At 42.3% G+C, this 70,626-nt stretch overlaps 1 protein-coding gene across 1 annotated transcript; it reads left to right on the top strand.

Annotated features, from left to right (window-relative positions):
* Positions 1 to 45,074: 45,074 nt before the first annotated feature.
* On the top strand, positions 45,075 to 53,026 carry CRABP1 (cellular retinoic acid binding protein 1). Its single transcript, XM_074236317.1, has 4 exons — positions 45,075 to 45,223; positions 45,501 to 45,679; positions 47,865 to 47,978; positions 52,640 to 53,026. Exons 1-4 carry the CDS (start codon positions 45,154 to 45,156, stop codon positions 52,688 to 52,690), a joined length of 414 nt encoding a protein of 137 aa, XP_074092418.1. The 5' UTR covers positions 45,075 to 45,153; the 3' UTR covers positions 52,691 to 53,026.
* The last annotated feature ends 17,600 nt before the right edge of the window (positions 53,027 to 70,626 follow it).

The following is a 70,626-nucleotide window of genomic DNA, read 5'->3' as shown; positions in this document are numbered from 1 at the left end:
CTTTCTTCTCAATTTCTTCCCATTCTCTTCTGTACATCTATGTTTGTTTTGTAGCTGTGCCTACTGTCCTAAATAGGGGGTGTTAGGGGATGGGTAGAGTAGAAAGAATCCTGAGAGAGGAAGTGTTGTTGAGGATAAGCCCTGATGAAAGGTAGGCCTGGGTTCAAATTCTGACTCTAGTACCTAATACCTATGCTAATGTGGGCAAGTTATCTTACAGAAAAGATGCTGATCTACAAAGGGAGGTCTGGGGAGAGAGGGAAACAGACAGACACCCTGAACTGGGAGTCAGAGCACCTGGGTTCTAGTCATGATCCTGCCCCTATGTTACCTGGAGCAGGTCTCCTCCCCTCTCTCCATATTACAATTTCATTCTCTTTTCAATGGCAATAGTTTTGTGAAAGTCAGATAACTCTACACTTCATCAATTGTTTCTTGGATATTTCATATTGGACCATTAGAAGATGGTTTCCTTTAGTTACTTGAAGATTCTGCTCAGGAAGGCCCAATATCTAATAATGATGATGACCCTCAAGCCAAGCCAGGCAGGACAGAAGAGGACTTTCCATTATTTTTCCTATTAGTGGGAAGGGGTAGCACTGTGTCATCCATGCTCAGAACTTCTCTTCCTTTGTAATACTTTACAGTTTATAAAATGCTCTCTTCATAACGATATTGTGAGAAAGGTAGTATGAGTCTGATCATTCCCATTTAATGGATGAGAAAATTGTGGCTGGGAAGGAAAGGGGGGCAGAGGACAAATAATTTGTTCTCTAGCTACCAGTTTTGAGTTCTAGATCTAGGATCATAATGATCAATAGTCCGACTACACTTCTTTAGTCTTGGTGTGTTTTCAAGATGATTGTCCAGTATTGGGGAGTCTGTTATGTCTGGGAGATAGAATGGTTCTCTATCCAGAGACCTTTGCCCGGTGGACCTTTCACAAACTAAGTAACCAGGAGGTACAGTGGATGAAAATCTAGGCCTGAAATCAGGAAGACCTGAATGCAAATCCAACCAAAAACATTTGCTAGTTGTGTGATCCTGGGCAAGTCTCTTTCTGCCTCAGTTTCCCCATATGGAAAATGGACAAGATGCTTAATCTCAGTTTCCTCTTCTGTAAAATGGGAATGATAATAACCATACCATCTTACTCACAAGGTTGTTTTGAAGCTCAAATGAGATCAGAGATGTAAAATGCTTTACATATAAATGTTGGTTCTTCTTAAAAGGACCTCATGCCATCTCCAGTGGGTTCAACCAAGCCATTTCTACATCCCATATGTGCTTTGAAAAATAATTTAAATGAAACTAAGGATGATTCATTGCTTTCCCTTGCTCCCTGCCCTTCTCATAACCCTTCTGTGAATTTTGGAGAACATCTGTGGAGCAGATCAAGGGCTTGTGATTGGGAATGGGATCACTTCATACTGAGGCACTGAGTCACACCCACCTCCTGGTCCAGCATGCCAGTGGATGTGACAGGCCATGCCGATGTGGGATCGGGGGAAGCAGTCATCATTTCAGATAGATCCTAAGTGGGATGGGGGGTGGGGGTGGGGGAGGACTCCAGCTGCACCCTCTGTCTGGACGATGAGGGGGTTTTGCTGTGTTTGCACAACACCATGGAGAATACCAATAACAAAACAACAGCAACAAAAGCCCATCAAGCTACTGGAACTATCCAGGGAGGAAGCCTCCAACTTCTTTTGGGGAAATGAGTAGCAAGGGGATCCTTTATAGAGCAAACAGAACTTCCTAAGATCCCTCTCAAAGCTGAGATCCCACAGCCCTGGGGAGGAATCTTCGGGGATCCAAGTCCAAAAGAAATGAAACAAGATGTACAAGAATTTGGGATGATCCTTGTAGAGGACTCAGTGTGGGAAGGCCCTCCAACTCACTGACACTCACTCCCTCTCTGCCTAAGTTTTCAAGGTGCCTGAGCCTCAGAGAGATTGAAGTGATTCGCCCTGAATCTCCTGGGTAGTGAGATTTAGAAGGGCAACTAGGTGGTAAAGTGCTGAGCTTGGAGTCAGTAAAACTCATCTTCCTGAGTTCAAATCCAGTCCCAGACACTTACTGGTTGCGTGACTCAGTTTCCTCACCTGTAAAATGAGCTGGAGAAGGAAATGGCAAACCACTTCAATGTCTTTGCCAAGAAAACCTCAAAAGGAGTCTAAAAGGGTCAGATATGACTGAAATCAATGAACAAAATTAAAATCACTAGTTGAATCTCTTCTCTCATTAAGAAAAAAGACAGGATTCTTCTCCCTATTTCAGCAACGACACTGGGGGCAGGGGGAGTAGCCTCAAGTTCAGCTCAAAGTCAAAGGAGAATCAATCCAGTTTTCCCCTCTCGTTCAACATTGTCCTGCCAGGTTCTTGAAACAGCCCCCTAAGAATAAGGAGGATTCGGGGGGGTTCCTAGGGACAGTGTCCTGAGGACCTTGACTAACTACTATCTGCAAAGCTGCAAAGTCAGAGAATTTGTCAAGAACAGCTCCAGACCAACAGTCCAAGGAGAGAACTATGGGATGGGAATCAGCAGACCTGGGGCCTAGTGTAAGGAGTTGGGCCAGTTGGTTCTCAGGATCTCATCCGGCTCCAACATTCTCTGAGTCGAAGGATGGAAAACTGGATGAAGGAGAACAAACAAAAACTAATTTGTAGAAGGTCTTGCATGTCAGACCAAAGTTCTTGGACTGGACCTTCCAATGTTCCATCAGTTTGTATGGATTGAAAGGGGAAGGGAAGGCTGGTAATTCTCTTTAGGTGCAGATGCCCAGCTTTCTGTATTGGACCCCTGGGATTGGGCATGAATTTGAATGAATTCTTTCCTTTTTTTCCTGATAAGGGACAGGTGATCAAAATGATCCTGGAGATCCACTCTAACAACCACTGTTGCTCTCAGATGGGCAAATGACTTTTAAAAAATGTATAAATGTAAGGGGTGGCTAGGTGGCGCAGTGGCTAGAACACCGGCCCAGGAGTACTTGGGTTCAAATCAGACCTCAGACTCTTAATAATTACCTAGCTGTGTGGCCTTGGGGAAAAAAAAGTATAAATATTTATATAGATATGTTGGACTTGTTCAATTGTTTTTAGTTGTGTCTCATTCTTCATGACTCCACTTAGGGTTTTTGGGCAGAGATACTGAAGTAGATTGCTATTTCTTTCTCTAGCTCATTTAACTGGAACAAACTGAGGCAAACAGGGTTAAATGACTTGCCCAGGGTCATACAGCTAGTTAAGTGTCTGAGGTGGGATCTGAACTCAGGTTCTTCTGACTCCCAGGTTACAGAGCAAGGGTCCCAGAGTAAGTTTATAACCAAATTTGAATTAAAGTCCAGATCTTCATATTCATTCTAGCAGTAACAGGAGTTGCAAGAGGTGGAGGGAGTCTTTCCACAGCTTCTCAGATAAGAACTCTGCCTAAAAACTAGATAGAAGATAGGTTTGCTATTTATCAAAGATTTAGTTTGTTGGTTTGTTTTGTTGGGGGGGGGGGTTGGGAGGGAAAATTAAGCAGGTGGTGCCACCACTAATCCCTTATAGCCAGTCATGTTCCTAATTAATCATTTGGTTTCTTCTTCCCACCCAATTGTTGCTATCTCTAAGGACCTAGAGGTCCCAGTGAGCCAGAAGAACAGATGTCTGGGTAATTGTATATGGAATTCTAAGATCAAGGGTACCACTGTCTTTACACTTGGTGTGGAGAGAAGGAGGGATTGGTTAAAGACCCTTTCATAATGGAACAAAAAGAATCATAGAATGATAAGGCTGGAAGAGATCTAGAATGTTAGCATTAGAAAGGGACCCTAGGGGTCACCAAGTCCATCCTATAATTTTATTTTTTATAGATAGAATTTTCTAAAGCTTCATTGTTGAATTTTGTTTTTAGATCAAAGTAACTTTCCATTAATTCCCACAATTTAACTATCCTTTCTCTGTCTCAGTCTTTGTCTCTCTTTCTCTTTGGCTTTGTCTCTCTGTATCTCTCTCTCTCTCTCTCTCTCTCTCTCTCACACACACACACACACACACACACACACACACACACACATACACATATTAAATACAACTAGTGATTAGAACTGATAGCACACACCCTATTCTGCATCTATAATACTTGTCCATTTTCCCTTGTTTTCCCATTATTAGTTCTATGAGACCCAGATTAAACATTGGCATTAATAGCATTCAACTGTGTTTTCCCAAAGTTTTCATTCATATTATTGTTGTAATTTATGCATCTTCTCTTGATTCTCTTCACTTCATTTTGCATTTGGTCATATGAATCTTTCCATTTGTCTGAAATTGTTATATCCTTAATTTCTTATGATTGAATAAACACTATTATATTCATAGATTACTTATTCATGTAGTCATAGAATTACATTCCTAGAATACTTGTTCTTCAACAATTCCCCAATGGATAGGTACGTACTTTGTTTCTAGTTTTTCCATGTCAGAACAATGCTGTGAGATATATATTTGTAAGTATGTGTATATATTTATTATATATGTATATATATATATATATTCTAAAAAGTATATATACTCCAACAAGGAAAGAAAAACTTATTTATATACCTTTTCTTTCCTTCTTAGAGAAAATATCCAGGATGGAGCAACTAAGTAGTGCACTGGATTCAGGAGGACTTGAATTCAATTCCAGCTTCAGACACTTGATATTTACTAGCTGTGTGACCCTAAGCAAGACACTTAACCCTGATTGCCTTACAAAAAAATAGAGAAGAAAACATATCCAGAATAGGGATTAGTGAGTCAAAAAATGCTAGCAATTTAGTGATCTTTCTTGCATAATTACAAATTATTTTTCAGACTGATAGGACAAATTTGGGGGGAGAGAGAGAGGGAGGGAGAGAAAGAGAGAGAGAGAGAGAGAGAGAGAGAGAGAGAGAGAGAGAGAGAGAGAGAGAGATCTGTATTTGTACCAACAATGTATTAATTAATGCTTGTATCCTCCCATGGCCCTTCTAAGATCTACCAGTTCCATCATCTTTGATTTGATGGGGATGTAAATGAAATCTCAAGAGTTGTTTTAATGTATATTTTTCTTATGACTAGTGATTTGGAACAGGCTTCAATAGGGTGGTGGATAGTTTCCAATTCTTTTTTTTTTCAAGGCAATGGGGTTAAGTGGCTTGTCCAAGGTCACACAGCTAGGTAATTAGTAAGTGACCGTATGAACTCAGATACTCCTGATTCCAGGGCCTGTGCTCTATCCCCTGTACCACCTAGCTGCTCCTGTTTCCAATTCTTTTTAAAACCATTTGATCATTTATCTATTCAGTAATGACTCTAAGTTATATATTTGTGTCTATTTTTTTATATCTTGATCTTCGAACTCTTTTCAGAGGTGCTCCCCCCATTTGACAGTTTTTATTCTTATTATGAGTACATTGATTTTGTTTGTGCAAAAATGGTCCACTTCTGTGTTTCAGAAGTTTTGCCATCCATTGTCTAACTTTTGTATGACTTTGTTGACACTATGTAGTTTTAGTTTTCCCTTGGTCATAATCATAAAAGGCAATTCCTTTTATTCTTTAATTTTTTTTTACTGATATGGAATTTTCTTATGTTTGGGCTACATGTCCGCCTTTCTTTTACCATATGATATAAAAATTTGGGCTAAACCTGATTTCTTCCAAACTGTCTTTCACTTTTTCCAGTTCTTGAAAAATAGAGTCCTTACCCAAGGAGTTTAGGTTTTTAAGTTGCACACACTGATCTGCTCTTTTTAATTGCTTTGGGGGTTTGCTGATCTAGTCTTGCTTACTGTTCTACTTTTCTATTTTTTAAACTGATGTCAAATAGGTTTTTTTTTTAATAATTATAGCTTTAAAATATAATTTGTAATGCAATAATGCTGTATGTCCTTTAATCTTGCTTCCCCACATCAATTCCCTTAAGATTCTAGAGCCTTTGTTCCTTCAAGCAATTTTGTTCTTATCTTATTTAGTTCTTGGCAGTTAGGTTATAATCACTAAATTTCTAAATCAATTTAGGTAATATATTAATTTTTATTTCATTGGTGCAACCATGAACAATAATAGATCTCTCCAATTAAAGCTTCTTTTATTTTGTGTTTTGTAGTTTTAACTATATAAGACCTTGATAAGGTTAATACCCAAGCTATTTTAGTATTTTTAGTTTTATTGAATGGAATTTTCTTTCTGTCACTCTGTATTGCTTTTGATATTCTATATGATGGCATTACTTTCTATGGTTCTATTTTGTTTCACTGAAATCATTAACAGGCTCAGTTTCTTTACTAATTTTTTTTTTAGGTTTTTTGCAAGGCAAATTGGGTTAAGTGGCTTGCCCAAGGCCACACAGCTAGGTAATTATTAAGTGTCTGAGATCAGATTTGAACCCAGGTACTCCTGACTCCAAGGCTGGTGCTTTATACACTATGCCACCTAGCTGCCCCTTCTTTATTAATTTGCTGGGGTTTTCTAGGCAAATCATTCCTTTCATTTTACAAAGGAAGACATTGATGCCACATCATTAAGGAAAATTTATTTCTGCCCATCCATTTCCCCATTCTTAAGTTAAGAATATACTTTTACCACCTGTGTGACTCTGAACAAATCATTTAATTTTATTTGACTCAGTGTCCTCAATTATAAAATGAGCTGGAGAAGGAAATGACAAACCACTCCAGTCTCTTTGTCAAGAAAACATCAAAATGGAATCAGAGCATCCTTAACAATAATAAATTTATTTTATCAATATTGATTTATTAGTCAGTTAATTAATTTAAGAGAAAGAAAAAAAATCAACTTTTTTTGTTAAGTGCAAGGCTAATGGAGCCAAGGTCAGTTGTGAAGATAGCTTTAGAACATCCTCTCCTTATCAGCAACATCCTCCCACCCTAAGCTTCCCTCCAATTCTTCTCCTCCCAACATAGTTTGACTGTTTAGAATACCAATAAATTCATCATCACCTGAATCTTCAGGTCCCATTTTCTCCACAAAGACTATTCTGATTCATCTTTTTCTCTTTTTAAGCTTTTCCTCCACTCATTTGCCTCACACTTCCTTCTGTAATTTATATCTATATAATGCTGATGCTTCATGGTGGCTTAGAAATGACCTTGATTTCTCAAAGGACAGTTAAACATCAGCTTTTGCAAGTCCTCCCAGGCTGGAAAAGTTTTAAGTCTGAGCCAGGACATAGACAGTATGTCTGTTTTCTAAGTACCAGCCTAGCGAGATGGTGAGGAAGACTTATCATTAAATGTCCTAAAGGATGATTTGTTATTTTTGGATACTACAAATCACTAAGATGATCTTTGATAGTTTGTTGAGTTTCTTGTATCTTCTCCTGCCTGTAATATATTGTGAAACAAAATCTAATCCAGCAGAGATTCTGAGAGTATTTATTTAGCCTAGTCCAACTGTTTCTGATGCTATATTTCTGAATCTCATTTCTATTTACTTATAGAGCACATAAGGGCAGAGGTTCTGAGATCTCAGGTGATGGTTTCACATAATGAAAATAAATGATTATAGAAATACTGGCAAATCTGTTCCATTTTCTGTCTATTTGTTGTCCTTCCTCCCCCAAGCCGTCACCAATTCCACCATTATGCAGTCACAGAGCCTTCATGGAGTTGTTAAGATTCAGGGAGAAGATTGTTCTTCTGGCTTCTGGCTTCTGGCTCCAAGAGCACATTAGGTGAATTCTCTGAAATAATGAGGAGAGCTTTCTGCAATGGTCTGCATTTGAGTCCTAGTTTATATCTCCCTCTGAGATCTAAAAGGCAATCTAGAGCAGGGGTTCTTAATTTGGAAAAGGGGGGAAAATCACATCTTTATTTCAATGTTTTGTAATTCTTATTTTATGCATGTGAAAATATTATTCTGAGGAGGGTCCTTGGGCTTCACCAGATGACCGAATTGGTCCATGACACAAAGAAGAATCCCTTGTCTAAGATATATGCTGAATGTTGTTATTAGCTCACCACCATTTGGGGAAGATTGGAGGAAAATGTCATCTATTAAGTTTCCCTCTTTCAGTCTTTAACCACAACTTGTAGATGGATAAACAGGACAATGAATAGACAATAAATGGACAGCAGCTTCATGAGGCAGTTAGGGAGCCCAGAGATTAGAATGTTAGACTTTTAGTCAGCAGAACCAAGCTTGACTTCTATCTCAGATACTTCTTTTAGGAAGTCATTTAACCTCTCAGTCTCAGTTTCCTCATCTCAAAAGGAGCTGGAGATGGATAAGGCAAACCTCTCCAGTTCCTCAGCCAAGAAGACCCCAAGCGGGACCACGAAGAGTCAGACACAACTAAAACAACATCAGACAACATCACGTGGTGGTTGTGAACATATAATATACATGAGGTAATCGGTTTCTAACACTTTGCAAACCTCACATCGTTATATAAATGCTAGCTCTTGCTATTTCGCATTATTATTCACATAATACCAATGAACATTTGAAGACATAAACTTCCCCTTTCAGGTTGCAAGCAACAGGTTTTGAATGTTTCACAACATGGGGTTGGGGGGGGGGACAGAAAGAAAGTTGTGAGGAAATAGAGGGAAGTTTCCTAGATCCTATTCCTAGGAAGCAAAGAAAAATGGCCAACTTAAATGATGGAAGTCTGCTGACCCATCTGAGTACTTCTCCTCTCTTCTCTCCTTTCTCCTTTCCTCTTCTAGCCCTCTCTCTCTCCATCTCCCTCTCCCTCTCTCCTCCTCTCTGAGACAGAGGTATTGTCCAGCTCCCCACTTTCCTGCAGCCTTAGCAGGGGAAGCAAGGGGATCAGCCCAGCACAGATGTGGCTTCTCTGTATGATAACCCCAGGCATCTTGACAGGCAGAAAGGAGTCCCCAGAAAAGTCCAAACTCCTTGAAAACTTAGGCAATTAGCCATAGCGTGTCCTTTCCACCTAGGCTCTTGGATAACAGGACAGAGTGTATAAAAGTCTTTGCAGATTTAGGATTCTGGGTCTTGTTAAATTCTTCCTCCAAAGTGTCTCCCTCTCTGTTCTCTTCAACAGATGTTAGCACATAAACTGCAATTATCTTTATTGTGATGTTTTGCTTCTGCTCATCATGAACACTGCAGGAGGAAATAACCATGTATCCTAAGAAATGAAGTTTCTTCCATCCTTTGGATACATGATGAAATTACCTCCATCAGCCCTTTGGTTTATTTCTGCATATCCCTCCATATTGCCATAATTTCCTTTTGGCTTCTGATTTCATTTAGTTTGGGAATATCACTGTGGCTGTCCTTCAGTCCTTCCATCAGGATGTGATTTGTTGGTTGGAAGACAGAGATCTCACATTTAAAATGCCAGTAACTAAATAAACACTTGTAGGTGGTCTAAAATTATGTGATACTGCTTCCTCAACCACCACAAGGGACCATAGAAGGCTGAAAGGGACCACCTAGGATGGAGGATTGTTTTGTATCTTTGTTTGTCTTAGAGATTTTATAGTATCTTTATCCCAATGATATGTTCAATAGACCAATCTCAGATCTCAGGCTTCATATCCCCCTCAGAGATGTAGACATATCCCTGAGGAACCAAAGGTGATTTCCTCTTGCTATTAGCTTTTGCCAGTTCCAATGGGTTCTCCCTGTTCTTCACTGCTAGTGATTGTCATCTCAATTTCATTAAAAAATTAATATCCATTAGTTTGGAGTTTGTTTTTAGGGGGAGGGGGTGTTGCAAGGTAATGGGGATAAGTAACTTGCTCAAGGTCACACAACTAGGTAATCATTAAATGTCTGAGTTCACACTTGAACTCAGGTCCTCCTGATTCTAGGGCCAATGCTCTATCCATTGTGCCACCTAGCTGCCCCTCAATTAGTTTTTACAAAGGGATATTTTCAACAAAGATAAATAAAGAACAGCAGTACAAAATCTCCCCTCCCCAAACACCTTGATCCTCAGAAGAGTGGGCTTAAAATAGCTACTACATCCACCACCCAAGTTCATTTCAAAAAATGAATATCTGTACCTCCCTCTTGGCTCCCTTCAGCTGTGATTAGTCAAACATCACTCATTCTGGGCTTTCCATAAAACCCATCAAGCAATCCCACCTCCTGGACTTCTAACAACTGCCATCCTGACTTTTCAAAGCTCACAGGGTCATATCTGTCTCCAAAACACCCTCACCTAGAAGTGGAGTAATCTTTATGGTGTCAGGAAGGATTCTTTCATAGACTAACCAAAGATGATTCAACAGACATTTGTTGATCTTCCCATCACCCACAAATGGACCGCCTCCGTGTTCAAGAATTTGGAAATCCCCTTATCCAACCATAATCCATTTGTTTTTCATTTTTCCCTCTGTATTACTTTACCAACCCCCCCCCCCACTTAATGTGTGTCTTGTCTTCCCGGCCTCCCTAAGATGACAGTATCACAGATCCTTTAATGAGAAGGGGACATGGAAGTCATCTAGTCCAGTCCCCTCATTTTATAGATCAGGAAACTGAGGCCCAGGGGGGAAAAAATGAATTGGTCTGTGTCAAACAGGGAGTACAGGACAGAGCTGGGATTTGAACACAAATCCTCTGATTTCCCTGTCACCAGAGACCACTTCTTTTTTCCCTCTTTTTTCTTCCACCATCTCTAACATGGTCCTGTACTCAAGGTAGATGGTTGTTAAAGATTTGCTTTATGTATGCAAATGATGTGAATGAAAGAATGCAATCATGAATGAAATCCTATGAAATCCCCAGAATTGACTAAACAAAAATCTAGAGACCAAAACAGCAGATGACAACTCATATAATACCACACACACACACACACACACACACACACACACACACACACACACACACACACAAAATGCCAATGCAGCAAATAGGCTCATGGGAAGCAGGGCTCTCCTTAGGAAATATGCTAAGTGTTAAGGATTGCAAAAACTCTCCACCCACACAGCCGCATCTGGACTGGACAAGCTAGCATCTGCATGTGAGCTTGGGGGACCCAGATGTCAACTGAGAATTCCTAAAGAGATGGTGATCCAGTAGGAAGAAGACTCACAGGACTTAGAATGGGAAGGTCTATACTGTGCCCCAGACACTTATTTATTGTATGACCTTGAGCCTGAGTTAACTGAAGGTAATAATGCTCATAATAAGGGAGAGCTAGGTGGCACAGTGGATAGAGCATCAGCCCTGGAGTCAGGAGGACCTGAGTTCAAATGCAGCCTCAGATACTTAAAAATTACCTAGCTGTGTGGCCTTGGGCAAGTCACTTAAATCTCATTGCCTTGCAAAACCAACAAAAACAGAGGGGTTGTGAGGAAGTCTCTTTGTAAACTTTTTAAAGGACTATGGAAGCAATAGTTGCTATTATTTTGGGTCTATTATCATGATTTCATCAATGTAAGGAATTATTTGTGTAAAAACTCCTTCAATTGGTGGAAATCACTGACTTGACTGTAGTTTAGAGAATTGCCTGGGAATACTATAAGGTTAAGTGACTTATCCATGGTCTTACAACTGATCAATGTCCAAGGAAGGTCTTCCCAACTCCAAGATGAACTATATATCCATACCACGATACTGCCTGTTGAGTTATTAAAATTAGATTCACAGGAACACAGATTTAAAGTTGGAGGCTCTTCAGAGACCATCTTGTTCAAATCCATCATCGAATAGGAAAACTCCATTGGCTCCCTATTACTTTTTGGAACAAATATGAAATCTTCTATTTTAGAAGCAGCTTGGTAGTGCAGTGAATAGAGCATTGGTCTTAGAGTCAGGAAGATGGGAGTTTGAATCCAGCCTCAGACACTTGACACTTTATTAGCTGAGTGACCTTGGGCAAGTCACTTAACCCCAATTGCCTTGTACTCATATCCAATCATCCTGCATTTTTAAAAACCCTGCAGAACTGCCCCCTTCTTTCTGTTCCAGAATATTCCAGATCTCTTCTTACACTTTACTCCCTTCTGTGTACTATGTGGTTCAGAGATCACAGAACCCACTGGCTGTTCCTTAATCATGTTCTAATCCCGGATATTTTTCTTGGTTGTCCACTCTGCCAAAACTTTCTCCCTTTTCATCTCTGCCTCAACTCCCTGGCTTCCTTCAAGTCACAGATTGGCAGCCTCTTCCAGTTGTCTTTCATGCTAGTGCCTTCCTTCTGAGATAATCCCTGCCATAGCTTACACGTCCCTAGCCATTGGATGAACTACCCAATTCCTTAGACTGTGGGCTCCTTGAGAGCAAGGAGTTTTGCCTTTTACCTTTCTTTGTATCCTCAGCACTTAGCACAGTGTCTGAGACATAGTAGTTCTTAATAAATGCTTGTGGAAGGGCAGCTGGGTGGATAGAGCACTGTCCTTGGAGTCAGATGGACCCAAGTCTGAGTTCAAAATTCACTCGCAGACACTTGATGTCACACTAGCTGTGTGACCTTGGGCAAGTCACTTAACTCCATTACCTTGCCAACAAATACAATTTTAAAAATACTTGTTGATATGATGGGACTTGAGAATGCTTGGAGGTAGGAGAAGTCAAGACTGGAAAATGGAATAGATAAAAAAGACAAGTGTGAGAGAAGACTGGGTAGATAAATAGGAGTCAACTATGGAGGAATTTTATGACCAGGTGACGTAACCTCGACTTTGTTTAATTGTTGATGGGAGCTAGTGAAGATTCTTGGATAGAATTATGCAATAGGAAGATCATTCTGATCATTTGTAAAGGATAAATAGAAGAGAAATACCAGATGGATGAGATCAGGAGTTAGAAGTCTGTGTTATAACAAAGAGGGTTGAAATTGAGAACTAAGGGAAAAGGGCTTTAGAAGCAAGAGATAGCAAAGTCATTCCAGACATCAGAAACAGCATGGACATCCCAAAGAGTCAGATCAGTCGATTGACTGGAGGACAGAATACATGGAAGGCAGTGGTAACATAAGAAAATACTAGAAGGGAGGATAGAATGGATGTGGGGGAACCTTGGATATTTGACAAAGGAACTTAAGTTTTACATTGTAAGTAAAGAGGATCACTGAATATTTTTAGTTGGGGAGCAACAGGACAGGATTTCTGGGCAAGGCAGATTTATCTTGAAGTAGGACTTTGAAGGGAAAGAGTGGAGAAGGGAAGACCTGGCAAAATTCTCTTGCAATTATCTGGGTGAGTGGTAGTGAGGGTCTGGCCTAGGGTTGTGGGAGTGGGTTTAGGAGGGCTACAAGGAGGTATGAACAGGAACTGCTATCCTTCTGGATCTGGGAGGCAAGGGAAGGAAAACAATCAAAGAATCATGGAATCTGAGAGAGAGAGAGAAAGCACCTGAACAAGAACTCCCTCCTTATCATCCATGACAAAGGGTCCTCTAGGCTCTGCTTGAAGATCTCTAGTGAGGGGTAATTCACTCCCTTATAAAGCAACCCATTCCACTATTGGACAGTTGTAATTATTAGGAAATGTTTTGATTATACTGAACCAAAAAGTGTTTCTTGGTAACTTCCATGCATAGTTCCTAATTCTTGCCTTTGGAACCAAACCAAACAAATCCAATCCCTCTTCCACATGGCAACCCTTCCAATACTAGGAAGCAAAAAAATCATGTCCCCTCTTAGCCTCCTCTTGTTCAGGCTAAACATTTCTCCTTTACCTAAACCTTATCAGGTAGAATCTTGAGATCCTTCACTATGATTGTTTTCCTTTCCCATTCTAGCTTGAATTTGTCAACATTCTCCCTAAAATATGGCACCCAGAACTAAAAACAACCCACCAGAGGTTGACTGACCAGACTGAGTGCAGCAATCTTGAAGAGAGACCCCAACTTGGAACTGCTTTTATTAGATAGATATTTACATATGAGAGTAAGGCAATCCTGATTGTCCTTTCAATGAGGAGGCAGGGTTAGTGCCTCCTTAACTCCTCCCCACCATTACAGCATCCTTGGAAGATGGGAGCAGCCCTGATGAGACCAAGATTCTCCCAAGGGCTGGTTGAGTGCTGAGTCCAATGGGGGGGGGGGCATCACTCAGGGTGATTTTGTTTGATCCCTCCAATTGATGCTAATCATTAGCTTTTTGTTCTGCTATGTCACACTGATGACTCATACTGAAATTATAGTCCACCAAAACCCCTAATCTTTTCTAAATGAACTACTGTTTAGAATACATCTTATGTTTTTGTTTGTTTTGTGTGAGGCTACGTGGTTAGGTGACTTGGCCAAGGTCACACTGCTAGTAAGTATCAAGTGTCCGAGGTTGGATTTGAACTCAGGTCCTTCTGACTTTAGTTGGTGGTCTATCCACTTTTCCATCTAGTGCCCTATATACATCTTAGACTTAAGCAACAGATTATTTTGCATTCAAATATAGGGCTTTACAAGTTTCAAATTACGAGATCTGACCTAGCAGTCTTACCAACTGAGATAATTTTGGATTCTGATTCTGTTTTCCAACAGCTTCCTGTCATCTGTAAATCTGATGGTCTTGCCATATATGCCAGTGATGAAAATGTTAAATAGCACAAGACCAAGAATAGACCTCTGGGGTACTAGAACCCTCCTCACAAGATCCATTATGACAACTCTTTGTATCTGTTCATTTAACTAGCTCTGAATCCACTTAACTCTCTATCATCTAATATCCTGAATTCCAAGTCTCTATCTTGTCCTCAAAAGTACTTCAATGCTTTGTAATTATTTTGCTTGAGATTCAGTTATACTAAAAACAAAACAAATTTGGTCTGGAATTACCTCTTCTCGATGAAGCCATATGTTGGCTCTGTGGCCCTGGCTTCAATTTTAGATGTTCACTAACCAGTATTTAATGGTATGGTCTATAATTTTATCAGAAAATGAATCATACATTAACCTATAATTTTGAGATTCTACCTTCTTCCTATAAAACAAAAAACCCAAGATATCTCTTGCCTACCTCTCCAGCTGCTCTTCACCCATTCTGCACATCTCTCAAACACTGCTGATGGTAGCTCAGAAATTGCAAATTTAAGTTCATCCAGAGTTAGTGATAACAATTCATGGAGTTTATTATTTCTTATGTTATTTATGTTTTCAATTCTTTGAAAACCCTTTGTGATCTATCCTCTCCAGTATAAAGATCATTCTTGGCAGAGAAAATGGATTCAGAATAACAAATCAGTAGCCCTACCCTCTCTCATTCATTTGAGAAATGAGAAATAAGGGGGCAGCTAGGTAGCACAGTGGGTAGAGTACTGATCCTGGAGTCAGGAGGACCTGAATTAAAATCCAACCCCAGACACTTAATAATTACTTAGCTATGTGACCTTGGGCATGTCACTTAATCCCATTGCCTTGCTAAAAAAAAAAGAAAGAAAAAGAAAGGAGAAATAAGAAAACAGAATCAACATAGAAACTGAGTATTTTTCTTCTCTCATCCATCTTCCTATCCACTCTAAGTGGCAATCTTATCCTTTCTTTGATCATCCTTCCATATTAAAAAAAGAAACTTTCTTGCTCTACCTTTATTATCACTATTGTATTCATTATCAACCTCACCTCTTTCTGAGCTTTAGCATTTTAAAAGGACAACAAATAGGTGAAAAATGGGAAGCATCTCTTAATATTTCTAGAATGAGCTTTTTTCCTTCATGATTGTGGATCCCTTGTACTAGTATTCTCAGGTCATATACCCAGTGTAGTATATGGTAGGCAACACATGAGCATCAGCCTGATCCTAGTTATCAGTTAGAGCCAGGGGATTTGGGGCACAGTGGGGGACATCTCTATTACCAAATTGGCTCAGCCTGATCCATGGAGAATTCTGAGCTACACTGGGCTAAGCCCATCAGATGATTACACTTAACACCATCACCAATGTGGTGAACCACGGGGCTAGCAGGCTGGATAAGGAAGGGTGAATGGGTCCATGTCAGAAGTAGAACTCTTTGTTGATCAATAGTGGGATTGGATCAAGAGTGTTGTGAAGGGGTGGCTAGGTGGCGTAGTGGATAAAGCACCGGCCTTGGAGTCAGGAGAACCTGAGTTCAAATCTGGCCTCAGACACTTAATAATGACCTAGCTGTGTGACCTTGGGCAAGCCACTTAACCCCTTTGCCTTGCAAAAACTAAAAAAAAAACAACAAAAAAAGAGTGCTGTGAAGCTCAGATGAGGTGATGACTGTAAACTTTAAAACACTATATAAATGAGGGGGCATTTAGGTGGCACAATAGGTAGAGTGCCAGCCCTGGAATCAGGAGTACCTGAGTTCAAATCTGACCTCAGACACTTAATAATAATTACCTAGCCGTGTGACCTTGGGCAAGTCATGTAACCCCATTGCCTTGCAAAAAACAACAAAAAAACCCCCACTCTAAATGCCGGTAGTTGTAATAGTGCTCATGGTGGTAGTGCTGTTGGTGTTGGTGGTGGTTTGTTGTTTTGTTTGTTGTTGCTATTGCTGCTGCTGCTGCTGTTAGTCTCAAGTTCCCAGGTCTTTAGTCTGGTGATGACTTCATTCTATTATCCTTCTGCTATCTTCTTGATGAATTTGAGCAATGTCTATAGAACAATACAGAGGTGTGCAGGTAAATATTTAATAGTCAGGCTGGGGAGATGAGAAGAAATGAACACATACAAACACACACATACATACACACACACACACTTTTAAGTAGTAAAACTTTCTGAAATCAAAAAAATCAACCAAACAATAAGCCAAGCCCTGATTGGTAGTGATCATAAATTTCTTAGGTACAAATGCTCACACTGAAAAGTTAACAATCAGCAGGAAGTTTGGTTAGTGCTGGTTCCAGAATAGCCCTGGATGAGACCCATGAGAGGCTGCTGCACATCCAGCTGATTGAGATTGGCTCAAAAAAAGTTCCAGTTGCCTGCAAGAAAGGAAGGGAGAAAGGAAGGAAGGAATCATAAAGGAAAGAGAAAGGAAAAGAAAAGGGGAAAGGAAAGGGAAAGTGGGAAGGAGGGGAGGGGAGAGGAGGGGAGGGAGGAAAGGAAAGGGGAAAGGAAAGGGGAAAGGAAAGGGGAAAGGAAAGGGGAAAGGAAAGGGGAAAGGAAAGGGGAAAGGAAAGGGGAAAGGAAAGGGGAAAGGAAAGGGGAAAGGAAAGGGGAAAGGAAAGGAAAGGAAAGGGAAGGGAAGGGAAGGGAAGGGAAGGGAAGGGAAGGGAAGGGAAGGGAAGGGAAGGGAAGGGAAGGGAAGGGGAGGAGAGGAAAGGAAAGGAAAGGGAAGGAAAGGAGAGGGAAGGAAAGGAAAGGGAAGGAAAGGGAAGGGAAAAGAAGAAAAAAAGAATCCTAGGTGTGTATGATCCGAGCAAACTCATCCTTTCTCAGTTGTTATACCTAACACTTAACACCAGAGGGGGCAATGCTATATGTCTTTACAAGAGGTTCTCTATATTTGCATCAAGGGCTTCCTTTAGCAATCTGGTAAGCCTAAAGATCATTTTCCACAAGTTTTTAAATGCTTAAATTAAACTGCATAGAATTATAAAGGATTACAGTTCCATTGAAATATAATTCTCTATCCATGAATGCATACATGTGTGGTACCTGTATGTATATGTCTGCATGTGGGGCAGCTAGGTGGGCCAGAGTAGAAAGAGTGCCAGGCCAGGACTCAGGAAGGCTCAACTGCCTGAATTCAAAGCCAGTTTCAGACACCTACTAGCTGGGTGACCCTGGGCAAGTCACTTCACTCTGTTTGCCTCAGTTTTTTCATTCGTAAAATGAGCAAGAGAAGAAAATGACAAACTCCTCCTCAAAAACGAACAGGGCTACAAAGAGTCAGACCTGACAGAAGTGACTGAACAGCAATAAATGGGTGCATATACTTTCATCAGAATTGTCAGAGTGAATTAAACTGGCACCATCAGTGCAGGTATCTGCCAAGAGCCTCCTTGAAGGTCATAACTGATCTGTACAAGGTCAGTCAACAGAGCATGAGCCAGAATCACCACTTCTCCTACCCTCTTGTTCTAGCTTGAGTCAAAGGTCCAGAGCAGAGGTTCTACGTCTGTGTTGTGTCCTTGGGTGATCTGGTGAAAACTGTGGACCCTTCTCAGATATTGTTTATAAATAAATATCATAAATAGATGGGATTACGAAGGAATGAAATTATACTGAAAGTGATCCAAGTATTTCAAAAATAAAGGCAGGTTCAAAGGCTCAGAGCCTCCGATTTAAAGGAAGATGAAATATTATGGGAAGGAAAAAGGTGGGGTTCTGCCATGGTACGATACACAAAATCCATCATTATTCTCTATTATTCTGCCATTATTCTCCACTTCTTGGTAGAAGAGGAGGGTTATGAGTTTCTAGAACTGGACTCCTTCATTAACCTAATTCTCTACTATGAGAAATGAAACAAAAGGCCATCAGCAAAAGACCGTCAGCAAGGGTATGAGACTTGGGTGGAGGGTGAGAGAGTGAGAAGGTTGGGGGTGAATCTGAGGGAACAAGGTAATAAGGCCGTTCAGTAGCCTATGAAGAGTTTCCCAGGGTCCAGATGGTTTAGCCTCAGTTCAGTGGAGTTTCCTAATTGAAATCCTTCTCTTTCAGGAGGGGAAGTTTTCTTTGATGTTCAGTTTTTTAAAGTGTGTTCTCTTCCCCTGGCCATGCTCCTCCATCTTGACTCCTAACTTGGCCTGAACCTGGGCACCCTGACCCCTCCATCATTACTTTTCTATATTTACAATATAAAGTCTAGACTACTTGCCCTGCCATTCAAGGCTATCCTTCATCTGACCCCAATTTTCCTTCCCTGTCTCATGCTCCACCACTTCCCAGAGTGGGTTTATTCCTGCTGCCAGACCTATTTTAGATTTATTCCTTCCTGAAGAGAGGTTTATTCCCTCTCTCTTCAGTTCAAGTCTCTCCTCCTCCATGAAGACTTTTCTGACCTCTTTGACCCCTGCTGATCCCTCCCCTCCTTAATTTAATCAAAGTCAATTCAAATAAAGACAATTGCATTTATTAGTAAATTGTGAGACTGTAGTGACAAAAATAAAAACACTCCTTGCCCTCAAGGAGCTTACATACTATTGGGGGAAAGCAATATGTTCCAGAGGAAAGGAAACAGAAAATAAAAGGTAATCTCTGATATTGAGATGGCTCACTCTTTGGGGAGCAAGAAAGGGATTGTGGAAGAGGTGACTACTTAAGTTTTCCAAGGAAGGAGTGGTTCCTAAAGAAGGAAATGAGGAAGGAGAACAGTTCAGTCATAGGGGACTGTTGTACCAGGTTGTACAAAGACAGAAAATGAAATCAATGAGCTAATGGGTCAAAAAAAAAGCTCCAGTGACTGAGATGGACTGTCGTATACTGGAAAGGGGTTGGAAATGAGAGGGTGAGAGGAGTACTAATATGGAGGCAGGCAGCTGAGACAGACCAGAGCCAGGAAGGAAGGAAGGAAAGAAAGGAAAAAAGAAAGGAGTTTATTGAGTTTCTACTTAGCCTAGACTGGGCAAAGTGCTCTGCAATTATAATCTCATTTGATTGTCATAATTTTGGAAGGTCAATGGTCACATTTCTTTTTAAAAATTTTTATTTCTTTTATTTTTAATTTATGGAATAAAATAAGCATTTCTATAATATAACAATAAAAAAATTGATTACACATGAAACTATGCTTGTTATAATAATGTCCAATTTATAGTTGAACCAACTGAGGCAGCTAGAGATTAAATGATTTAGCCATACCTGGATTTGAATTCAGGTCTTCTGGATTCTAGGCCCAGCACTCTATCCACTGCACCACCTGTTTTTAAGTTTTCAAAAAATAATTTGTATTTCTCCAAATTTTATCATTGATGATTCTTTTGTTGTTATTCAGTCCTTTTAAGTCATGTCTAGCTCTTTGAAACTCCATTTGGGGTTTTCTTGGGTAGAGGTACTGGAGTCATTTATAAAAGTCAACCAGCATAACATTCTTATTGAGTCGGGCCTAACTTTTTGTGAACCCAAATGGGATTTTCTTGGCAAAAACACTGGAGTAGTTTGTCACATCATTCTCCAGTGGATTAAGACAAACAGAGGTTAAGGGACTTGCTCAGGATTACCCAGTTAGTAAATGTCTGAGGCTGGATTGGAACTTTCTACTTCCAGACCTGGTGCTCTATCCACTGAACCATTGAACTACCTTTAATAGATATTTTATTAAGTAGTTACTGTATGTAGGCTCTGTGTTATGCTCTGAGGAACCAAATAGCAGCATGACAGTTCCTGTCCTTAAGGAACTGTTATAATAATGTGGAAAGAAAGGAGATAAAGGGATAAAGATGGTTGGGAAGGGGCATGGAGGTATGGTTCTGGGCAAGATGAGCCTCAGTTTTCTCATATGTAGAGCAATTGATATGAGGAGCTTTGCAAAATTTGAACTTCTATGTAATAAGACCTCCTCTTCCTCCTCCTTTTCCTCTTTTTCTTCCTCTCCCTTCTCCTTTACTTCTCTTTCTTTTCTTCTTCCTCCTCTTCCTCCCTCTTCTTCCTTCTCATCTACCTCTTCCTCCCTTCTTCTTCTCCTAGTTTCTTCTCTTTCTGCTCATCCCCTTTCCTCTCTTCTCCCTCTTTCATTTTTTCCTCCACCCTAGTCCGAGAAAAATCATCAAGCCTTTTCATTGAATAATTTTTGATTTGTGTTGTTGGATTTACACAATACCCCCCCTCCCCCAAATCCCTTGGTAAGGGAGTCACCAACCACCATCAAATGCCTTTACCCTTAAAGAACAGAGTTGACACATAAAGGCCATCAGTGATTGAGCTCATGTGTGTTAGCCTAAAGAACACATTTGATAGTTCTCCAGGGCCTTTCTTTTAGAAAGAAAAAAAAATATTATTTTCAAAGCACAAGGTCAAACTTTAGTGTTCCCTCTACTTGGGTATGGGTGAGTCATCAATGAGTCCAAGAGAAACGGAGCCCCAGATCTTGGAAGAAAGCATTGGGTTCTATCAGAATTGGAGAGCACCACGACCTTTGAAGGGTTTCAGAGGGGACACGTTGGGATTTGCACAAATCCATTTATTTCACATTTCACTTATCCTCACTCTGTGGGTCCATTGTAAATTAATTTGGCAGCTAAATTTACTGCTGCAATTTGCCTTCCAGATGTATAATTTATTCATGTCAGAAATAATTTATTGGATTCTTCTTCCGAGCGTTCTCTCTTGTTGATGCTTTTTTCTTCTTTTTTCTTTTGTTTCCGGTGCCACCTTCGGAAATACAATTTTATTGTTTCCAGGGAAGCCTTTGCGACTTTCCAGTGGCCAGTCAATAGGCACAAGGGAATAGTTCTGGTCACATTACTGGTCACTTATTTGGACGGATGATGGAGTACCCTGGCCCCATCTGCACATATATTACTCTCTTTTGTCTTTGGGGCACTTTTGGGAAGATTAATTAGATCCATCTGCAAGGAGAGCTCTGCCTTAGGGAATTCAGGTAAATAAAACAACTCCAGGAAGGCCAGGACTGCTAGAGGGGACAATGACAGGGGAGGTCGGGAGGAAGGGGGAGGCAGAGCTGGCTTTTCTCCAGGTTAATGGGGTCCAAGGCTGAACCACCAAATAAAAGGGGATTTTTAATCTGAACCATCTTAACACCAACCTAGTAAAGTGGTGGATAGGGAAACAAATGCACATCAATTCAGGAAGGGCCTGCTAGACTTTGTTTATGTCTATGATCGCTGTTTATTTAGCCTTCTTTCCTGACTGAGACCCTCCAGGAAGCTGAGCCAGGGGCTCAGAGAGGGACAGGAGTAGGTCCATGGGATCTTCCAGCCCCCAGCACACAAATCTAAGGTCTTTTCCAGTTTTAAGATAATAACATTCTAGAATCCCAGTACAACAACAGAGGCCATTGGATCCAGTCCCTTCATTTTACAGATGAAGAATCTATAGCTCAGAAAAATTAAACAATTTGCCCATCATCACCCAGGTAGGAAGCATCAGAGATGAGGTTTCAACCCAAGTCGCAGTCTCATTCCTGTGTACTCCCTCTCAAAGGTACTAAGAATTAAGACTAGAACTATCATAGATTCAGAGTCAAGGACTTTAGAGGACTGCCAGTCTAACCCCCAGGTGTCTCAGTGGATAGAGCATTGGACCCGAAGACCTAAGTTCAAATCCAGTCTCAGATGCTTACTAACTGGGCAAGTCCCTGAACCCCAGTTTGCCTGAATTCACTGGAGAAGGAAATGGCAAACCACTCTGGTATCTTTGCCAAGAAAATTCCATAGATAGCATTGGTATGCTAAGGTCCATGGAATTGGGAAGAGTTGGACATGACATTGACCTAACAATTATAGTTAAATCCCCTTATTTTTATGAATGAAAAAAATGGAAGTTAAATGACTGGCCCAAGATCACAAAGGGAAGCAGGACTGGGATTTGAACCCAGGTTTTCTGCCAAAGTCCAGTCTTCTTTCCAAGATACCATACTGAGCATTACCGGAGTCATATTAGGTCTGGGATCCACGACCTTTGTTTATGATTCTGAAAATGTTCATGCTAGAGGCAGAACCATAAATAGAAATTCTTTCACTTGGGGGCAAGAACAGCTGAGAAATGACATCACAGAAGACAATGCAATGGCAGGAGAGGAGTGGTGGTAGTGGGGGTCAGTCTAAGGGTAAACAAAAATGACATTATGGCTAATAGTTCAGTCACATCAATGTCCTGCTCAAATCTATGCTTCCTCAGAGGGGAAGGTATCTGCAAAAGAGGAATGCCATGGTGCTAGGACCCTAGAAATGGGACTGGAAGAACGAATAGGGTCTTGTGGGTCAACAAAGGGCCATGAAGTACAAGGTGCAGTGATATTAATCAACCTAACCCTCCCTAATGGCAGCCTCCTAGTCCAACAGCCCTCTTGGCTGGACCCTAGTGTTAACTTGGAATGGAGGACAACAGGAGCCAAGTGCCTGAAAAACTAGTCCTGATTCCACCACAAACTGGCTTTGTGACCTTGGAAGAGTCACTTAAATTCTATGGACTTCAGTTTCTTCATCCATAAAATGAAAGGGTTGGAACATCTGATCTCTCTGTTCCTCTCCCAGCTCTAAATCCTATGATTTGAGGAGTAATGACTGGGAGAAGAGCCAAACGTGGCCTCTAAAGGAGAAACTAAAAACTTTAATAACAGGGCGGGTGCTGGGTTATGGAAGACATAAGAATCAAACCAGGGGCCATGCTCCTCCCTTTGACTATCAAAACTTTCCTCTCTGGAGAGGATCCGCAGCCAGAATTTCCCCAAATCCACATTCTGCAAAGAAAGAGCCAACGGTTCTTTGTTCATTCCTTTCTGTTCCTTTCCATCAGAAAGGAGGCAAATGTCTGCCCTGCCTGCTCTTGGAGCAACTGTGTAGTAGGAAATATGGCTTGTCGACATCACCTTTCTCAACGATCATGGGAATATATCTTTAGAAATGGAAGGAATCTCAGAGGCCAGCTAGTGCAAATCACTTATTTTATAGATGAGGAAACTAAAGGGTGGGGAGCTTGGATTTGCCCAAGGTTACACAGTTATAGGAAGCAAACGCACATTTCTAGAAGCTTTTAAGGTTTTAAAAAATTTTCTTTATAATAGCCATACAAAGTAGAGAGCATCCCTGTCCTGCCCAATTTGTAGATGAAGAAATGGATTTAGGGAAGTAAATAAGATCTAAAGAAGGAAGCATCCCTAGTCTGGGGTTTGTTTGGGGTTTTTTTCTTTTTACTATCACACATACTTTAGCAGCAAAGCCATAACCAACCATTGTTTAGCTCTTGGGCAAGAAACAGAAATGGGACTTCATTTCCCTGGAGGTGGAAGGAATGGAGGAAGCTGCTATATGGTAGCATCCTATTTTAATGGATCATTTTTTGCTAAGTGATGTTTAGAAGCGATGTGGTATGATGGATGGAGGGCTGGCCTCACAACTGGGACAGCTGTATCCCCTCTTCGTACACTGGCTGTGTGTTTGTATATCTCATTCCGCCAGAGCCCCAGGTGACTCCCTAAGACTCTAAGCAATAGAATAGATTCGATCTATATTGGTAGAATGAGTTCACTAGACCACTAAAATCATAAGTGTATGCACCTTTCCCCTCCAAAAACTAAAAATCACTTCTGTTCTAAGCTCAACTGTTTCTGTTACTGAAAGACTGAAAGTAGTGAGTGACCTGGGAAGATTTCAGTGTCCTGGAGAAAACGTCCCAGTTGGCTCATCCCTAGTCCAAACGACCTTACAAATAAATCAGCCTGCTATTCAGATATCAAGTGTTATCATCTGAGGGACTAAGCCATGGATTCTACCTATCCCCAGCCACACTTAATTAAGGAATAGAGTAGATCACACACAAAAATGATTTTGATTATGTGAAACTGAGAGCACCAAAGACTCAAATCCTCCATATCACCTGTGTGACTGTGAACAGTTCACGTGAACCTTTGTTCTCTTTCTGTAAAATGAAAGGACTGGACAAGAGTACTACTACTAATAAATAATAATAACAAAAATAGTAACTATCTTTTATGTAGCACTTTAGAGTTTGCAAAACACTTTACATTTGATCTTCACAACCCTATCATTACCCCTGTTTTATAGATAAACTGAGGCATACAAAAGGGAAGGGACTTGCTCAGGATCACAGAATAGATATTTGACACCAAATTCAAATTTGGGTCTTCCTGATTCTAACAATCTCAAAAGAAGAGGGATTCCTTAGAGATTCAACTCAGTGCAATAAATACTTTTAAAATATTTACTATTGGAGGATGTATGCAGTTGGTGGAATTCTAGATGGGGTTCTGCTCAAAAGGTAACAGTGCCCAGCATCAAGATTCCCACTGGTCCTAAGGTATGGGATCCAGTTCTTTCTGAAAATGAGGGAGTACCATAGGACAGGATGTCTGCTAAGATTAAAGCCAGAGACATTGGCAACTGCAACCAAGCAAAAAAGCAGGATCCTGCAGAGACCAAGAGGCCAAGTTCAGAGAGATTTGCACAAGGACGTCAGTGGCCTCCAAGAAATAGAAATTTTCCCTATTTTCATGTTCTGGGACCACTTATGTTTACTATGTGGGTGTTTATCTACTTAGAAACTATATGAGTATCTACTCTTCCCATTGATGCATATGTGTTTATGGCAGAGTTTGCCCTCCAATTTATGAGGGAGATTCTGTGTTGCTATTTTTCCCTTTTCAATCTTTGCCTTGAGTCAATTGTGTCTTATATAGTGTAAAAGTAAATATACTGGTGGGAGTTTGTGAATTATAGTAACAAAGGCACAGTGGAATTAGTCCTACCATCTGACCAAGGGCTTTGACCAGAAGGATGGCCATGAAGGCCATCACCCCATTTCCTTGTGGTCATAATTCATGAACCCAACTGTTAGGTTGTGAGAGTTGTGATAGTGAATCACAGGGTTAAAAATATGATAGCTGAAGTCAAAGGACCTGGATTCAAATCCCCTCTTTTATCAAGAATGCCTCAGCTTCAATAATCATACCTCATCAGTAGCCTCTGTCCCCTTGACTGGAGAGCAGAATGAAGAGATCCTCCTATGAATCCCATGTCTGAAGAGTATCCAGGCCAACCTTCTCTTCATTTTCCAGTCAGCTGCACTTCTTTGACCTTCATCATATCTCCTTCCTCTACCTCAAGGAACTTCTCTCCCTTTCACATTTTTAAATGTTGATTAACTATACTTTCTACCTATATGACCTTCAGCAAGTTCCTTAGTCTCCCTGGCCCTCAGTTTCCTACTCAGTAAAAATGGGCGGGGGTTGAGATGATTGCAGAGGATGGAAAATGAAGCACATTATCCAACCTCTGACACAGAGCAGATGGCCTCAAGCTGCAGAATGAGACAGACATTTTTAGATATGGCCAATGTGGGAATTTGATTTGTACGACTCTGCATAATTGTTAAAAGGATTTTGATTTTCTTTTCAATTAGGGGTTGGAGGGAAAGACATAGGAAGGAACAAAGTTGACAAAAACAGAAAAAGAAAATTTCTAAAACATTTGTTTGAATGCACAGATGGAAGGTCAAAAGGAATCACTGAGAGACTAGACAGCTCGAAAACTTACATACTAAATTTTTGTGGTGGCTGTTGTTATTGAGACTTTTCAGTTGTATCCCCATTCTTCATGATCCCCTTTGGGGTTTTCTTGGCAAGGATACTAAAGAGATTTTCCATTTCCTTCTTCAGCTCATTTTACAGATGAGGAAACTGAGGCAGAGTAAAATGATTTGCCCAAGGTCGCACAGCTAGTAAGTGTCTAAGGCTAGATTTGAACTCATGGTTGATCCTCTGCCACCTGGATACCTGAATGTTGAATTTATCATAAATTTTAAAAGAAAGGCATAGGAACACAACAGGAACCTTAAGTTTCATGTGCAATCTCTTTTTTTGGTTTTACCTTATATATGGAAATGCCCATTTTATTTTGTGTTAAGTTCAGAAAAAAACTGAAAATAAAATGAGGAGGTTGGACAGATAATTTCTAAGGGCATTCTCGTTCTAAACCTATGATCCAATAATCTGGGAAGAAAGTGCCCACAGGCAGGAAATTGTGGATCTTTTAAGGCAGGATCAAGTGGCTGTGGAAATGCTTTGTAAATAGATGAGAATGAGCCATATTCCTATAAGCCCATGGGATGGGTTCTCTCTGAAAGGACAGAACTCTTCTAAGCAATGGATGTATGACCATCTTTCATTTACTCTAAAGGAGATTTCTCTCTTGGATGGATGGAACAGTAGAATTCCCACTGGTTCTGGAGCCTAGAGTGCTGGGTTAAAATCCTGCCTCTGACAATTATTATCTTGGGTAAAACATTTAACCTCCTCAGACCTGGGAGTCCTCATCTGCAAAATGAAAGGATGACCTCGGAGGTTTCTCTCAGCCCTGGATCCGTGACCCTTTGACCTCAGAGGTTTCTCTCAGCTCTGAAAAAATCTATAATTCTATACCCCTGAGATGGGTAACACATTATGGTCAATCATTAGTGCCATAGGGTGAATCTATCAGCTCTTTTCTAAAGGGGAAAGGAGCAGGTTTTGATGAGGAGATCCCGGAAACACAGACTCAGCATAAATGGAAGAGAAGGTGAATGGGCTTCGGTGGGGGCCCTGAACAAGGCCACCCTGGGGATTCAGAGAGTAGCTTGTTAGGGAGTCAAGAAAGAGGAGGAAAATAAATAACCTCTGAGAGCCCTTTCAACTCAGAAATCCTGGAACAATGTCTCATTATGGCATAGGAAATGATCCTGGGTTCCCAAAGGTTTTACTGAATAGGAACTCAAGATTTGATGGGTCCAACCAGAACAAGAAGGCTTCAAATACAGGCCTAGTGACAGACTGTATCTGTCTGACCTCTTTGGTTCAACTGAACTAAGAGTGAAGTGGAGAGTCACCCAAATTTCTGCTATCTGCTGGTAATTATTTTCATGGAAATTGCCCACCAAGGTGGACATCAGGATTGGGGGGGGAAATCTATATCAGTGAAGAGAGAGCCCACCCTGGTCAAATAACAGGTCCCTAAGCTACACTAGTGATATACTGCTGTGATTACCACCGGATCAGACCAATAATTTCATGGGGATGGGGAACTCCCAGGTGAAGAAACTCTCTTCGCTAATGATGGCTGGCATCTCCTCTCTATCTCAGACTCTCAGAGAGTCATCCAGGGTATGAAGGATTACGTAGGTTTCCCAGAGTCACGAGGCTAATAAGTGTCTGCAACAGGATCCAAACTCCAAGTCTACTGCTCTATCTATTCTACCATCTTATTGCTGTAGATAATGCTACAGAGGAAACTCTTGCCCTAGGTCATTGGGGGCACAGGAACCCAGGGCTTCCTGACTTACTATCATATCATTAAGTATATCCATCAAAGCAAGATAATCCAACTCTCACAAAGACTGAAATAGAAAAGCTCACTACTGATCATCCTTCCACACTTCTCCTTCTCCATTCTGGCTTGTTCCTTTCATCTCATTACCAGGCCTGTGTTCTAATCCATCAGGGATTTTGGGTGGGTTCAAGGTATTTTCAGAAGATGGCTGCATGTTGAAGTGGAAATGGAATCCTGAAGTGGGAGGTGGGTAGACTCAACTCAACTGAAGGCCAAGATTTGTCACTAATTCTATGTTTGTGATCTTGGATAAGTCATGTCCTCTATCTATAGATAGAATCCTGAACTTTGTTCTATTTAATGAGCTTGGGTTTCAAATTCCAGCTCTGTCACTTATCACTTGTGTACCTTAGACAAGTCTTTTAAGTGTCTTTGGTCTCAGTTTCTTGATTTGTTAAATGAAGGAACTAGATAAGATCATCTGAAGGGTCCTCAATGAATTTTGATAGCTGAAAAAGGTAAGAATCAGTTAAGCTCACAAGAAGTGGGAGAGAGACACACAGTAGGAACCTGAAGTTGAAATTTCAAGCTCATTCATAGGGAAGTAAAGAGTAATGGAGGTTTTCTGCCTCTCACATCACAGAATTCAGACAGACAGCTATCTTCTCTATGCAGAGGGTCTACACAGATCCCATACCATGGGCTTTACATGATCCTTATTCTCTGAAAGTTTCCAGTCCTAGTCACAATCCTATCTATATCCCAGTTTTTCTGGGAGCCAAAGTGATGTATTTTTTGGAAAGATACTCATTCTCAACTTCCCAAGACCTACAATCAAACCTTCCAAGGGTTCCATTCTTCTTCTTCTTCCATGACCCCCCTTTCCTCCAAAGTCCAATTGAACTGGAGACTCATCAGAAATTACACAAAGACCACACTGCCTGTTTCTAACAAAGGCTGTCTCAACTCCTGGGGGAAACAAAGACTCACATCAAAGCTGCCTCTTCAGCTGTTTCTATCCCCAAAACGCTCCCTAGGCAAGCCTCCTCCTGCTTCCTCATCCATTCCCCTCCCACCCCATTCCTACAGGCAGACTCCTTCCTCAGGCCCAATTGATTGGACTATGCTCCAGATGTACTAGCTCATTTTCATCCCTTAGTCCCATATACACTGAGACCCTTAGGCCCTCTAGTCTTTCCATCTCCCATTGCCAATCTCTCTCTTCTTTTACAGTCACCTCCAACCTCTGCAGCCTGACCAAGACCATAGGTCAGCCTGCAGCCCTCCCCTACACAAAGATGGCCTGGTGGGCAAGGTTGCTGGCAATGTATGCGCAGGAAGGAGCGTGGGGTCTGTTTCAGTCACTCTCACCATCTCACTGTCAATCTCCTCTTTTTTTTTTTAACTGGAAAACAAGGGGGTTTGTATTCAGTGTCCTTGGAGGTACAACTTCTGGAGCTTCTAATTAACTTAATAAATATTTGCTAATGTCTACAGATTCCTGGAAGACCCGTTTGACTGCAACTACAGTCTAGTTAAGGGATGGGCGCCACACAGAGCCAGCTGTATGCAATGAATGATAATGTAAGAGGTTCAAACCAAACAAAGCATTATGTGAAGAACTAGGGGGAAAGAACTGGGGCCAACAGAAAAAGCATGGAGGCTTCCTGCAAAAGGAATATTGGAGTTGAGTTTTAAAGGATGAACATGACTTTAAAAAAGGGCAGGAAGTTGGGAAGTAGGAGGGCATTCTAGGCATGAGGAATGGATCAATGAAGTATTTATTAAGTGCTTCCTATACACAAAATACTATGGCTCTAGGAATCCCTGTTGTCAGAGTCCACATTCCAATGAAGGAGACAATACATATGGAAGAGTTCATCTTCAAGTTAGGAGGAAATGTCCCAGGGTCTGGGATAAAGCACAAAGCCCAGCTCTATGTTAATGTGATTTCCGATGATAAAAATATTGGTGTCCAATGTTGAGCCATTGGACAATACTGAGGACTGATGGGAAGTACTTGCTTTTCTGGGTGAACAGCAGTCATTTCTGTTGGCAATGAGGAAGGTGGGTCCCTTTTTCACAATGATTTCTCCCAACAGTAATGGCTAGAGGGGCTGAGCTAAAATGGAAAAGAGAGAGAGGGAGAAGAAAGAGGAAGAGAAGGGGGATGGGAGAGATTTGTTTAATTTTACTGTGTTCCAAACCCAGTGAGGTGATAATTGGGACCTGCATTCAAAAGACTCCTCTTTGTGAGTTCAAATCCAGCCTCAGACACTTAGGAAGTGTGATGTCTAGGCAGTGTGCTGGTTTGACTGAATTCAAATCCAGTCTGACATTGACTAGCTGTGTGACTCTGAGCAAGTCACTTAACCCTGTTCGCCTCACTTTTCTCATCTGTAAAATGAACTAGAGAAGGAAATAGCAAACTACCTCAGGATCTCTTCCTAAAAAGCCCTATATAGGGCCAAAAAGAATCAGACACAATTGAAGAACAATAACAAATTTTCTGAGAGCTGTGCTCAGGGATCCAGATACAAGCAAAGTCACAACCTCTGCCCTCACTCTATTATGAGAAAGAGGAGCTAGATGTGAGTGTTCAATAGAGATCACCTCAAGAAAGAGGCACAGAGATCTGAATGTCAGTAAGATTAGGTAAAAGCTTATCCATTCCAGCTTGGGAAGCTGTCCAGTTTCCAGTAGAAAAGAGTTGTTACAGGGATGAAGAATAAGCTTAGTTTTTTAGGGTCTTGAAGAGAAATAACAGGAGGCAAATTGTAAAGGTCCTATGTTGTTGTTTAGTTGGACTCTTTAAGACCCTAATTAAGGTTTTCTTGGAAAAAAATATTGGAGTGATTTGCCATTTCCTTTTTTAGCTCATGAGGAAACTGAGGCAAGCAAGGTTAAGTGACCTACCCAGGGTCTCACAGTTAATAAGTGTCTGAGGCCAAATTTGAACTCAGGTCCTCATGACTCCAGGGCTAATGTTCTATCTGTTTTGCCACCTGGCAGCCCAGCAGGAACTTAACAAGGTCATTAATATCAAACTGAGAAGTTGAAATGTTTCCATAAGGGCAGAAGAATTCAAGGTAGGGTTTTAAACAGATACATGACCATATTATGTATGAGGAAGACTACTCTGGTAGAGATGTGATGACTAAACTCAAAGGGGGAGAGTGCAGGTAAGATACCCTGTTTAGAGGCTACTGTCACTATCCAGGCAGGTGAGAACAGGCACCAGTCCTAGGCAGGTGACACTGCGATGGGGAGAAGGGAAAGGGCTTCTGGAGCCATCAATCTGTCAAGACTCAGTAACTGATTGTCTGTAAGAGATAAGGGAAATGTGAGAGTCAAAAGTGACACTAAGATTTGAAATATGGAAGACTGAGAAAAGTGTGGTTGTCAGTACAAGAAAGAGGGAGAATAGGAGGAGGAACAGGTCATAATGGAAAAGATAATCCATTCCCCATAATGCTTAGAGCCAAGAGAATACATGGAAGTCAGCAATAAGGTCTCTGCTTAGTGAAGAAACTCTACAATATGGTAGGCACAGGATCAATAAATGGTGTTGCAAGAGCCAGTGGCATTCATGAACAGGGGTAAAATAGAGCTGGAGTAGAGAGAAAAACAACCAAGTGGAATGGAGGTCATGGTGTCCTAAACCCTTAGCATTCCAGTTGAACTGTGGCAATGACCAAAGAACAGGTGGCCCTGCCCTGAATCACTACCAGGAGAGACTCCAAGAGACAGATGGCATTGGGTCCTCCACTCAGATGGCGGGCTGCAGAATGACTATGCCATTCTGCTATGTAATCAGACTGAAGGGGAATTGGATTGTTACTCTTTTGGAGGTGCAGGAGATTTATACCCCTTTGCATATGGGTGCAAAGAATGGTTTATTATTTGATTTCCATCCTTGTTGCCTTATACTTTAATCAAATGCTTTGTGATTAGATTTACATGTCTCTGGTGTTCCTCAGAGCAGAGAAACACATCAGGTGGGGGCGCATATTGTGAATTCATTTTTTAGTTATTGCTTTTTTTGTTTGTTTTGGTTTGGACCCTATAATTTCACTGCTGAAAGCAACACTCATGAGGAAACTCCATCTCCCAACACAGATCAACAGCTGTTTTTTTTAACTTATAATAATCTTGGAGAAGTATGAAAGATTCACTGACTTTCCCAGGACTACACAGTTATTATACGTCCAAGGTAGGACTTGAACCCAGGGCAACCTAACTTAGAAGCTGGTTCTCCATGCACTCTCACTGAATAATTATTTCTAAAACTGAGTGACAGTAGATAAGAAATGTCCCATAAAGAGGGAGGTCTTTACATCTTCCAAAGCTCTTCATATCCATTATCTTATTGTACCTCGATAACATGATATGGAAAACAAAACAAAAATACTGAAGTATTTTTCAGATAAGGAAACTGAAAGGAAGAGAAAATGAATTTTCTTTTTATGGGGAATTCCTTGGGTGATGAAACTTCATCTGCTAAAACAGTAACCACCTTCTCTGCCAATGTATATTCTTAAGGAGCTAGTCAAGGACCCTAAGAGGTTCATTGCCCATGGTCAGACAGCCAGTAAGTATCAGGGGCTGATGTTAAACCTGGGTCTTCCTCTACCCATAACATCACTTATGGAAACTAAGGCAACAGAAATCTATTTCCTTCATTCAGGTTAGCCTTGGAACCTGCAGCCTTTGTGATTTTATCTTAGTTGCCAACTTGTCTTAGTCAGGAAGATGGGGGCAGATACCAACCAGATACTGGACACACACACACACACACACACACACACACACACACCCCTCCCACAAGAGACAAAAGCAATCTACTAGTCATCTGTCAAAAGAGGAGAAGGGGAGTCTACTTCCTAGAAGACATCCCCAAAGTTTCTGATCATGAAGCATCATTAAACACTAAGAAATCTGGCCTAAAAGACTCTACCCTCTGTTTTTATAGCCTGGCAACAGGCAATGTCAGAGAAGGAGAAACTGAACCCTTTGGTGAGAGTAACAGCAGCTGCTGCCCACTTTCCCAGACTTTCTGCCCAGCTGCCCTCCTTTCACAGACTTGAAGGGGCAGGAAAGCATGCTAACTGTGGTGACTAAACAATGGAAGGAGAAGCCAGGTGTGCCCTGAGCCTCTCTGAGGAGCCCCACAAATGGATGTCAGTGGAGCATCCTGGCTTAGTTCAGCATCAATATGGTGAACCTGTTAAAGTAGAGGACAAAAGGATGCCCAAGGAGGAGGGAACCATCCCAGGCCAGAAGACAAAGCAGCGAAGTCTGGCATGGAGGGGCTAGGTACCATCCCACAAAATCCAGACAGCTCATGTCCAACAGGGCAGGTGTTGGGCTGGGATCTAAAGCAAGAGGTTTGGACTTGGAGATAGGAGATCCAAACTGGACTCCCAACTCTCACCTTCAGTGCTAACAAAAGCGGATACTTATTTAGAACAAACACGTTATATCATTTGATCCTCACTGGTTCATGGCTATAATCATTTGATCCTCACTGGTTCATGGCTATAATATCAGTCCCATTTAAACCTATATTGTCATTCTCATTTAAATGTGAGCAAATGGAATTTCAGGGAAGTTAGGAGACTTGACCAGAACCACTCAGCTAGTAGGTATCTGAGGTAAGATTTGAACCTAGATCGGGATGACCTCAAATTCAATGCTTGTCTCTTCCTCTGCAGGTATCGGCAAACCATTTTATTTCCTCATTTTACAGGAAAGGAGAGCAGAGGTTCCTTTAGTCTACCAGCATCTAATCCAATTTACCAGCCAAGGAGAATATAGAGAAATATGGGAAAGTTTATACAGATGAGATGCCTGAGGCCAGAGAAGTGATCTGCCCAAGGTTACACAGGTGAGTACTTAAAGGTTCTCCTCTGACCTCCATTATCCTTCTTGTTCTCTGAACCCGTTTTCTCACCTGTAAGGTGGAAATGAACATATTCACAGAGGCTGCTCCAACATGGTTGTTGTGAAAAATAAAATTCTCAGCAAACCGCCATAGGAGTATGTGGTGTAAATCACTCCAGACCCAGTCTGCAAAGACCAGTTTGTGCAGGAGTGCGCTGCATGTGTTTGGTAGGAGGAGGAAGGGAGGAGAGGAGAGTTTGATGAGGGCAGTGGGGATGGGAGACATCAGAACAACACAAGTCATGAATCATATTTATAAGCACATGTGCTTATGGCAAGGGAGAGGGCCCAACCTAATTCATAGCCCGCCTCACCTCCGGGAGCAATGAAGCCCGATAAATAATCGAGAAGCAAGCAGTAAAGAAGGCGGCATGGGAATGCCAGGAGGCCATCATTCCGATCTCCCAGCGCCAATATTATTTTATGAAGGAGAATAACGACGCCATCATTCTTAACGATCTTACAAGAATTGTCCCTGTCAACCTGAAGATCTTAGGCCTGGGTGAGAGGGCTGCTTCATCATTTCTGAATGAGTGGGAGCAACTTGTCTGGAAAAACACACACACAGAGAAAGTGCCCCCCTTCCCCGCCAGCCTAGCCTGATCCAGAGAGGCCTCCTTCCTTCCTCTGCCGCCCCATTCCAATCTGATGTCACTCAGCTGAAAGAATCAGCCAAGATGAAAGATGGAAGCCACCCAGGCAACAGAGCTTAGTCGACACATTTTCACTCATTTAATCAATAATTTGGAGCCCTCAGAAAAGAGAAAGACTGGGGGTGGGGGCATATATTGGGAACTCCTGGGTGGTGGGGAGGAGGTGGGGGAGGGAACCTTCTCTCTCATTTGTATATGAATGGACTTCCCTGGAAATTTGGGGGAAAGTGTCAGCTGTCCCACCAATCCCCCAAGGAGAAGACAGGCTCATTCATTCCTCCTTCAGGAGGAATATATTGGCTTCTATAGTAACCACACGTCCCTTATCGGTCAATCTTTATTAAGAAGGAATTTGGAGAGCTGGTGCTTCCATGTCCATCGGATCATTAACCAGAAAGAGGCTGGGGTGGGAAAGAGAGAGAGATAGAAAGGAAGAAGGAACAGAAGGAAGGAAGGAAGGAAGGAAAGAAGGAACAGAAGGAAGGAGGGAAGGAGGGAAGGAAGGAAGGGAGGGAGGAAGGAAAGAAGTTAGAAGAAAAGAAGAAAGGAAGGAAAGAAGGGAAGGAAGAAGGAGAGTGAAAGGAAGGCAGGTAGGCAAGCAGGCAGGCAGGCAGGCAGGAAGGAGAAGGAAAGGAAGGAAGGCAAGGTAGAAAGGAAGGTAAAGGGGGTAATAGAGAGGAGAAAGTAAATATGAAAGAGAGCAGGAGAGAATAAGGGGAAGGAAGAAAAAAGACTAACAGATACACATTCACATTTCACTTCAGAAGATTAATTCATTCATTTAGCAAATTTAAACATATATAGAGTGACAAAGTAGAAACTACTGATATGCCTCAATTGATCAAGGAGTTATCTGTCTCCTCAATGTACGGAAATATTTTGTACTGGTGTGTGTGTGTGTGTGTGTTGGGGGGGTATGGTGTGGGTGTGTGCACATGGGAGAACTATGGGATAGCTTATCCTAAATGAGGCAGAGCAAAGGAAGGGGAGTCAAAACAACAGAAAGGCCAACTTCATGACCATAATGAATAAAGTCCATCTATCCGATCTGATAAGAGCACAGAACAAACCAAGCTCAGGAAGGGGAGCTTACTGAAACAAGTAATATGCTATAATTTAACTAGTCTGTTAAAGCTTCTAGCATCATTTTCCTTTAAGTAGCTCTATCTAACTAGCTGAAACTATCGTTTCAGGCACTGATTTATTCCTCATTTTGTTGCTTGTTTTTGTTGACAGTTATGAGGTTTCTAATGAAAGCAATTTTATAACATTCATTACTGTTTATGTGCAAGGCCATGCATGTCGGGCATTGAAAATGCCACTAGGAAGGCATGAGGGCTGATTGATGAGGCCAGGCAGGGTGGACTGGAAAGGTCTCATTGGAAGAACTTTCAAAGGCTGCTGCTCAGCAGCCAGGGCTCACTGGGGAATCGATTAGGAATTAAGGCCGAGGGATGATGGTGTCTTTGTGCTCAACTCTGGGCTTGACAGGTGTCTGATAGCAAGTGGAAAAGAAAAGAAAAGAAAAGAAGGCTGCCAAGCCTGTAGCTTTTAGATTGTCTTATCAAATAGAAGAATAAATGTCTCCCTCAACTGAGGGGGCTGTGTCTAAATGACCTGGAAAGTCCTTCCCAGCTCTGATGTTCTAGGGTCTACATTTGAAGGGTCCTTCCAACTTGGACATCCAATTATCTGTAATCAGAGGTCCCTTCTGGCTTGGACATATTCATTTCCCTGTTCTATGATCCTTCTAGACTTTGGCATTCTAGATTCCTTACTGGTCATCTCAGTTTCCAGATACTTCCCAACATATTCTGACCTGTAGTCTAAATGTTTTCCCAATTTTGAGACTCTTTTCTTTTGTCTCATCTGCCTAGGAACTGAGCCTCCGCAGGTACTTTCTGAAATCTCCATCTACCCTCTCTAGATCTTTTTCAGAACTCCTTTATATCTTGTCACCCCCCCCCCTCTTTAGAATGTAAGCTCCTTGAGGGCAGACACTTTATTTGTAGCCCTAGAACCTTATCACAGTGCCTAAAACATAGTGCTTAATAATGTTCTATCTCTAGTTATTCCTCTATCCCCCCTCTTTTTTCCATCTATCTCTCAGTGTCTGTCTGTCTGTCTGTCTGTCTGTCTGTCTGTCTCTCTCTCTCTCTCTCCCTCTCTCTCTCTCTGTCTGTCTTTGGGTTCAGGGGAGGATGGTTACAGGTAGATAAATCTAACCTAATGGGTTCAGGGGAATACAGTTGCAAGTTAGGTGGTAGTTTTACCCTACAAGTTAAGTTGGTTTTACCCTTCAAGTTAGATTACCTTTACTTTACTGATGAAGATTTGTTACCGATTACAAGTGGAACCATAGTTTCATTCATTGGATGCATCTGCTCCACTGGGGAGTCAAATGGGTGAAGCTACCATTTGTGGAACTTTGAATTGTCCCTAAGTCAAAATCTCCCCACTAAGCCTGAGGATACCACAGTGCCTCAGTGAACTGGGAATGACCTAGCTCTAAAAAGGGCTAAGGTCTTCCATTGTATACTGGACACCAGTCATCCTGTTCCTATTATATCAGGCCACTAGGAGAGATAGTGAGAATGGCGTCTTTGCAAAATGCCCCCTGACTTTAATCCTTCCTTAGTGTCATGGTCTTTTTCTTTGAGATCAAAGGACAAAAACTAGAAACATTTTATATATATATATATACATATACATATATGTATATATGTGTATACATACATATGTATACATACATGTATGTATACATATATATGTCTGTCTGTATATACATAGAAATGAATATACATGCACAATATACAGGTATGTTCATTTGAAGATAGATTATTCCAGTAATTACCACAGTCTCTCAACTGAATCTCCCTGGCCCCTTATTCACTGCATGAATGAAAACCTGGTTTGTCACTTGGCAAAGGGAAATAACCTGAGCTCTGGGACCACAGCACTGAACCATGTATACAAACAGCCGGAAGAGCAAAGCCAAGAAAGGGCAGCATAGATGCGCCCCCTCCCCATATACCACCCACACATGAAGATACACAATAATAACCCAAGAGCAACGGTACACAAAGGGAAGCTTGGTTACATGCTAGGCTTACTGAAGGGAGGAAGACCAGGGAAGTTAGCAAGAAAGTCATCAGTGAATTGAATTTTAAAGGATGGGAAAGAATTCAAGTTTTGTGTACAAATGTATGCTTTTCTATTTTATGTGTCTATGCATATGTGTGCCTATCTGTGCTGTATGCATGTCTATGCATATTGCATGTATGTGTAAATATGTGTGTTGCAGTTGTGTGTATTATCTCTGTGTGTATATATGTGTAGGAAAGAAATATAGGAATATACATAAATTATATGCTGTTTATAGACCCAGAAATGGCAGGAAAGGGAACAGACAAGAAGAAGAAGACCTAACATTCGTCGTACTTTACAGTTGCTGCCTCACCAATCCTCACGGCAACCCTGGGAAGAAGGAGCTGTTCTGAGCCCCATTTTACAGATGAGGATGCTGAGGCTGACAGAAGTCAAATGACTTGCCCGGGGTCACACAGTAAGTGAATGGAGGGATTTGAACTTGGAGAACTAGAAAAGGCAGGGAGATAGAAATGAGGGGACAAATAGTAAGCCGTCCCAGGTGGATGCACATGGCAAGTGAGAGGAAGAACATGCTATCAGGCTAGAACACCCAAGTAGTGCCAGAGCATGAAGGATTTGATGGCCAGGGTAAGAAGTCTGTTGGGTCTAGGCAATAGAGAGCCCATGAATGGTTGGGAGCAGAAGTCTGACATGAGCAGATCTATGCACAAAATCCTACAGGAGAGAAACTGAAAAATAATAGAAAGTGATCAACTTATAGGATCTCTATCAGTCTTGATAGACACCCTCCCCCACCATCTCCATGTACCAAGTTCACTAAAATATAATAGTACCTTTCAGGTGGGGGACCAGATTGTCAGTTAGGATGTGATGAGTTGATCTCAGTGTTAGAGAAGGGAAAAGTCCATTAGGTTAAGTTGGGCTGAATTGACAGATCAGTTCTCTCCAGGTACCCTCCTGGGTCACATGGTTTTCATGGTTCAGTAGAAAGAACATGGTAACTCAGATCACAAGTCCCGGGTTCTGATTCTTCCAACCGTATTGTTGTCGTTCAGTCATTTCAACCATGTCCGACTCTTCGTGACCCCATTTGGGGTTTTCTTGGCAAAGATACTAATGAACCAACTCAAAAGTATTAATTAGAGCAGATGAGATCAGCTAGAAAGTTCATAGAATGAGAGCTCCTAAACTTTTTTTGTGTCTTGGGCAGTATCTAGTGAAGCCCATGGCCCCTTTCTCAGACTAAGACTTTTATAAAATAAAATACATAGGGTTAGAAAGGAAATAAGTTACACTAGAATCAAATTCTCAAAATATTTAAAAAACACTAACAACAAACACAGGCTAAGAACCCCATGTAGCAAGACTTAAGGAAACTGAGACTGAGCTTAGAGGTAGCTAAGGGAGGTAATGAGCTTAGAGGTAACTAATGGTAGCACAAGGGAAACCAGGCAAATGGGGTGCAAAAATCACAAAGATCTGCGAGGGTAGCTATAGGATTAAGACATCTAGAAGGCACAGTGGAGAGAGCACTGGCTCTGGAGACAGAAGGATCTGAGGTCAAATATGACTTTGGACACTGAATAATTACCTATCTCTATGTTCTTGGGCAAGTCACTTAACCCCACTGCCTTGCAAAAACCAAAACCAAAACCAAAACAAAACATTCTGACTGTATTGAAATGGCCCCAGTTTGGGCCTGGATTTTGTCTCCTGATTTCATAACCTGTCACCCACCTATGTCACTTTGGGTGATCTGGTACCTGTCAGTTTCTCTAGGTGAAAAGGGAACAACTTGGACCAGGATGATTTATTTCTCTGGTCTCATGGCCCTAAATCTATAATTCTGTGAGGAAGCTGGAGCTCAAATTTTCCAGATTCCTCTCTAAGAAGCCTGGTGGGGTGGGGCAGACATTTCCTTCAAAGTTTCGCTTAGGTCTGGCCAGGGGCTGCAATGCTTGGGAAGTTGCGTCCAGGCTGGCAAATAGCTCCAGGTGAGCTTTGAGTATTGATAATAATAATCGCTGGCATTTACACAGAGCTTAGAGGCCTAACAAAACTCTTTATACACATTAATAAGAGTTTGTCATTTATATAGGGATTTAAAGTTGGCAAAAGCTTTACATACATTTTCTCATTTTAACATCACACTAACCTTAGGAGGGAGAGAAGCCCCATTTCACAGATGTGTGATACACATCTACATGTATGGATATGAACATAGCATACATACACATAATTCCCATGTCTGTATAAACCCACATTACAGTTCTGTAGGTATGTGCACATGTGTGCTGATCTCTAGATGTAGCTCTGTGTATAGACACATGCATGTGTAGATCTCTATGCATACACACATGTGTGACTGCATACAATTCAGCATGTAGAGACAGGTGTGTTATAGCTTTATATGCACCCACAGGTATGTGTGCATATGAATGTGCAGGGGTATAGATACATGTCTATTTATATGGACATATAAATATTATTATATATATTTATTTTCCAATTCATGTAGACACCGATGCGATCATGAATAAAAGACAAATTCATTTCAAAATATCCCTGAATACAGAGTTGGTTTTTTGTAATTTTGTATTTTGCAATTAACAAATACTGAGAAAGATTTCTACCATGACAAAGATGGAAAAATTCTTTGAGGTTACAAAAGGAATCTTCACCCTCAAAAGAAAGCATTGTGGCACAGCAACTCTCAGAGGATGAGAGTGTCCAAGTCCTGGCCAAGAAGGGCAGGCCTGAAAGACCTCTGCTAGGTGGTTCCTTGCAGTTCCCAGGCCTTGGGGGGCCTGAACTCTGACCCCCTTATTATTCTCGGTATGAATGCTATTGCCAAAAGAGGACTCCTAGCTGGACAGCAGGCCGGAGGCTCTAATAGGCGTCTCTGGGCAAAGTTGCCGAGCTGAGCAGAAATCCAGTGGAACCTTTACAATGAGGCCAGGAGAGGGTCAGTGTATTGGGGGAGAATTGGCTGTGGCTGTCTGACAATGCCAAGCAGGCAGTGCCCAGCTGGACAGCTGGTGGACAAAGAAGGCTGTGGAGATGGAGGCTCAGGCAGGGCGTTTCTACTCAGAAGCCCTGGACCACTAGCCCCAGCTCCTTTGTGGGCTGGGAGCAGCAGAAGTCCTGAGCCCTCTGCCTAATGACCACCTGGCCTGAGGGTGGGCCCAGCTGGCTACTCCAGGGACAGGAGTTTAAAACATCACTGGATTTTTGAGCTGGATGAGACCTTAGAACTCACCTAATTCAGCACCTTCTTACAGTCCTAAAAAGGAATTTGGAGTGGAAGGTCCAGTGCCTTTACTTTGCAGGATGAGGAAACTGAGTCTCAGAGAAATAACTTGCTCAGGGTCACCAAAGCCAAAGCTAATGCATCTGATTTCAAATCTAGGGTCCTTCTTTGGAGCCATACCTCCTACCACCGCATCAAAAAATAGGTTCCTGGTAGACACTAAAACACAAGCTCCTCTGACCCCTAGTCCAGAGCCCCTTAACTATATCAGGACACCTCTGATTAACTCATCCAGCTAAGGTCTGCTCAAAATTCTGCCCTGTCGGTAAGCTGTCTCGTAGGTCCAGGGGGCTTCATCAATGGGACCCTGCCTCCATTGCTATAGATTGTTAATCCCTTATGCTTTATTAGATGGGTGACATGAGCTGCTTCAGCTGGGAAAATGGATCATCCAGTGGTCAAACCTCTGGTTTTACAAATTTAGCAAGATGCTAAAGCAAGATCCTTTTGGAAGCAGGTATCTCCAAATTAATGTGAGGTCTGTTGTTTTATTTTACTTATTTATATTGCTATCTTTGTCATTTCCCAGTATGTCCTTTCCCTATCCCCTACCTAGAGAGCTGCTCCTTATAACATCAAATAAAATGAGACTTAAACAAACTGATGCAAAATGAAGAAATCAGAGTTGATTAAACATAATGCACAATGACTACATCCATGTCAATGTAAAGAAAAGAGAACAAAGGCAAGATGGAAGAAGAAAGGAAGGGAAAAGGAAAAAAGAAAGGAAAGAAGGAAAAAGGAAAGATGGAAGGAAGGAAAAAAGAAGGAAAAAATAATGCATATGCTGACAGATTTAGTTGGCATGTTGCTTAACTTTGTTGAATTTTTCTCTTTTTTTTTGTTCTTTTTTTTCCTCTCTTTAAAACACTGAAGTTCTTTCCTTGGAATTTTTCTTTATCATTTAGTACAGTGGAAAGATGATTGGTTCTAGAGTGAGAAAATTTGGGTCAGATCTCTATGATAGCTGAAGAAGGAAGGTGTCCAGGGGGACTATTCTGCACAGTGAAGGCAGTCAGCCCATTGCTGGGCCCACCCTCCAAGCTTTTTCTGCTTGGTAGTGCCTATACAAAAGTTGGTATAATTCTAAGACCCTGGGGCCATCAGCATTCTATGGGGAGGCAATCAGTGAGAGAAGCAGCAAAAGGTCCTTATTATAATAAGGCAGCTTCTTTTTAAAAGATCACCCCCATCTACCAAAGGCAAAGAAGACTTTTCTTTGTTTTTTAATTTAAAAAATGTCAACAATTTGAGTTTTTATTTTAATAAGACTTCCCAGGGTTAGCCATCAGCCAGGGGATTCCAGACCTTTTCCAGTCTCTCCCAACAATAAAAATAAAAATACCCCCCCTTTTCTTACTTATATAACTCCAACCCCAAGCCTACATAAGTGTAAAGAAAAGAGAACAAAGGCATTCTTTAATTTAGGACAGAGCCTTACCATAATGTAATGGAAACAGGTGGGAGGGCCATTCTGGGAATCAGCAAGACCCGAGTCCACATCCTGCCGTTGGCCCTTATTGGGTGACCTCATTTCATCAGGGCAGCTTCTCTAGCTCAGGGGTTCTTAACCTCTTTTTGTGTTAGTGATCTCTCTAGCAGTCTGGGGCGACCCTTCTCAAAATGATGTTTTTAAATGGATAAACTAAAAAGGCATAAGGTTAATAAAGAAAAACGATTAGACAAGCCCCCTTACGAACTGAAAAACAGTTACAAAATTATTTCAATTAAAAAAAACCCGAATTCTCAGATACCCTCTCCCCACCCAAGAATTAGGGCAAAAAACAAGTCTTCAATCACTGGGTGGAGCCTCCACATCTTTCCCTTATATTATTGTAAGGATGTCTACACTGGTTTTCCTGCCTCCAGTCTCTCCTTAACTCATCCTTCACACTTCTGCCAAAACACTCTCCCTATTCAGAGGGCCACTGCTCAGATGGCTGTTCATGCAGTCTTCATATGAAGGCTACTAACCCTTTCCATTCCATTTATGGCTAACTAGGAAGTCTTAGCTAACATGGAACGAAAACCGACTTCTGTTACTCTCACTCATTGTTCCTCCTTCTGGCCACTGCGACAAAGTACAGAAGGTCAATCCTTCTATATGGAGGGGCCCACAGGTCTGACAAGAATGTTCTCCCCCTCATCTATCTGTGTTCACAAATGGTGGCTCTATCACCTTTAGGATAGAACAAAAGTTCTTTAGTCTGGGACTTGGAGACCTCAGAGGCCACTGTCTCTTTCCAGTCTTCTTTCATGGACTCTGTCCATTGAGAACGGAACCTTGCAGTCACACACACGGGCCTGCTTCAGAACTCCAGTTTCCATGTCCTGCATGCCTCCCTGCCTTCACTGTGCAGAATGTCCCCCTGAACCACCCCCCCCCCCATCACCACATGTGGACACCCTCCTTCTTCAGCTATCACAATTCCCCTCTTCAGGGAGGGCCAGGGCCCTGATGCCTCATGCCCCTTCTTTCCCACCGGTACTTTTCTACTTCATTGAGGCCTCGGATCCTCTTTAGGAGTCAAGTGGTGCACATCCCCCCCCCCCCCCCCCCCCCCCCCCCCCCCCCCCAGCAGTGCAATGCAACAGAGCACTGGGTCTGGAAGCTGCAAGAACTGAGTCCAAATCCGGCCTCAGAACACTTGGGAGGTGTGTGACCCTGGGCAAATTCACTCAACCTCAGTTTCCTCTTCCGTAAAATGGGGCATAATAACAGCACCTACTTCTGGGACCTGTGAGGGCCCAAGGAGACTGGAGCCCTTAGCGTCCAGAGAGGCTCACTCCCTTTCCTCCCTGCCTGGGGTGACCAGTTTAGCCACTAAGGACCGGCTCTGGCTTTTTCTTTGTATCCCTGCCCCTCGCCCTGAGGCTTGCACCTGCTAAGGAGCGTTGGCTGGAACGAATCCTAACCCTCCGATGCTCACTTCCAGGAGGCATCATTTCACGATTTAAAACATTAATGCAAACGCCCTGGGAGGGGGGGAATTTGCATTCCCACTGAAGTGTAAGTGAATGAGAGAAGACCCTGTCCTCCAGGAGTGGCTTGGGGAGCAGGCCTGCTTGGGGGGGGGGCTGCAACCCCGAAGGCCTTAGAGTTTTGTGCCAAGAGGAGAAGAATGCAAACGTTGTTGCCCCTCGACCTGGGCATGCCCCCCTTCCCCGCACTTCCCAGCCAGGCCGTGGCAATGATCCGACTGCCCGGGGAGGCTATTTCAGGAGAAACTTGGGGCCAGGGAGAAGCACTGGGGGCCACTCCAAGCCCCCCAGGGCAGCCCTGGAGCGAGCAGGGTGGCGGGAGACGTTGCTCTCTGGGGACAGGGCGGGCTCGGGGGGCGGGGTGCTGGCCCCTCCCAAGCGAGGTCCGGGGGCTCCCACACTTGGGGGAGGGGGAGTCCCGGGGAGAATCCGGGGCTGCGGAAGTGCCTGCGCCATCTGGGGCAGTAGCCGAGCGCGAGGCGGGGTGGCGGGGGCGCAATAGACCCCATTCCACAGGAGACCCCTCGGTGAGAACCCACTCCGGATTGTGGGAGCCGAGAACCCTTCGCCCCGGGAGGGTCCAGGCTGTGCGTGGCTCCCACGGGCCGGACCAAAGCCCGCTGGCAGCTCCCACCCATGGGAGCTGGCCCCGGGGGTGCCCGAGCTCCGGCCCTTTGCAGGGACTCCACAGGCTGGGGCGGGTGGGTGGGTTGGAGGGGGGTGGGCATTCCTCCAAAGGGCCCCGCTTCTCTTTTTGGGGGGGCCCTTTTCTTGCTCCGCTTTTTGCTTTCTTCCACGGGGGGGACTCAGGTTACTCGCGGACTGGGGGGGGGGTCTTGCGGTGTTGTGAGTGCCCCCCTCCACTCCCGAGGCGCAAGAGGGAGGGAGCCGTCATGTGGGTGGGGGGCCGGGGGAGCAACCCTGCACCGAGCATGACCGAGGTGGCCCGCCCAGCGCCTTCCTGGGGGGCTGGAGGCAGGGGGTCTTCTGCGGCTCCCCTACGCCCAGTTAGAGCTCGGGAGAGGAGCGCCCCCTCCCAGCGTTGGTGACCCAGCCGCGAGGGGTGGGAGGTCTTAGAGGGCGGGGATTCCAAGTCCCTCATTTTGCAGCCGAGGAAACTGAGGCACAGCCTGAGTGGCGCTGTGCGCGGGGCGCGGGCCGCGGCGAGGGGCGGGGCGGGGCGGGCTGCAGCCCGGTCCCGGGGGGCGGGGGGCGGGGGCTCCGGGCTAGGACTCGGGGCTGGGCAGGGCCGGGCGCAGTCCGCAGTCGGCCCCCAGCGAGCGCCCGGCTCCCAGCGCGCAGCCCTCGCCCGGCACAGCTCCGTCCGCCCGACGCCATGCCCAACTTCGCCGGCACCTGGAAGATGCGCAGCAGCGAGAATTTCGACGAGCTCCTCAAGGCGCTGGGTGAGACGGGCGGGCCGGGGGGTGGCATTCTCTGCCCTGCGGGACGAGGCCGGGCTGCCAGGGCCAAGCAAGCGGGCGCCCTCCAGGCACGGACGGCCCCTTCCCCCCGGGGCTGGGCGCTGTGGGGAGGCGAGACGGGGGTCCCTCCCGGCCACGGCCGTGGGGTTGTCTCCCACCCGGAGACCCCCGCCGCCGGCCGCCACCGCCGTTCTCCCGATGCCCCCCTTCTCTGGTCGCACTCACCCGCGCTCTGCCCTTCTCGCCCTCCCGGGGCCAGGTGTGAACGCCATGCTGAGGAAGGTGGCCGTGGCCGCAGCCTCCAAGCCTCACGTGGAGATCCGCCAGGACGGGGACCAGTTCTACATCAAGACGGCCACCACCGTGCGCACCACCGAGATCAACTTCAAGGTTGGGGAGGGCTTCGATGAGGAGACGGTGGATGGCCGCAAGTGCCGGGTAAGCAGACCCTCGTGGGGGGCGCGGAGCACAGGGACCCCAGCCCCACCCAGAAGTCCTGGATGGAGCTGTGGCTTTTAAAAGTGGGTCCATCAGCCCTTTGCCATCCTTCCACCTGCCAGAGGGACAGACTATCTGGCATTCTAAGCCTTCTTAGCCCCAAGCCCAGATTCCAGGGGTGCATATCCCCAGCCAAAGCCAGGGCTGCTTGTTTTGAACTCCAACGAACTTCTTCACTGAAATATAGGCTCTTGGGGAGGCATCATTTTTTTTCCCCAAAGTTCAACCTTTCACCATCTTTCCCCAGCAGACTCCCAAGTGACTAAGCTTAAACTGTTTTATTGGGTTGTTTCTGCTCGCAGGTGTAAATGATGGCTCTGCCTATCACCCTTCTCCTTTCCACCCCCCTGTTTGGCTAGGAATGTGTTGAAGGAATGCTTTTGGATCCAGTTACAGACAGCTAGGGAAGGACCACTGAGTATATTTCCCTGGCTGCAAAAAAAAAAAAAAAAAAAAAATACCTTTTAGTCTGCTTTTCAAATGCCAAGAAAGCAGGAATCTGGTAGGAAAATCTGGCTGCTCATCCTTGAAAAAGAATGAAAGAGGGTGATCTGTTGAAGTATTCCTTCTCCCCTGCCCACTGGTTCTAAAGCATGTAACTCGGCTTTAGATTAAACCACAAATACAGGAAATAAAAAATCCTCAGCCACCTTCATTTCTGTCTTTGTAAAGGTGAAATTGAGTGTGGCCCTGCCTCCCTCTGTAAGGCTTAATAATGAAAGCCTTCTAGGGCAGATGGAAAAGCAATTGGGCCAACTCCCCGTCATTTGAAGGTTGATAGAATAGGCCCCCTCCCCTTTAAAAATTTTTATAGTGCAGTTTTAAAAGAAAAGAAACAAACTTCCAGAGTGTGAAATTATTTATTTGCTCTCCAACTGAGTTATGTTCCTTAATGTCCAAAAGTCGGGGATGCAGCTAAACAGCCCCCTCAAGTTTAAGTCTTTGCACCCCACCCCCAAAACATGGTTAGGGCTGTAAGTGACATCGGTTATGAGTCCAAGGTCCTAGTGAAATTATTGTTCACAGGGAGAGCAGTCTAGTCAAGTTAGAACAAAAGCCATAAAATTGGATGGAGAATCTGCCGAATGAGAAGCAAAAGGACTTCATTTGGAGTCTTGTAGGTGGGGAGGCCAGTTTTGATAGAAAAAGTTTCCCAGGGAACACAGTCTGGAGAGCGGGTCTTTATTTATTCCAACCCTCCTCCCACCCCTGATGCTGCCTAATGAATGTTTCCCATGTGTGAGTTATAAAGAGATTATGTGTACATTCATTACCACTCTCCCATACCCCCCCTCCATCCCCAAAGCCCAGCTGTTCCCCTGCTTTGTAGAATAATAATGCAACACTGGGGAAGCCAAGCAGAGGGGGTCGTCCTCTGCACCTCGTCCTTCTGCAGCACAAGAGAAATCATCTCCCCCCAGTCGCTTTGCAGGACCATTTTCCCCTTGCCATTAGTTTCATCCCATTCTTCAGCACACTCCCCAGCTAGTAGGGATCTTATTTCTCCTGGTACCCAGGAAGGAATCCCCGGGCTTCTCTGGGACTCTCAGATGCCCTGGTTTACCAGATAAGACTTTGCTTAGTCCAGGATGAGTATAGAGCAGTGGAAATATTAAAGAATGAGTTCCAAGCAAAGCAAAATAATTCAGGTATCCAAATAAAAAAAGAATGGAAAAGAAAAAGAAAAGAAAAGAAAAGGGAGCCATTGCACAATTTAACTGATGGTTCAAGATGGGTAAGGTCTGGAGTGTGTCTGCTCTCAGATTATTAGCACATAAAGCACTGTTAAGTTTCTTCCAACTGGGGCAGTCTTTGGTTTGCCTCTGCTATGACATTAATTAAGCCTCTTGAAGCGTTCAAGGAGGACTGTTTCTTAATGTAGTTAAAAAAGAAAAATTGCTTTCTTTCATTTGGATTTCAAGACATAAATTGTATGGAGGACTCTCGACCCATCCATCTCCCTCAGCTCTAAGTGTGTTTTGGACCCACAGAAGCCACTTAAGCGGCCGCAGGAAGTGCCCTTAATTTTGGTTTTGTTGGACCCCTTATTATTGATGGGGTTCTATTACTCCTTGGGCTTCACCGCCAAGTAGAATTCATGGTGCTAATGCTTTTTGGCCTGCAGAGTTTGCCCACTTGGGAGAACGAAAATAAAATCTACTGCACACAAACTCTGGTGGAGGGCAGTGGCCCGAAGACATATTGGACCCGGGAGTTGGCCAATGACGAGCTGATTCTGGTGAGACCCCTCGCCCTCTGCTAATTGACATTTCCCCAACCACTTTCATTGCTGTGGAACCTAAATGGGCAACTTTACCCATCGTACATTCCTCTTCTCTCTCTGCCCCTGTCTTCCCCACTCTTCACACCCGTTCCTCTTTCCTTTGCCTTTTTTTGTCACTGCCTGACCCCTTTCTCACTTGTTCTCTCCCTTTCCCTTTTTCTCTGTTCTTGTCTCCCCAACTTCCGCACCCCTCCCTCCCCTCTCTCTTTCCCTCCCTCTCTTCTTCTTTACCCTCTCCTTCTGTCTTCCTCTCTGCCTCATATACTCCCTTTCCTTCTCTCTCCCTCCCTCTCTTCCTCCTCCAACCCTCTCCTGTTTTCTCCTCTCTCTTCCTCTCTCCTCTTCCTGTTTCCCTCTCTCTCTCTCTCCCTCACATGCTCCCTTTTCATCTCTCCCTCTTTATAGCCTTTCTCTCTCCCCCTTTCCTCTTTCTCCATCCGCCTCTTCTGCTTTCTCTTTTCTCTCTCTCCCTCATTCACTCCCTTTCCTTCTCTCCTCTCCCTCTCTCTATCTTTTCTCCCATTTTCTCCCTTCCTCTTTCTTCATTTCTTTCTTCTGCTTTCTCCTTCCATCTCTTCCTCTTTCCTTCTCTTTCTCTCTCCCTCCTTCCCCCTCACTCCCTTTGCTTCCCTCCCCTTTCCCATTATCCTTCTCTCTTTCCTTCTTTCCCTCTCTCTCCCCACTCCCTTTCTCTTCCTCTCTTTCCTCCCTTCTTTGTCCCTTTCTTCCTCTCGCCCATCTTCTTTCTCTCCCCTTCCCTATTCTACACATCTCCCCACCTCCCCAAAAGGATAAGATAGGGGTGTCAGAAGCTGCCCCTTGAGCAGCAGCCCCCCCCGATCCCATCTGATAAATTTTATCATTTGCTTAGAGGATCCAGTGACCATTCAGCAGATGGGGAATGGGGAGAGCCTTGCCATCCAGGAGGTCATCCTGCAGATAATAATAACCACCTTTAATTCTATAGCTCATTAAGATGATAAAAAGCACTTTGTTTGCTCTCACCATCCTGGGGGTGGGTCGTGCCAGTGCTCTCTCCTTTTGCCAGAAGAGGCTTGACTCAAGGGGTTGCACTCCGCCCCAGGGGCCCCCCAGCCCTAGGGGTTCCCCATATCTAGGGGGTCCCCAGTTCTAGAGGGTCCGTTCCGAGGCGCCATCATTCATTCAGCTCCTCTGCTGGTCCCTCAGAGAGAGCAGACAGAGGCCTGAAACCTGTTCACACCCATTCTCTTAGCCCGAGTTGCTACAATGTAGCAGCGGGACCAGCAGGGACAGGATGAGTCCTGGAGCTCCGGACTTTGGGTGTATTTGAACTGGCCTTCAACCTAGAGGGAATCATCTTTGTCCTTTTGTGAACCAGTGACCGGCCTCACCCATTGCAAACTATCTCTGAGCAGGAGCAACTAGAGGTGACCTTGCTCGGAGGACAGGAAAGGATGCTTCCAGGAAAGCCGCTTCTGGCTTTGCTTTCATTTTTGCAGTAGAAGATGAATAGTAATGATCCATCGTTCCACTTTAGTCTTGCCTACCCCTGTAAGCCCGTGAGAGCCCCATAATTCTCTTCCCATCTTGTAGAGCTGAGGGAGAGGAAATGACTTGACTTGTTCAAGGTCCTATTGCTACTAAGGGATTTGAATGCTGTGTTCATAATTCTAAGCCCAGGTCTCACAATAGAATTCATGTTCTTTTATTAAGTGCCAATATTTACCATGCTATCTTCCAGAGATTTAAAAAAAAATAGCTCCTGCCCTTCCTGAGGCTTACATTCCAGTACCTGGACATAGTAGGCACTGAATAAAATATTGGTTCATTGACTGATACTACACAACGGCTCACTCTTGATGGAGACAGTAGATGCCGAAAGGTTTGAAGCTTGTAATGGCCTTGGAATTGGGAAACTTGGGCATGACTTATGGTATTTACTAACTGTGTGGCCTTGGGTATAGCCGTACCTGGGACTAAACCATTCATGACTCTCATTTCTTTGCCTATATTTGCCGAGACTGACCTAGGCAGGGGCCATAAGGGTTGGAAAGTGAACCATATCAAGAACTAGAGGTATTCAGTGTCCAGAGAAGGAATAGGGATTAGAATATATTCTGCTTAACCCAAAGCAGACCAGTAGGTGGAAGTGATAGGCTGTAAAATTTTGGTCTAATTACAAATAAAAACTTATTAAGGGTTAAAATGCCACTCATCAGTGGGAGTTTTTAAGCTCCTTGTTTCTGAAGGCATTTGAGCATTGGCTTGATGATGGTCACTTGTCCAGGTTTTGGGAAATGACACTCATGTTTTAAGTAAAACTTAGAGTATATAGAGGCAGCAAAGTGCTATAATTGCATGGTTCTGAGCAACTGAGCCACTTCATCTTTCTGAGTTTTAGCTTCCTCATTTATAAAATAATTGCCCTAGGGCAGCTAGGTGGGGCAGTAGATAGAGCACCGGCCCTGAGTCAGGAGAACCTGAGTTCAAATTTGACCTCAGACACTTAACAATTGACTGACTGTGTGACCTTGGGCAAGTCACTTAACCCCTTTGCCTTGCAAAAACCAAATATATATATCTCCCCAAACAAAAAAAGTAAAATAAAATAATAGCCTCTACAATGCAGGGTTGCCATGAGTCTTAAATGAGATGACATTTTGTGAAGTGCCTTATCAAACTACCTATCTAAGCCTTCAGGTCTTTTTGGACCGTAGGTTGGGAGTGTGACCCAATTGGGATGGCATGTTGGACTAGAATCATCCTCCCATCTATTCTCTTATAGTCAGGAAATATAGTCACCATTTTGAACATGCATTTTTATTACAGTAAGGAGGGTAGAGTGTGGCCACCAAGACCATTAACCATAGCTAGCAGATTATGACTTTAGGGGAGTGCAGTTATAAATTTGTGAATTGGAATCACCTTTTTTAAAAATTGAGTCTGAAGACTCCATGAACATTTCCTTCTTCTTATGTTTCCATGTATCAGCTGTAGAATACATGAGATCTTAACAGGCTTAGAGGAAAAGCTCTATAAATAAGAGTTGTCTTTGAGAATTGATAAGTCATTTTAGGATCATAGGGTTATAGATTTAAACTAAGTAAACCAAGAACTCCCCCCCCCATTTTACAGATGAGGAAACTGAGGCTTAGAGGTTAAATGATTTGTCAGGTTGTGAATGACAGATTTTTTTTTGCAAGGCAATGGGGTTAAGTGGCTTGCCACAGCTAGGTAATTATTAAGTGTCTGAGGTCGGATTTGAATTCAGGTACTCCTGACTCCAGGGCCGGTGCTCTATCCACTGGACCACCTAGCTACCCCTGAATGACAGCTTCTTAAATAGTGCCTGTTCAGAATGATTTCAGGGACCTAAAAATTCTAGTCTTCACCCTCAAGGGTAGTGTGATAGGTGGGTAAGTAGGTAGTAGATGGATTGGTAGATAGAGACTAAGTATCAGGCTCTTACCATATGCTGGGGGAATAAATACTAGGTCCTAATGAATGTGAGTAATCAATTCCATATGTATTCAAATTCATACTATTTAAAGTTATAATTATTTAAAATATGGTCATTGGTTTCAGCCTAGTGGAAATATGTATTACATCAACAGAATGCATATTTGCACTAATTGGGACCTCGTTATATCTGCAGACAACAGGTCCTCAAGGAGTTTACATCTTAATGAGAGAATATTAGGGGGGTGAGGGTGGAGAGGAGTAGTCTACAGGGTGAATGTTTGGAACTTGGCTTATCTTTCAGGTTCCCCTGCTTAGGTCACCTTCAGTCACTTGTATTTTCAGGGACCCATTTAAATATTGCTTGCTCAGCTGTTTTAAAATCATTTTGCTGTGAGCAGTCACAGTGATTTGTAATTTATAATCCCTTAGGCTTTACAATTTTCAAAGAACTTTCCCATGCCTTATAGATTATTAGAAATGGAAGGGCCATTTAGGAGGCAGTTCTAGTCCCTACTAGGGCTTGTGACCCCTCTCTCCCAACTGTTGCTGTGTCCCGAATGCAAAGATATGGTTTAGTTTGTGCATCCAATTAGAGTTTTCAAGAATCCAATTACTGTTATCTCAAAATTGTGTCTGAAGGAAGCAGGGAACAGAGAACACTTGATGTGCATCCTAAGAAACTTGTCCAGGCTTAGGCTATCCTGGGAGGCACTTTCTTTCCATCCCCATCAGCTCTGATTCTGAGGTCAGGAGATCTTGAAGGATGGACAAGCAAGAGAGGAGAGCTGGGGGCAGTTGGGAGATCTTTCCACACTCTGGTGAAGCGCTCCTCTGCTCTCTCCACTACTGCAGGGAACAGAATAGGGACCCCTTCACAAATAACAGAGGTTGGATCCTTTTTCTTGAAGCTCTAGCCAGGAAACTCCCATTAAATTTTGTGCCACTCAAGAAAAACTGTTAAACAGAAAGGCTCTGTCTCCTTCTCTGCCCTCATCCTCACCCCAGTTCTCAAAGCCTCTGTCTCTCCTCTTTGCCCTTTGCATGAGAACCTAAGAAATGGGATGTTGGGCAGATGGGCTTCCAAATGAGAAAATGAGCAGTATCATTTACAAAAAAAAAATCCCTTCTGTTCTGATTCATGTTTCTTATTCTTTTTTTTTTTTTTTTTGCAGACTTTTGGTGCCGATGATGTAGTGTGCACAAGAATTTATGTCCGGGAGTAAGAAGATGGTCTGGTCTGGTCCTGGGGGTGGGGAGGGGGGAGTAGGATGAAGGCATGTGAATCCATACTTTATGAGGGGCTAACTTCCTTAGGGGACCCAGGACCACCTCTTCCTGAAGCAGCCTTGAATGTGAAACCGACTTCAGATGAGAAGCCCTGCCGACTGATGTTAGGTGTATTCCTTGCTTTTGTTTCCCACATCCAAAGCAATTGTGTTCTCTCTTCTACGACACCACTCTTCTTGTGTGTTTGCCATTTTGTATCTTGGGATCTGTATGGTTTGATTACTCATTAAATTTGTTGGGCCCATGTCAAGTTTCCTTCTATTTGTTTTCCTGGCAAATTCTTTCATTCACTGATTTCTTACTCTTCATTTACTCTTTAGTTCCACAAACATGGGCAAGAAGGGTTTGGGTGTATAGAGGTAAACACAAAATATTCCCTACCTTTAAAGGAGCTGCTCATACCTCAGGGATGACCCTAAATCAGTCAACCAGCTTGGATTAAATACCTACTATATGGTAGGTGCTGAGTATACAAGAAGAAAAATCATTCTTGTTCAGAAGAGGGCTATATGTTGGACAATCAGCACAGGCATTGTGCTGTGAATACAAAGTTTAAAAAATGGTCCCTACCCTCAAGGGCTTACATTTTTGTAGAGACATTGTGCCATTTTTGTTGAGGTTTTGGGGTTTTTTAAATTTTTTTTTGTCCCTCATTCCCAAGATCACACAAAGCACATGGATTGGATTTGAGTGAGGGAGTGCTGTACTAAGTCACCAGTCTCACTTTCTTCTCCATAGCCATCAAGGTCCAGTGTCCAGATACAAATCAGGACAGCTGGAGAGGGCCCTGGGTGTGATGCAATAGGTGTTAAATGACTTGCCCAAGAGGTCAGATTTGAATTCAGGTCCTCTTGACTCCGGGGCTGGTGTTCTATCCTCTGTACCACCTAGCTTCCCAGATAGCATGCAAATACTTAAGTGAACACAAGGCATAGGTGTGTGTGTTTATATATTTCTACATATGTACGTAATATATGTATGTATATGCATACATGTCTTAGGAAGCCACGTGGTGGGGAGGAGAGGGAATGACCTCAATCTCTCTTCATTTGTAACACAGGAGGGGGCAGAGTGAATTTAATTTTCATATCCCTTTCTAGCTTTGAATCTATAAGTGAATCTAAGGCAAGTGGGATGGGGCATTAGCAACTGGGGAATCAAGGAAGGCCTGTAGAATGTGGCTCTCTACCTGCTTTCTGTGGACCATACTATATCCCAAACACTAGAAATGGGGTCCACTATTCAGTGGATGAAGATTCCTACAAGTACATAGTGACTTGGTTTTTAAAATATGGTGTTACCTATGTTTTATCGTCTTCTTATGGATTTTGTTAAATATTCCCTAAATACATTTTAATCTGATTTTGGCCTCACCCTGGAACGTTGCTGGCCAAGTCAAGCCCCTGGTGTGTGTTTGACACCTGCTGTATCTGGCCAGGCCGAGGACATGCTTTCAAAGCTTAGAAACTGGATCTGCTTAGAATTGTACAGAAATGGAAAGAAAGAAAGAGTAAAGACCAAGGCACCTTTTTAGTGCATAATGCCTAATTGAGCATCTGAATGTATTTTTTTTTCATTTCCATCCTAAGGGCAGCTAGGTGGCACAGTGGACAGAGCACCAGCCCTGGAGTCAGGAGTACCTGAGTTCAAATATGGCCTCAGACACTTAATAATTACCTAGCTGTATGGCCTTGGGCAAGCCACTTAACCCCATTTGCCTTGCAAAAACTTAAAAAAGAAATTTCCATCCTGGTCCTCGTTGTGTTCCAGTTGGATCAAGTTACCAAAGCTGTCTTAAATAAAAGGGTTCTTGAAAGTCTTCTCCTTCCCTCTCTACAAATCTATGGCTAGAGATTGTCCTTCAGAAGCTGTGTGATCTCAGGCTTCACTTTCTTCATCTGTAAAATGGGAATAACTGTTGTACCTCCTTGTCAAGATGATAATGAGATTAATTGAAATAATGTATTTGCAAACCTTAGAGTACTTTGCAAATTCTACCTATTAAAATTACCACTAGTCTTCCCTCCAATCCCAAACATCCCCCCCCCCCCAGACCCTTGAAATCAAATGACTCCTTCCAGAATACTCTCTTTGAGATTGGTGTTGTCTTAAGCATAAACTGCTGCTGCTGAAGAGTAAATACATTTTCTAGAAAGGCGAAAAACATTGGTACAACGAGTCCTCCCCTTACATAACCCTGTTTTGCAAAGACCATGCAAAGAACATCATATTAGTTCAAAAGGACAAAAACATTTTTTATGTCACTTTGAGGCTTACAAAGCTCTTCACTCACAACTCTGGTGATAAAGGGAAAGGAGGACACACTTTTTTTTTTTTTTTTTTTTTTTTTTTAGTTTTTGCAAGGCAATGGGGTTAAGTGGTTTGCCCAAGGCCACACAGCTAGGCAATTATTAAGTGTCTGAGGCCGGATTTGAACTCAGGTACTCCTGACTCCAGGGCTGGTGCTCTATCCACTGCGCCACCTAGCCACCCCTAGAACACGTATTTTATTGGTTAGATCACTGAACCTGCTACCTAGCAGTCAAGAAGTGTTGAGTGAGAATTCTGCCTTAGATACTTAAACTTCCTTGTTGCATTCCAAATCCATGATTAAATGAAAATAAAGACCTATACATACAAGATTTATATACTATAGATCAGAGGGCAAGGCAATGGGGTGACATGTGGAGAGACTGAGAAAAGGGCCACTATAAAAAATGGGCCTTTTCTGGGACTGGAAAGGAGACAGGAGAGCTAAGAGATAGGGAGAGAGACAGAGACAAATAGACAGACAGAGACAAAGGAAGGAGAGAAAGAGAGAGAGACAGAGACAGAGACAGAGAGAGACAGAGAAATTCTAAACATGGGGAAAAGCCAGGAAAAAGTTACATCAAGGAGTCAGAAGAATATCACAGATTTTGTGGAATGTCATAAAATACAAAAACTAGAAAGGTAGAAAGGGGCCAGGATCTGAAGGATTTATTGTCAGACCATTTTTACATGAAATTTTTATTTTATTTGTATTTGTATTTGTTTACATGTAAACAAAATATTTTAAACATTTGCTTCTTTTGAGTACCAAATTCTCTCCCTCCTCTCTCCTTGAGAAGAAAAACAATTTGACATAGATTATTCGTGCAAAACATATTTCCATATGAGTCATGTTGCAAAAGTAAGTACAGACCTCAAAAATAAGATTAGTAAAGAAATTTTAAAAGTATGTTTCAATCTGCATTCAGATCCCATCAGTTTTTTCTCTGAAGATGGATAGCATTTTTTGGCATCATGAATTCTTTGGAATTATTTTGCTAAGAATTATATTGCTAAGAATAGTTAAGTCATTCCCAATTAATCACCATTACATTGTTGCTGTTATATGTACACATATTCTCCTGGAACTGCCCACTTCACTTTGCTTCAGTCCATATAAGTCTTCCCATGTTTCCCAGGCTGATGTTTCTGATTGGATATTTTTGATCCTGAGGCAGAGATCTGGAATGCCAGGCCCTTCTTCTCACCTGGCTTAAGTCTTTGAAAAATGTCCCAATTTCCAGCCCTACATTACCTCCGCCTCTGGACCCAGAACCCTTCTTTCTGTTCTATGAGCAGAGGGCTTGCGCCCCCATTTGAGTCCTCCCTTACTCAGGATGATATCTCTTTTAAAGCCAGTGATACCTGTCTGAAATCAATTCACTTATACTTATGTGCCAGACAGCCTCTGGACCAATTGTTTTCTTTATGGCTAGGAGTGACTCTCTTGCAGGATCACTTCTAATAGTCTTCCGGTCATGAGGCTGCACTTTTTCATTTTTGCCTCCATACAGACAATGCTCGACACTATCTAGCATATCAAAAGCTCTTAATAAAGGCTTGGTGACTCAACTGCCTGCCATGTTCTCCCTTCTCCCTTCCATCTCAGGAAATATGCCCAGAAGATATTTTTCATAGTTTTTAATACTAATATATAACTCAGTTTGGAATACTTTGCATTACTCCTACCGGCTTAGGGCAAAGAATCTGAGAGCAGGATTTCCTTGATTTCTCCTGCTCCAAATCACAGAATATTAAAGTTGGGAAATCCAGCTTTAGAATCCAGAATGGCAGACCTGGAAGGGACTGGACTTCCAAGCTGAGAGAATCCTAAGAACATCAGACACTAGAATGAATGTCAGAGCCAGAAGGGACCTTGGAACCTAGCCTTGGGAAGTTGACAAGGGCCTTCAAAATGAAAACCTTTATTATTTTACAGAGAAACTCTAAGACCCAAGCCACCATCTCTCCCTCTTCCACTGTTTATAGCTGTAATCAGCCCCTAATGAAAATGGCCCCTCCCCACTCACCCTTGGGGGCTGGGGTATATCTATCTTTAGATCGTTCCCCATGGTTACCCCAGCAAACTGAACCAAAGCTTACCCTGATGCAAAATTGTGAACTCAGTTTCAGATCCCAGCTCTCTTGTTACTACTTGCGTGACCTTGGGTTGGTCACTTCATGTTTCAATAGCCTCATCTGCAAAATAAAGCTGATAATATTCAACAATAACTACCTCCCAAGGTCACTGTGAGAAAAACCATTCTGTAAAGCTTAAAGCACTGCAGATCCTTGAGGATTATTGCTGCTATTTTTATCACACAGCCACAGGTGTGTTGCTGAGCCACCAAACTCCTAGAACCTAAGGCAATGCCTTCAAGTCCCTGTGGGAAATGAACATGTTCCTGGCAATGATACATGTATGTGCTATATGTATGCACACATGTGATCTGTTGCATGCATGCCCATGTATAATACACATGTGTTCTGTGTGTGCATCCATGGAGGAGAATGTGTAGAACTATATCAGGTGTGTATGTGTTTGGATGTATTTATGGCAAAGTAATCCACCTCCTGGTGGCCCAAAGTAATTTAGGCTGAGATGAACCAAGCTTTTCAGGGCCAGGCTTAGCTTTGCCAACTGGGTTATGTCAGGGGCCATAGAGAAATGACCCCCCCCCCAGTGAACCTGATGCTTTCCCCTGTTTAAAGCTTTACACAGTGACTGGCCCAAACTAGGCACTTAATTGATGGTTATTGATTCTTCACACAGATTCCCAAAATGAGTCCCTCAACCATGGTGGACAAGGAATTCTTTAGAGTTTGAATTCAGACTGCTGAGGCTTTCTGAAAAGCCATTTTTTATTTAGTGCTTGGTTTTTAACCCCAGGAAGAAGCATAGAATGATGTTAAAAAGTACTCCATGCAAAATCAGAGAAACCTGCTTCCAATGTTGGTTATGCCACTTATTATCAAGTAAACTTTGGGTCTGTCATTGAACCTCATTAGGCCTTGATTTCCTCATCTATGAAATGAGAATAAAAACACCAAAGCATGCAGGATAGCTATGTAAAACACTTTGAAAATCTTAAAACTCTCTATAAACTTGTAATCGTTATTACTATCTCAGGTTCTTTCCAGATCTAACTCAAGGATCATACAGGATGCTGACTGTACATGGGATTGACTGTCATACAGAACACCCTGATAGGAGCAGACTCCCTCAAACAACACAGCTCAGCCCCCTTCCCTGAATATGTAGAGTTGCCCAGAGTCCTGATCAGTGACTTACCCAGGGTCACCCAGACAGTGTAGGTCAGAGATGGGACCTGAACCCACATCTTCCAGAATGTCAAGTCCTCCACCATACTATTCTGTGTGACTCAACCAAAGCATCAATGGGTCTGAGTGGAGGGATACATTTAAAGTAGAGAATCTGAAGATTTCTTTCCCTTGGTTGCACAATTCTGTGATTCTCACACATATACAAACTTGGAGACAGGACCTTGAAGGTCATCCAGGCTAACTCTAATTTCAAAGTGAGGGAACTGATTTCCACAGAATTGACATGATTCCCCAGCATCCCACATGCAAAAAATGGCAGAGGCAAGATTTGAACCCATGACTCCACCTACACTACACTGTTCAGAGGATTGGTGACTGCAGAAGAAAACTGGGTCCATTTTCACAAAAGTCCTGAGTACTTTACTACCAGACTTTTTCACTGAGTTCCAATTTAAGAGTTGGAAAATCTGAGTTCAGGATCAGCTTTGAAACCTATAAACTGTGCTATCTGAGCCAAATTGTTCCACTTCTCAGAATCTCAGTTTCCTCATCTATAAAAATAGATGTCATACAACTCAGACATCTGTAAAATAGATGTCATAAATCCCCAACAGGATTGTAGGGAAAGTGCTTTGTAAACCTTGAGATATTCTAGAAATATAAATTAATATTGGAGAGAGTACTGATCTGGGAGTTAGGAAGACTTGGATTTGAGACCTGCCTCTGACATGTGCAGTGAAGCCAACTAGTCCCCTCATCTCTATAACTCAGTTTCTTTATCTGTAAAATGAGACGATTGGAGTCCATGCTTCTGATATTGTTTTTAGTGTAAATCTGAGACACCAGATAGATTGTTGGGTGGATGAATGGACAGATGGACGGATGGATAAATGGATAGATGATAGATAGATAGATAGATAGATAGATGGATAGCTGGATGGATTGATAGGTAGATAGGTAAATGGGTAGTTACATATATGAATAAAGGGGTAGAGAGAAGAATAGAGGGTTAGGGTTAGAGAGATGAATAGATAGATGATAGAGAGGAATGGATAGAAATTGAGATAGAGAGAGAGAGAGAGAGAGAGAGAGAGAGAGAGAGAGAGAGAGAGAGAGAGGAATAGAGGGGTAAAGACAGGTGAAAAGGGAGATAGTGAAATGGCTAACTACTATTTGATCTTGCACAGTCATTTCACATCTTTCACTGCCTCTTTCTTCATTTGTAAATTGAAGGGTTTTCCTGGACAGAGCTGTGCCCTTTTAACTCTCAGTCTAGTGACCTTATTGAATCCCAACCATTGCTTCACAATCTTTTTGATGCTGGAATAGTAATTGTAGGAGGCAGCTAGGTGGAGCAGTGGATAGAGCACTGGCCCTGGAGTCAGGCAGACCTGAATTCAAATCTCGCCTCAGATACCTTAATAATTGCCTAGCTGTGTGACCTTGGGCAAGTCACTTAACCCCATTACCTTAAATTAAAAAAATATAAAGAAAGAAATAGCAATTGTAACTTGAATATCTATGGTCTTGAAATAAATATCATATAAATAAATCAGTAGCCTGACCCAGGAATCTGCAATACTCAGGTTGGGAACAATTGATCGAAGGTTACTTCAAGCCACTAAATTGTCATAGTCTTTGACCCAGAAATTCCATTATTGGGTTTTTACATCATAGAGGTTAATTTTAGCCAAGAAAGACCCAAATATCCATAGAAGAGAAAGAATCCACAATAACAAAAATATGATAACAAACTATGTGACTTGGGATTGGCTGTGTTAATATGGTACATTTTATTGTGATAGGCTGTACTGTTCCATCTGGATTGATGAGTATCAAGGATTTAGAGAAATATGAGAGAAACATGTAGTGAATGATGCAGGGTAAAGAAAACTGGGCCAAGAAAGAATATGAACCACAACTACAACGATTTATATAAAGACCATATTGAAAGATAGCACAAGCTGAGACAAAAGCAACTGGAAATATGCATACCATTTTTTCAATGCCAGGATACCCAACCCTTCTTTCTGTTAAAAGCTAAATTACAGAAAGTGGAATTTCAGAAACCATGGAAGGAGAAAGTAATTTGTGTGATCAATGACAGTCTTCCTATTAAGAAATTTTGCTAGACTTTTCAGAAAATATACTTTCATGGGAACTATGAGGTTCTTGGAATATTTGTCAGAAAGTTTCTGTTGTGTTGAAGCAAAATATACCAAAGAAAGCACAATTTGAAGTAAAGTATGTTTTCAAAACCAAGTTCAAGTCAGGATCACAGGGTCATAATTCTAAAGGGAACAGGAGACAGTCATCCAAGATATACCTATTACTTGTCTCTTGAATCACCTTTCCTGACTTTTTTTTCTTCCCATTCTGAAGTGAATGATATAATGGGGAAAGGGCTTGAATTGGGTGCAAAGATCTGAGTTCAAATCTAACTTTTCCATTTCCTTCCTGTGTGATCCTGGGCAAATAACTTTCATTCTCTGAGCCTCCATTTATCTATTTGTAAACTAAGAGAGACAGTTGTACAGTCCTATGATTCTCTGAACATTTTCCCCTGACCATTCCAGGCCACTTTGGTCTCTTCTTTCCCCTAGCTACAAGCCCTGACTTGGTAACTGACTTTGAGGATTTAGCCCACTCTGCCTCTGCAATATCTCTTAATTGTTGTAATCGCAACACTATTTAAAATTCTCATAAGTTTATTTATTCTCCTCCCAATTATACTGTATGTATAATGTATTGGGGTAATAACTGTGTTTTATATATTACCTTGTGAAATTCAAAAAAAATCAGCTCAACAAGCATTTATTATTGTTCAGTTGTTTCAGTCTCATCCAGCTCTTTGTGGATCTATTTGGAGTGATCTTGGCAGTAGCTTAGCCCTTGCTTCTCCAATTATTTTACATATCAGGAAACTGAGGCAAACAAGGTTAAGTCACCAAGCTAGTAAGTATCTGAGGCTGGATTTGAACATGGGCTTCCTTGGTGCTTTATTCATTACACCACCTAGTCACAATTATTAAGTCCTTAACATGTGTTGAATCTTGGAAGGAATTGGGTGACCCAAGAACATTCATGAGAAGGAAGGGCATTTTAGGAATACCAGGGAGACAACCCATGCAAATGAATGATGATGAGAAATGGACTATTTGACCCAGGAATTGTGTGCCAGCAAGGTTAACTGGAATGTAAAATGTGTGAAGAGAAGTAATATATAATCACCTTGTCTTTTTGGGAGCCACTTTGGGAAGGAATTTAAATCCCAAATGGAGAGCTTTATTTCATCCTAGAACTATTTCTCTCCTCCCTCCCACTTAATTTTTTCAAATGCTTCATTTGTATTCCTGGGAGGCAAGTGCTATAGTCATGATTATCTCCATTGTACAAATGAGGACATGGAGTTTCTGAGAGAAGTACTTGTCCACGGTCACCCAACTTGGAAAGGATTCAAAGCAAAGTCTTTCTGGTGCTCAGCCCAGGGGGATGAAACTCTACTATATTGCCTCTTAGACAAGCCAGACAGCCCTGCCTTGGGAGAACACCATCCAAAGAAGGAAAGGCACAGGCATGAGGGGTCTCCTGCAGCCTCACAAGGTTCTCCACCATCTGGAAACAATAAAGAAGAGCATTCTCTAAGTTAACTAGAAATTCAAAGGAGCAAAAGCCCTCAGAATAAATCTTTAAGGAGTCATATTTCAGGCCCTGTCTCTCTCTCCTGCCCACACCCAATTTGTCCCTGTATCAGGTCTGGTCAACCCAACTATAGGCAGATCCTTCTCTGGTCAGAGATAGTTAGCTGATTGAAGTCTTCCAGGTCATCTATCTAATTCAACTCCTTCTTTTTTTCAGAGGGGAAGCCCAGAAGGGAAGTGATGTTCTCAAGACCATACCACAAAGCAGTTGCAAAGCTCAGATGAAAATCCAGGTGTTTAACCCCTCCTCTCCTCAAGATGCCTCCTTAGATTCTCCCTAAGCCTTTGAGTAGGAACACTGGAGAGTCCATTATCTCATGGCTACACATTCACTCCTTTATATTAAGCTTTGGATGATCAAAAACTAAAGGAATTTGGAAAGAAAAAAGGCACAAGGAATGTTCACTGACCCAGAGCAGGTGAGATCTGAGAATATTAGGAATAATTCTGGCTACTTATGTGTCTTTGGGCAAGTCATTTTGCCCTATCTGAGCTTCTTCAGTTTTTTCAACTGTTCTAGATCTCTAAGGCTTACAGTTCTAGATTCTATGATTCTCTAAGTCATTCATCCTTTCTGAGTCACAATTTTCCATCTGTAATGTGGGAATAATGATGAGGGCCACCAGAGAGTAAGTAGTGTCAAGAAAACTTGCTTTAGAATCCAAGGATATACATTAGAATATCAAGCCTTGCTACTTACTGTGACATCTAGGAATTTGGACAAGGACACCTGTTCCTACATTTGTTCATTTATAAAATGAGGGTATTGAATGGGATGATCTCTCCATTCCCTTAAAACTCTAAATACTAAAGGTAGAGTGGATAGAGAGATGGTCTCGGAGTCTAGAAGGCATGACACATTCTGGTTGGGTGGCCCTGGAACAAGTCACCTCTCGGGGTCCCCAAGCAACTCTGAGGAGACATAGTAGTCCTCAGAGCTATACTTATTGCCAACTCACTTGGGGTGCTTGGTGAGCCTGCTACTGGAAAAATACAGTGATATGTAATGGAGGGACCTGGCCCTCCAATCAAGGCCTCTGCTCTTCAGGGCCACTCACTGGTGATTATTAGGGAGATAATATTGAAAAGGCCCCAGCACCTCAAGGGTAGGCCTAGAACCCTAGTAGGAGATGTAACCAGCTGTACTCTGGGGAGTCAATCTGCTAGTGTGCATGTAGATTGGAAGATTAAGTCCAGAGTTTATATACATACACATATATTCATATATTTGCACAAATAAAAATATGTATAGATATACAGGCATACCATGTATTTATCTTATACCTTATATACATATACATATACCTATAAGGATATAACATGTGTGAATGTATTACTTGCATTACTGGATTGTTAGAAAAATACTTTATAAGCATTAAAATCTAGAAAATATGATACATTATTGGTTAACCAGACAGATTCAATGTAAGATTTTCCCTAGGAAGTGCTGAACAGGCCCCCAGCGCAAAAATGAAGTGTGAAATGAACCCAAAGAGGGACAGTCTCAGAGTTGGAAGGGACCCCAATGTGCACTGGATTCAAATCACACCTGAACAGGAATCCTCTCCAGCATGAATCTGGGAACCTACATTGCTCCTGAGGTGTCCCATACTTCTAGTGAACAGTTCAACAGATAAGCAGCTTTTTTTCTATCAAGATGAAATCTATTTCAAATGAAGAAATGAAAGCTATATATAATTATATGAAAAAATGCTGCAAATTATTACAGATTAGAAAAATGCAAATTATAGTAGCTGTGAAGAAACCACCTCACACCTATCATTCTGGCTAAGATGACAAAAAAAGGAAAATGAGCAATATTTGAGAGGATGTGGGAAAATTGGGACACTAATGTATTGTTGGTGGAGTCATGAACTGATCCATTCATTCTGGAGAGCAATCTGGAACTATGCCCAAAGAACAATAAAACTGATTCTTTGATTCCAGGATACTAGACTTATATCCAAAAGAAATCATAAAAATTGGGGAAAGCCTTACATGTTCAAAAATATTTATAGTGGCTCTTTTGAGGGGATGCCCATCAATTGGGGAATGGCTGAACAAGTTATAGTATATGAATGTTATGGAGTACTATTGTTCTATAAGAAACCATGAGCAGTCAGACTTTAGAGAGTCATGGAAAGAATTAATTGAACTGATGCTGAGCAAAGGGAGCAGAACCAAGGGACCATTGTATTCATTAACAACAACAATTTGAGTTGATCAGCTCTGATGGATGCAGCTCTTCTCAGCAGTTCAGAGATCAAGGACAACTCTAGGACATTGAACAATGCCATCCACATCCAAAGGACAAAAACAAACCATGGAATCGGAATACTATATTTACTTTTTTCAAACTTCTTTTATGTTTTTCCTTCCTAATTCATGGTTTTCATTCTTTTCCCTTAGCCCTAATTCCTCTTACACAAAATGACTAATATGTAAATATCTTAAACACAAACATACATGTTTCATTTTTATCAGACTCTTCATTGCCAAGAGGAGGAGGGAGGGAAGGGAGTATGGCAGAAAAATGTGTAATTTATAAATCTGCAAATGGATGAATGTTGAAAAACATAGCATGTAACTGGGAAAATAAAATAAAGCAGCAATTTTTAAAAGGGTGAAATCTATATTGTGTTTCTTACTCCCACTGGTTCTCTGGAACTCTGTTAACTGGAACAAAAAGAACATGAGTCACTCCTACAAACATTAGCCTCTCCTAATGTCTAATATGAAGACATTAGAATGTACATGCTCTTCCCCCTCCTTATTTTCTCTATGCTAAATAGTGTAGAAATAAAACTAAAGTCAGAAGACTTGAGTTCAAATTTTTCTCTTCCATTAGTTGGTTCTATGACTTTGGACATGTCACCTTCTGATCATAGTTTTTTCATCTGAAAAATGAGAGGGTTGCACCAGATAATGTCTAAGCTTCCATTTTGATACAGATGTATGATCTTTCCATGAAATGTTTTCAGGACTTTTTACTATCCAGGATCATCTTTTACTGGAAATTCTCCAACTTGTGCTTGTCCTTCCCAATATGTGGTTCCTATCATAGGATGCCAAAGTCTTTTTCCTCTAATCCTTTGTCTAACCACATCCCTCTCTGTTTCCCAATGTTTCATCCCCAATGTATCTCAATACTTATCAGTTACTCCTTTCAAATTCTGTCTCATTAGGGATGATTCACCATTTTATCCTTTCAAAAATCCTTTCAGGATTCAATTGTGCATCCTCTATGTGAAGTCTAGCTTTTTGTCATATTCACTTCAATTCAGCAAGTACTTATTAAAATGCTCATTCAAGTCATAGGTCCTTCTAGTCCAACTGAGTTACTGATAAAAATGAACATGATCTAGAACAGAACTCTCTTCTAACTCTAGATGTATGATTCTATGATCCTTTCAATCACCATGCTAGTATAATCTCTCATTATCACTCAATCTGGATGGGCAACAGAACTTCCTACTTAGACTTTCTCCCCACTCCAATTCATCTTGCAAATCAATGACAGACCATATTTTTTTTCACTCCTTACATGCCATCCTTCTCCTTAAAATTCTGAAATGGTTCCCTAATACCAAGGCTAATTTCAAATTCCTAAACTTGGCATGCAAGCTCCCTCCTCCCTCTCCCCTTATTTCTAATTTCTCTCCTCCAGTCATTGGACCATTGTCTGGCTGCCATTCTCATCTCATGCTTTCTTCTTTTCATACTTTTTTTTAATGTAGATCCCCCAATGCTGGAATCTCCTTCCCATATATCTACCTTATGAGTCCCTAAGCATCCTGTGAATCCCTATTTAAATGCTCTCTCTTTCTAGAAGTCTTTCCTGATCACCCTCAGATGGTAATGTTCTTCCCCACCTGGGTTCTCACACAGCATTTTCTTTGCAAGTCTCCTAAGCACTCATCAGATATTATAGTTATTTGTCCATGGCTTATATCCTTTTATTAGATGAGGTATTCCATGGTAGTAGAGACTGTGTCCTCTACTCCCCTCTCCTATACCAGCATTCTTCTAGTTAAAAGGGATTCTTAACGTGGAAAACATGGACTTGTTATAAAAATATTTTGGTAATTATATTTCTGTATAATGGGTTTTCTTTGTAATCCTATGTATTTTATTTACAACATTTTAAAACATGGTTCTGAATTAGTGTCCATAGATCTTAACAGATTGCCTAAAATGTCCAGGACACTAAAAAGGTGAAGGACCCTTGCTCTAATAGAAATGTAATCTCCATTTCTGAATTTATGTTCCTAATACCAAAGACTTATGTTCATAGATTTGGAGGATATTGAGATCACATTTTTTGGGGTAGGACTTAAAGCTCTATTAAATGTCTTCCTCACAACAGAGGAAGTGATTTTTCTTCTACCCATTTTACAGATGAGGAATCAAAGGCTTTGTGAAATTAAGGGAATCACTTACAGTTGTACAACTAGAAAGTACCAAGTCAAGGAGAGCTTACCCTGAGTTCTGATAGTTTTGAGTCCCAAGCCATATTGCTGTGTTAAAACCCTGAAACCCGGATCAAAACTCTGTCCACCCTAGATAATGCTTAAAAAAAACATTGATTAATTCTCAGACACTTTTTTTTAGGTTTTTGCAAGGCAAACAGGGTTAAGTGGCTTGCCCAAGGCCACAGAGCTAGGTCATTATTAAGTGTCTGAGACTGGATTTGAACCCAGGTACTCCTGACCCCAGGGCTGGTGCTTTATCCACTGTGCCACCTAGCCGCCCCAACATTGATTAATTCTCTCATTGCCATTGGGTACCATTGGACAACCCATCTGTAGTTCTCCCAGCTATGCCACTCATATGTTATCTAGTTCATAGATGGGATCCTATGGATTCCTATGAGATCAAATCAAAGACCAATATGATCATCAACCCATTTTTTTCCTGTTAGAAACAGACAATGACAAATACAAGATCCTCTATCCTTGATCCTCTTTCCAGTGGCTTCCAGCTATCCTTGAAAAATCCCATCTCCCATTTTGATCCATTGTAAAGAGTGAACTGAATAGTTAGTTACTGATCTGGTGACCATTTCCTGAGTCAATGGTTCCAAGGACTCTTTTCTTATTTACTAGCAACCAATGGGTTCAGGCATTTGGACCTACGGCCAAGCTGTGGAAGACTCAGAAAGTGTGGTCAGCATGTGGCCACAATAAAAGGCAATTGTCACTGCCAGAGAAGTTATGTATTATTGCCTTTGTAGCGTCCTCCCTAATTCTGCCCTGTGACCGCCCCAGCTTCGGACCATTGCTGCTTCCTGCCTAGCCCTTGGGTTGTCTTACATCATACATGAACCCTGACTTGACTGATCCAGCTTCCTGTTTACTCCCATGGATCACAAGCTTGGACTACCTTTTCTTTTCTTTGGAGGATTCTTTCCCTTGAACCCTGCTAATTGTATTCCCTGCCCCCATCATACACACTGGTGTCTCCCTTATGGTTCTGCCATTCAAACCCCTCACTGAAAGACAAGGATTCCACACCAAGGCAGAAGAAGGAAGGGACCCATTGGCCCACCTTCCCTTTAGACATTTTGTAAGTCATGGGAGAATAATCGTCAAGGAGTGTTGAACCCATGATCAGCTTTGTGTTGAACATTTTGCTCCAGGGCCAGCCCTTCCCAAGAGCATTCTGAGTCCTGGATCATTGGAAAATGGGGCCTTTGGAATTCCAGTGAAAGAATGTTCTGGTTTCAGAAACAATTCCCCTGAAAAATTTATTGAGTTATGGAATCCTATATACAACATAATGAAAAATGAAATGGGATGGAAAAAATCCAACTTTCATAGGGATAGGAAATAAAAATAAGGTTATTTTTTTCCTCCTTTATCCAAACATGAACAGAATCAAGAAAATCCCATTTAAAATGTAATTTAAAAATATATACACCAGCCCAATGGTGAAAGGCAGTTCAGGATGGAAAGGGCCCTGGCCTAAGAGGCAGGAGACTTATATTCCCATTCCAGTTCCACCCTTAACCAGTGGTAGAAGCCTGGGCCAATCTGTTAGCATTTTGTGGCTCAGTTTCCTATTCTGAAAAACAGGAAGGTTGGGGTAAATGATCTCTTATGCCCCTTCCAGCCCTAATGTCACTCCGCTATGAATTGTGCTTTACATGTATATTAAAAGAAAACATCATCTCATAGGATTGTAGATTTTAAACTAAAAAGGAAGTTAAAGGTCAAATTCAACTCTGTCATTTTTACAGATGAGGAAACTGAGGCAAGAAGGATTAAACCTAGAATCACACAGCTAGTAAGGGTCTGTAGCAGGATCTGAATTCAAGGTCTTCCTGAAGCCAGCAGAAAGATGCTGGCATATTAGGAAGAGAAAGAAAAGGGTATCCTGGACAGAAAAGAATGGGTATATCACACATGCTATTTCAAGGTAGCAAAATCTGTAATATTTAGAGTTTTAATGAGAAGAAAAATGGCAAGAAAGGGAGAATGGAAGTGAAAGAAAGCAAGAGAAAGAAGGGAAAAGAAAGGGGGAAAGAAAGAAAAAAGTAGAGTAGAAAAGAAAGGGAAAGCAAGAGAGAGAAAAAAGGTAAGAAAGGAAGGAAAGAAAAGAAGAAAGAAAGAAAGAAAGAAAGAAAGAAAGAAAGAAAGAAAGAAAGAAAGGAAGGAAGGAAGGAAGAAAAAAGAAAGAGAAAGAAGGGAAGAGAGAAGAAAGAAAAAAGAATGAAAGAGAAAAAGAAAGAAAGAAAGGAGAGAAAGGAGAGAAAGAAAGAAGAGGAAAGAAAGGAAGAAAAAGAAAGAGAAAGAGAGAAAAGGAGAAAGAAAAAGAAAGATTAAAAAAGGCAGAAAAAGAAAGGAAAAAAGGAAGGAAGGAAAAAGAGAGAAAGGAGGTTGTGTGCTGCTTGCTTGTCACAGTAATCATCACCCCTATGATTGGGGGATCCCAGGGGTCCCTTTCAGAGAGCAGTGGCAAAATAGCAAGACCCAGCCTTTACAACAGACCTCCTCAGCCAGGCAGGCCTGCAGACCAGATTTCACCGATGGAATTAGTTTCCTTGGCTTAAGTAGCCTGGTTTCCGATTTCACCAAAGACTCCAAGTTTCAAGAATCTGTTTTTAATCAGAACCCTAAGCTTAGCTGGAGAGCTATTGAGTTCCTGCCTCAGCATGGCCCTGTTGGAGTGCAGTGTGACTGTTGTTTCAAGAGGAGACCCAACGGTGAGCCTTGGGGCTCCTTGAGTGCCTTCTGAGACCCCTGGAGATGCCAAATCAGGGTGGGGGTACTACAGAAAGCATTTTCTCCCCAAAAGGGGAAGCCCTCAGTTGGTGGGGGGGGGGGCACAGAGTGGGGATTGGGAAATTGCCTCACACAAGTCCCCTCCATTATCTGTGGGCAGAGTTCACATGTGCATGTCATTGTCATCTGGAGCCCTGAAAGAACTCTTATAGCTACCAGTGCTTTTAAGTCTACAAAGCATTTTTTTACCCAAGAGTCTGAGTCAGGATACAGTTTATAGGTGAAGGAACTGAAGAGGAAGAGAAGCTTACCAAAGGTTATAAGGCTGGACATTAGATGAACTGGTCTTAGAACTCCAGCCTCCAACCAACTCAACCAATCTGGATCAACCCTAGATACTGCCCTCCTGACTCCCGGGGAGGATGTTCTAATAAGTCATACCATCCTTGCTCCACGCTCCCCAGGCAAGTCACCAATCCACTTGGAGTTCCATCTTCCTTATCTGTCACATAGCTATAACCATCTCTACCTTTCCCATCTTGCAAGATCAGTGAGAAATTCAAGTATTCTGAAAATGTAAAGACTTCGAATCATCATCTTCCTCCCCATCATCATCATCAATGTTTATTTTTGTTGAGATTAAAAAGGAAAGTGAATTCAAGGAAGCTGCTCAAGGTCATCCTAGCCTGGCATCCAGATCTCTTGACTCCCAGCCCAGGGCTCTTTCCATTAGATTAGCTCTGCCTTCCTAAAATCTAAATAATGTGCAGCTGACATTTATATTGTACTTTATACAAATATGAATTTAATTACTGCCATGATTTCATTTATTCCTCACAGCTGCATGGTGAGGTAAATAGTTCAAGTTATTATCATTCCCATTTTAAAGATGAAACTGAGACTTAGACTGAAGTGACTTCCCCAATTTATATAAGTGATGGGTCTTAGCTAGGGTGTGAAAACAGATCCCTTGTATTCAATCTCAGGGATCTTCCTACCTCATGCAGTTTCACTTGCTAAAGACCACCCTCTTACTAAGAGGCAGAGGATTTGAACCCTGACTCCTGCCTCATCATTTTCCCACCACAACACATTGCTATCTGTGGGTGAATTTCTCAACTTTCCCATGAAATCATCTGAATCTCATAAAAAAAAAAAACCATCGATGTTTCCCCATCCCACTCCCACCCGCCCAAAGGAGGAGATATTGTGGTTTGGCTGGTTAGAACAGCTTAGACCATTGGTCCCTATACCTTTTATTCAGAGCTCCCAGGGTGACCAACTGTGGCTCCATCTGTCTGGTCCTTAGATAGCCCACCTTCATAGATAGCCAGAAACCATCTGCTTTGACCA

The sequence above is a fragment of the Macrotis lagotis genome, chromosome 4 (genome assembly GCF_037893015.1).
Source record: "Macrotis lagotis isolate mMagLag1 chromosome 4, bilby.v1.9.chrom.fasta, whole genome shotgun sequence".
Classification (NCBI taxonomy): Eukaryota; Metazoa; Chordata; class Mammalia; order Peramelemorphia; family Peramelidae; genus Macrotis; species Macrotis lagotis.
The sequence above is the reverse complement of the archived record's forward strand: the minus strand, read 5'-3'. Positions and strand labels throughout refer to the sequence as shown.

Bases quoted from the DNA above. Each gene is read 5' to 3' on its own strand.
- CRABP1 (XM_074236317.1), top strand. From the start codon at position 45,154: ATGCCCAACTTCGCCGGCACCTGGAAGATGCGCAGCAGCGAGAATTTC. The intron at 45,680-47,864 runs GTAAGCAGACCC...TTTGGCCTGCAG, and splicing joins TGGATGGCCGCAAGTGCCGG to AGTTTGCCCACTTGGGAGAA. The intron at 47,979-52,639 runs GTGAGACCCCTC...TTTTTTTTGCAG, and splicing joins CCAATGACGAGCTGATTCTG to ACTTTTGGTGCCGATGATGT.